The following is a 57,491-nucleotide window of genomic DNA, read 5'->3' on the forward strand; positions in this document are numbered from 1 at the left end:
GCACTGTGTCCAAGTTGGGGTGGGGCCAAGCTTCGGGCTCCTGTGGTTCTTCTCGGTGGTGGAAAATTTTTTGGAAGTTCAATCTCCCGCCTAAGATAAAAAATTTTGTGTGGAAGGCATGTCTGAATTTCATCCCGGCTTATGCCAACTTATCTCACCATGGTATGAAGGTTTCGACAATATGTCCAATTTGCTCTCAGAATAACGAGACTACTATTCATGCTCTGTGGCTCTTCCCTTCTCTTAAGTCTATTCGTTTGGATTGGTTGTTGAGTGGCCTTGACTCCTTGAAGGACGCTTCTTGCTATTATGAATTGTTACTGGGGTGTATGGATATCCTGGAAAGACAGGAACTTGAGCAGTTTATAACTCTTGGGTGGCGTATTTGGAATAGGAGAAATACCTTTCTGCATGATCACAAGCTCCTCTCTGATAACATGGTTAGTGCCTGGGCCATGGATTATTTATGGAAATATCAAGATGCTAATAATGTTGAGCCAACTTCTATGGGTTCGGTATCTGGCAATGCAAGTAATCGACTGGCCTCAACTGAGACTGATCTGGTTCTAGGTGAGTTCCAATCTTTTTGTGAATGCTGGGATGTGTGTTGAGAATCAAAAAATAGGGATGGGGGCTTTGGTTTCTAATCGTATGGGGCATGTCCTATTCTCGAGTGCGGCTCCTTACGCGGGATTGTTGGAACCTCACGTTGCCGAAGCCAAAGCTCTGCTCTATGAGCTTTCTTGCTGCATGCAGATGGGGTATACGGTGATTACTGCCTTTTCTGATTGTCAGCGGATAGTTCTTGCTGTCAATAGCAAGGTCCCTTGTCTCAATGAGTTTGGTATTGTTCTTAATGATATTAATCATATTAAGAATTCTTTCAGTAGCATATCTATGTCACATTGTAATCGGTCAAAAAATCATGTTGCTCATTCTTTAGCAAACGAGCATTAGATTTAGATGAGGCTCGGGTGTGGTGGCCGGGCTTGCCTGCTGATTTAGCTGTTTAAATTGACTATCTTTTGTATCCCGATCTTTTGGCTTGATGCCTTTAATGGAATTTCTCAGTTTCAAAAAACAAAAAAAGAAGAAGAAGGCTTAGAACTCAATGGACAAATAATTAAAAGTACCAACCAATAATGCACTTATTTCCTAAAGGAAAATAATATGAGGATTTATTTATGAGTTTATGCAATATGGAAGGCTAAGCATAGGAAGTTCTGGCATAAAGAGGTTCCCACCACTAAGCACATTGTTATATTTGTAAAAAAATGTATATATAATAACTTAAATATTGCTTTGTATAGATACTGGAAAGATTGGAAAAATAAAAAGATGAGAGTTGGTATGAAAATCTTCGTACAGAAAAGTAAGTGAGAAGATGAGAGATAGTTGATGTACATGGTTTTCACTTTTGAAATAATACAAATTGTTAATTTAACAAAAAAAATTATTTCAAATTGTAATACATGTATAAATATAATATTTACTCAACAATAATTTTATTGTGATATAGTATTGATGATTATTTATTGTTATTGTTGTTATATATTTGATACTTTGGATGTTTTAATTTTTTTTTTCTAATTTACTTCTATTTAGTTATAACATCTCAAATATAATATAATTATTTTCTTGGTACTAAATTTATTTTTAGATAGATGTTCTACTATTTATATATGTATATATATATATATAAATGTAAGCTTATAGGTACTTGATGGTATCCAAATATGAGCTAACATATATTTCTATACAAAATAATATCGAAATTCTGTATTTTATAATTATAAATTTATTATTTAATCATTCAATTAATTAAATGCACAATAATAAATTTAGAATAACCTACTACAAGAAAATTCACTTATGTTGATGAGTTTTTGTGTCAGCAAAAGGTACCTAAAACTCGTCGGCAACCTTTTGCCAGTGGGGAACTCGTCGGCAATGGATGGTCGGGGAAAGACATTTTGTTAATGAAGTGAGTAACTTTGTTGGCAAAACTGTTTTTCTTCAGCAAGTTCAGTTGCCGGTGTAAATCTACCGACTGGCATCCACCTGTCGGCTGAGGCTTTTCTGCCATGTTTTGTCGGTGAAGTTAATTGATAGCAAAACTTTACCACCTTTTCCAATTCCCGCAAAAGTTTTGTCGGCACTACTAAATTTGCCGGCAAAACATTTTCCTTTTTTAAAAAAATATATATAAGTTTTGCCGACACAACTAAATTCGCCGACAAAATATTTGTTTTTTTTTTAATATTAGTATAAATTTAATAAAACTAAATTAAAATTAAAATTTCATAAATAATGATATCATCCGAATAGTATTATAAACTAGAATTTCATATTATAATTATAAAATATTCAAGTAATTCTAAAACTAAATAAAGAGTCATTAGTTTATAGAAAATAGTAATATTTACAATAAAATTTGTAAAGAAAAAATAAAATTATAAGTCAACAGCATCATCGTCATCATTGTTGTTCTGGGTGGGAGGGACAACATGTGCCAGGAGGACATATCAGTGGAATTGGAGCTATCTCGAGCATGTTGAAGCAAGGAACGACGCCAAAAAATACTTGAACTGCTCCTGAAATATATTCAGGTATTGATTCTGACTCTGCATCATTTATTGTTGCCACTCGTAACGTGTTTCTTGCTCTTCCGCTCTTAGCATCAACGTCTCATATTCCTCCATGCTGACAATAGGAGGCCCAAAGAGACTTGCTTGGGAGTTGCCCTTTTGGCCTCTGCCCTAAGTCTTGACAACTGGTTCATGCCTCTCAAGTGGCGTAACCGCTCTCCAAGTATCTGTTTCATAACAGCCATGTTTGTAGGAAACTGGGTGAGGTCTACATCATACTGACGAGAGATATTATTCGGCGCAGGTTGAGTTTTACGCGTCTTAAGAATTTAGGCCTACAAATTTTTTTAATAAAATGTTAGAGATTGATAGAAATTAAATATGATAGGATTATTAAAGATATACAATTACTTACATGCAGTTGTTGAGTGTGTTCATCGAGCCATTTATTGTTCTTGTAGTGGAACTTTATAAAAGTGTCCACAAAACTTGGAAGTTCTCCTGTCTCGAGATTAGCCTATTTTTATACATACAAAAATAGTAATGTATTATTCAAAACTTATTAAATTTTAGGCAATAATATTTATAAGATCATAACCCGTTCACGATGTGGCCGACAATGGTCTTAGACCTCCATCCACCTTCAATCTTCATCTAGCTTTGATTTTTTGTATACTATGCGTCTCTTGCTTATAATTTAAAGTAAATTTATTGTCAACTAAATGCGTAAAAAAGCATAAGTTAATGAAAATTCAATTTTACAATTTTTAATTTCTACCTGTTGTTTCGGGTCTTTCCAGTAGGCAATGACCTCTTACCACACCTCCTGTAAGACCCCCTGTGGACGTGATCTCCTAGTCGCCTCTTCCTCTTCATATTTCTCAATATTATTCTTTCATGCCATTTTCTTGTTCGCTCTCCATTCGCATAGCCCTTTCGACATTTAACAAAATATAGTCCACGAACTTAGGATTGTCAAGTGGGAAGTCAAATTTGATTTAAAAAGATAAATATTAAAATCATATATATTTTTTGTAGAATAGTTTTGTTTGATCTATTACAATAAAAATTGAATGTTACGCTAGTCTGTTTCAGATAGTCTAAATGCTCCTTCTGTCAACTTTCCTTAAAATTGAACTTATTCATAGGAATGGTGTTGTGAGTAAAGAACTTGACCATGTTGTTAAACTTGTTCCCATAGTCGTCTATGGGGCCCCAGTCCCCATATGCCATCTAAATTTTAATTTTTGCCCTGAAGACATCTTGGTCAGTTCTTCTTCCACATTTCCCCTTGTAAGGTCCTCTAACTCCCTTATTCTTACTATTACTTGTACCTGCGTCAGTCATTCTACACATACAAGCTATATTTATTAATAATAAAATAAGTACTAATCAATTCATTAACAAAAGGAACATGTATTTTATATAAATAATGGTAGGTTTAAATATTACAATACGTTAAAGTGTACAAGGCATCATCATCATCATCATCATTAATACTAGTTATCATCATCACTATGAAAAATAAAATCATCTAAATCTTACGGTCAGGCTGGACATGGTCCATGCTGATCACTTTAGTTGGGTCGACATTGTACAAGACATATTTGACATCGTCTAGTTGTAGAAGTTGTATGACTAACTTGATTTTGAAAGAGTTTATTTCTTGTATAGTCATGGTTTTTTCATCATCCTCATTTGTAAAATCCCAGACATTGTGGGGGTTGTGAGCATTGACAAGCTTCCAATCAACTCTATTCTTCAGGCTGGAAATGTAATATATCAAATTTGCTTAGATTGCAAGTATGAATGTTAATTTTTGTACCATTGACGGGCAATGCAGAAACTAGCAAAAAAACTATAACTTTCTGTCTGGTTACCGTTTGTCATGTCCCACCACTTGCATTTAAAAGTAATAACACTACAATCTTCTATGTAAGTCAACTCGTAGACTTGTTCGAGTACGTCAAAAAAATTTGACAACCTTCACCAAGCACCAAAATACCACATTTTAGGGTGTTATGATTGTCATCCTGATCCTCAACTAAGAATTTAACACCGTTAACAATAAAAATAGCTCTAATAATGAAAGTTATGAGAGTTGTTTGAATAATGAAGAAGTGTCATTAGTTGAATACATGGAAGAGAATGAGCCTACAATTGAAGATCAAGTTGTTTTTGAAGTGGTATTAACTCAAAATTGGGCTAAATCGGATTCTTACTTGAAAAATAATGAATGTCGTGTAGTGAATGAAGTAAATTTCATTCATGATCATGAAATCATTAAATATGAAATCCCAAGCAAGGTTATGGATAGCCAAGTGGAGAATGAGCAACAAAAAGAAGAGTTGTTAGATGAAAGTGAAGAAAATGTGACATTAGAGGAAGAGGAAGCACACGACATCACTGATTCAAATTCATCAATGATATTGATTTATACACCACCAACAGATCTATATTTTCCATCAACACCATCCCCACCATATTATATCCTCTACGTGCTATGAAAGACTTCTCCCCAAGCTCATCATCCAAAGTCTTATGTTGTTGTCGTTGCTTTTGGTTCAAACTCATCGCATGCCAAGCTTGAAGGCAATTACAATAATAACTTTCAAGTTGTCTTGCATGACACTTATTATAGGTGTCAATGGCTTGTTGATGTGACATGGTTAGTCTTTCTCTCTTTGGGTTTTATGTCACATTGGGAACAATGTAAAGTTTTCACTACAAAAAATCTTACTTTAAGTCACAACAAAACTTGTGAATAAAAGTGAAAAAGTTGTGACTATTTATAAATCTTCATTCCTATGTTGTGACTAAAAGATTCGTGGTAAAATGTATTAGTCACAAAAATTACAATTTCTTGTGACTAAATGTGTTTTTAGTCACAATACTTGTTGTGACTAAAATAAAATTAGTGACAAGTTATATCTAAAGACTATATTTTAGTCACAAGTAACATTTTGTTGTGACTAAAAGTCGCATTTAGTCACAAAAAAAATATGTTGTGACTAAAAAGTTATCACCAAAGGTAGCAATTTTTTGTAGTGTTTAGTTTGGGGGAGGGGCTTAATTTTAAATTTTGTTGTTTGTTTGATTGTTTAGTTGTTTAGTTTAGTTTTTTTTTTTTTTGGTGTTGTTTGAGTCAATTTTTCTAGATGTGTGAGTCAATTTAAAAGTATGTAGATAGCATGGTTTGAAAATGTCATTTACTTTTTAAAAAATCGGTGTGCTTGGTGATATTGCATTCTTGACTAATTTTAATTTTATGTTTTGAAATAACATAGAATCATAATAAGTAAATTTCTAGCAATTGAATTAGTTTATGTATGTTAATTGTGAAATGTGGAAAGATGTTTGAAAAATTCTAAAACTTGCTTGCTTGCTATTTGAGGCGAAATAATAAATAATGCATGACTAGGAAAACGATTTAGACATTCTTTGAATCGATTGTGCCTTTCAAGTCATCCTTATAATTTTTATCTTAGTTACCCTTTTTGAGTCTTAACTTATTCTTTATTTTTACACATTGTGAGCCTAAACAAAATAAACTCATTAATATCCAAAATTTGATCTTACTTATACCATAAGTGGATCTTAAATTTGGGGAATTTGGATGGGAAGTTTGTTATATGTGTGTGGGAATAAGTGTGAAAATTGAGAGAATATGAAAAAAAAAAATTGATTGGCAACAACTTAAAAAAAATCTGAAATTAAGTGTCAAATTTGAAAAAAAAAAATGAAATAAAAATAAAGGGTTGCAATATTGTCGGAAAAAAAATTCTCTCATGGAATAAGAAAAAAAAAAGGGGTATCAGGATTGTTTATAAAAAGATTATTGTGTGACATGATTTGAGAAGTTTATAGTATAGGCAAGCTTAAATAACCATTTCATCTACCTGTACCTAAGCCTAACATTACAAGTCTAGAAAGACCTTTTGATTCTTGGTTGTGCGTTGATTTATATTAGTGGATAATAGTAAGTATTGCAAGCTTATGAAATATATTGGGTTAGTGGATTGATAGATGCATAAAATTGTTTGAACTATTAGTTAAGTGCTAATTATGGTTTAATGAACTGAATAAAAAATTAAGGTGAATCAAGGGTGTGATTGAACTGAAATTTTAGATTATTATAGGTGAAATTTTTATTCATAACCATGTTATTTATCTTACTTCAAAATTGCTCATGTTTTGGTTTATTGACTTGTTTCATTTAGGTTGTGTAGTTTTTAGTTGTTAGTCTTACTCGAGGGCGAGTAAGGATTTAGTTTGGAGGACTTTGTTATGATATTTTTAGCCTATTATTTATGTCATTTTAGAGTTAATTTTCTTCTTCATTATCACTTTTTAGAATAGAATTATGCTTGTTTTCTTTAATTTTAGGGTTCAACACTTGGAATGTATAAATTGGTCAAATTTCAGAAGATGATCTATAAAATAGAGAAAATTGTGTAAGAAAATAAACCTGAAACTTCAAGCGTAAATTAGACTATGTTTTGATCAGATTTTGGAGAAATTCAAAAAAAAAAAAAAAAGTTCTAGATCTCTCTTTCAGCTTTTCGGAACATCTTGAATCGTCCAATTCCGAGTAATATTAAAAGAGTTATGGCTGAAACATTATCCATCGACGGAGTAGAAAGCTCACTGCCCAAATTTAGGGGTGTTATGCTACGGCATAGGATTTCAATACCGCGCCCCTCCCCTTTAATTTTCAAAAAGATGATATTTTTTTTATCGTTTTTAGCTATAAAAAGAGTGGGACTTTAATATTTTTCAACAAGCAATGTAGGGGTACAAAAATCGGAGAGCAAAATCAATCGAGAAGGCTTTTTAATCGAAGTTTTTAACATTCTTTTCTTCTCTATTTTCTTCTTTTATTCTTAATTGATATGTGTGAAGTTACTACGATGAACAAGAGTAGCTAAACAATTTATTAGGGTGTTGATGGATATTGTTTGACATCTGTTTATGGTTTTAACGTGATTTAATTTTCCTCTAATTTTTAATGTATTCTATTTCATTCATACTTATCTCTTTTAATTGTCTGGCCATCAATTAATTGTTTATGATTTTGATACAAAATATAAGAAGTGAGTGTCAATTATGCTATAGTGAAATAGGAACAAATTTCGATATAAGACGAGAGTACCTATGTGGTTTGATAGCTTATACGGTTTTTGTGTTTAATGCCTTTTACATTTTTAATTTATCACGAGAGTAGAAAAATTTGCATATAATTGAGGTTTATGTATCTGAGAAGACTATAAATTACTTGAGTAAACCTGCTATTGCATAGAATTTGGTAATAGAAATTGAATCATGTTAGACCATAATAGATAGATACAATTGAAATAATATCTCTAATTTCACATCCATTGTTAAACCTTTTATTTGTTTTGTTTTATTTATTTTTGCTTAGTTTATTTAGTTTCAAAATTTATCTATTCTATTGCCATATAGAAACAAGAATTTAATTGATTGGTACATAGCTACAGTTCCCATGGAAACAATCTCACTCATTAGAGTATTACTTGTTAAAACAATACGTATACTTGCGTGTTGAAAACACCACAACAGAGGGACAAGCTCAAATGTTGCTGGCGGATTATACAACTAAAGAGGTGAAGTAGGCAATCTTTTCTAAACCAGGCAACAAAGCCCCAGGATCAGATGGAATACCTATCTCGAATCATAAGGAAAATTGGGAATAAAATAGACTTTAAATTTCATGAAAGGTGTGACGAATTAGCACTTAATCATTTAAGCTTTGTTGGCGATGTTCTTATGTTCAGTCATGGAGATTTTAAGTCTATTTACTACATGTTGCAAGGCTTGAAATTATTTTCTAAAACATTTGGCTTCATTGTAAGAAGTGGAAAGAATACTTGAAACATCTAGTTTTTGCAGAAGTCACTTGCTTTTAAGTACTTGGGGATCCATATATGTGCTAAAGGGATTTCAGTCAAAAAGTGTGAAAGCTTTCTAGAGAAAATGGTAGCAAGAATTCGAGTTTGGAGCTCCAGAAATCTGTTATATTCTAGGAGAATAACACTAATCAATTTGATACTAGTGTCTATACAAACTTATTGGTCTCAAATCATGAATTTACCAAAATGATTCTGAAAAGAATCAATTCAATATATCGAGCTTTTTTATGGAATGGACAAGCTGATTTTTTGGGTCCGGGAACTATAACTTGGGAGATGGTTTGTAAACCAAAAGAGGTGGGTGGCTTGGATTTCTGAAACATACTTAATTGGAACATTGCTACTATTGGAAAGTATCACTACAAAAAATTTAACTTTCAGTCACAACAAAATTTGTGACTAAAAGTAAAAAAGTTGTGACTAATTATAAATCATTATTCCTATGTTGTGACTAAAAAGTCTGTGGCTAAAAGTATTAGTCACAAAAATTACAATTTATTGTGACTAAATGTGTTTTTAGTCACAATACTTGTTGTGACTAAATATGTTTTTAGTCATAATACTTGTTGTGACTAAAATTAAATTAGTGACAAAATACTATGTTTTAGTTACAAGTAACTTTTTGTTGTGACTAAAAATCACATTTAGTCACAAAAAATTTATGTTGTGACTAAAAAATTGTCACTAAAAGCTATTTTTGTAGTGTATACGTGAGTTGTTGAAGGTAAAAAAGACAATTTATGGGTGAAATTGGTACACAATGTTTACATTAAAGAAGAGGATTGGTGGGCATATACTGGCCCTACACAAAGTAACATTAAAGTTTGCATTGTTCCACAAAGTAACATCAAACCACTTGAGGTTAGCTCAAGTGGTCATAGGTGAGTGTGTCTGTCTTGGAGGTCCTGGGTTCGAGTCTCAGGTAAAACATAGTTGTAATATATAAACGATTAAATAAAAAAAAATAAAACAAAAGAGAGAGAGAAATATACCATCAAGAAGGGTTACTTGACACCGTGCCCTCCTAAATCTCGAGTTCATTCTAGCAATAAGGTATGGGGGAGATTCAACTTGCCAAAGCATAGTATATCTTGTGGTTGGTTGTGCTTGACATATTAAAAACAAAACATAGGCTTTATAAATACAACATTGTAGCATATAACATCTATTTACTATGTGGCCATGCATGGTGAGGAATTATTTAGCATCTGTTTTTTGAATGCCAATTCAGTCACAGATGTCTCCAAGAGGTAAACAATCGACTAGGGTAGATAGTTCAATCACATTCTCTAAACAGATTACTAAGATGGATTTCCTGAGCACAGTTGAGTAATTTCAAAAAGGTAGTCATCACTGCCATTGTTGCTACTATAGTGTATCAAGTGTGGAAGGCTAGAAAAGAAACATTATGGCTCCATCAAATCAAACGAGTGGAGGTGGTGATACACAGTATAATCCATGAGGTCAAGAGCAGAATTCATAGTATTAATCTTATGAAAATTGCTTGTATATATATGATGAGTGGTTTGAAGGTTTGTAAATTTAAAGAATATAGCTTGTAAAGGAGAACTATACTCAGCCCTGTGCTGCAATATTGTAAAGTTTTTGTTTGAATTTAATGAATCTCTGATTCATCAAAAAGAAAAATATATGAAAAATAATAACAATATATAATATAAAGTATTAATATGTATTGTTTTAAGCTTTTTTTTTAATACATAACAATCTTTTATGACTAAAATAATATTTATTATATAAATAATTTATTTTGGAATAAATATATATGAAAAACATATAATCTATAAATATTTATATATACAAAAATAGATATGGAAATTGTTAAATTAGCGATAATGGGTGTATAGCACGTCGAAAGGGAGTAATAGAGCGCGGAAGAATACTCGAATAGGAGAGGAGTTGGTGGTAGAAACAAAAAATAGCTAAAAAATAACTCACCGTCGGAAGATGAAGAGGTTGTCGATCGAAAAATTAAGAAAATGGCTGCGCGATCTCTTGGCATCCTGCGCAAAGAGAACGAGGAAATGAGTAAAAAAATATACAATATTGATATTTAACGATAACATTAAAAGTAAAAATGTTATCGCAACTTCTATAAAAATAGACGTTTACGAAGATGACATAACTAACGATAAATTTTTAATATCATCGCTAAATATATCATCTTCGTAACGTATGAAAGTTTAGGCATCACAAGAAAGAAGTAAAGAAAAAGATGGGAGAAAAGAATACTCCGATCATATCATCGGGTGACACTATATATCAGTTCCCAATTATACGTATATAAGATTGTAAAGTATTTCATTTTGTATGCATATAGAAAATCGACACGTCAAACCTATATGAATAATGAATAAGTATTTTAAACGAATGGAAATGAGACACAGATCTACCAGCTTACTGTATTTTGATTGGACTCTATATAACAAGATAAAGAAATTAAAAAAAGCAGAAGCTTTTTTTGAGGTCATAAGTGGGTTTTGGAATGATCAAAATGAAGAAAGAATTTGAATATTTATATTTGCAATTGCAAGTAGTCTTTGCAATAATATATCTTGGCATTGTATGTGGATGGACCTGACATTGTGACATTGTGGAGACATGATAAGTTGAGATATAAAGGACTACAACTCAGTCCTACCCCACCACTGGGCCATGTGACCATGTGACCATACCACATATAATAAGTTCTTACCTAGTACACTGATAATTTAGTACCTTAAGCCAATGAAAATCAGACACATAACTCTACAAAATAGTTGATTGATTTCTCTTTGGTCGACACCAAGATGTGGGCAACTGTAGATTTTGAAGTCTCTTTTAGTTCTCCATCTCATTTAATTTATCTCTCTCACAATTTGTAGCCTTTTTTTTTATTCCAAAGATTGATATGTGGACTTCGTTTCACTAATCTAACTCCAAGTACTTCCCCATGTCTTCTACCACAGTATTGCTTGTGATTCCTTTCTTTTCCAACTTTTTAGGGTGTGTTTGATTGGTAGAAATAAAAGTAAAAACAGAATTTATTAAAATTAATTAAAAAAAAAATACAGTGGCATGTTTATTGTGTGTGTGCTTTTTCAATAATAAAATTAATTCTTCTTCCGTCCAAGGAAAATGTAGCACGTATTTTTATTTGTTTCGGTATTTAAAAAAATATTTTATTTTATTTTATTTTATTATCGTGTGTGTTGTATGTGTTTAGAATTATTTATAAGTTTTTAAAAAATTCTAAATAATTTATAATACCAAAAATAATTATTAAATATTTTGATGCACAACTGTTTGTATTTTTTATACGTGCGGTAAATAATTATTTGAATTTTATTTTTGATGTTGTAAATAATTTATTTTTGTTTTTGTAACTTTATAAGATTGTTATTTTGGTTCATGTGAATTGATGTGAACAAGTAAATTATTAGTTTTTAGAATATTCTTTTTTATGGTTCAAAAATTAAAAGAATGAGAAGTAAATTTTGATGATGAGGGTTTCTTTTGTAGATTAGTCACTTGCAAAATGCAGTAACTCTGAACTTGTTTATCTTGGTAGTTGTTTGTTTCAAACTTGGTCAAAGCTTGGATTGGTTTGTACAAAATATTATATTTGAAGTTAGAAATTATATATGAATGAAATTCTATAATTTAGTTGATAATTTTTAACTTAAATTATATATTGTGTGAAAAAAAAAATTAATCTTGATCATTTAGATTATTGCATTATAGTTAATTAATAGAATAAAATTTTGAAGCTGTTGTAAGTGTTTGCTAAAAGTAATGCAAATATAGTACTGTCAAAATAACAAAGTTTTTTGAAAATTTATAGATGGACTTATTCAAAACAAAAAATAAAACTAAAAAGCTCTTTAATTTGCTCTTTAATTTATAGTGTACTATCCTCTTTTTTATAATAAAGGGCAATAACCAATTAAGAAATTTTTCTCTATGAAAGTTGGATTGTTATAGAAGATTTTATGCTTACTTTAAATAAAAATTATAGGGTATAATACACCCCTAAAATGATTGTTTTAGTACACTCTATATATTCGTTTTGATATTTAGCAAAGTTTTTTTGTTTTTTTTTTGTTTTTTTTTTTTTTATGATTGTATATTTTGTAGTTATTTAAGACTATTATTAAAAAATTATAATTATTTTTTCTTATACATTTGGTAAGTAATTTTTTTAATTTTACTTTCGGCATTGTAATCATTTCAAAATTTTATAAAAAATTTAGATGTAATTTCAAATAAAAACATTGTACACGGTTATAAATGACTATCTTGGATGTCAAAACAATAAAAGACAAACTAAAATAACTATTTGGGACATATATTATAGATTTTTCCGTAATTATAATTACTCTTATTAAATTTATTTAATTTTATAAAAGCTTAATTGTTATAAAAATATGAGAATGTTTTTCTTTTGCTGATTTAGTGTATAATTATAAAATTAACATAATATATATTTAAGTTTTTAAGTGCAGTTTTATATATTAGAAAATTTTATAGTACACACCTCAAAATAAGTGTTTTGGTTCAACCTCAATCTATTACAATATATAAGAAAAAAAATTAATCTATTTTTCTTTTTTTTTATAATCGTCTACATTGTAGTTATAATTAGGATTACTTATAAATTTTCAAAATTATAGTGTCAAAAAATAAGTTCTAAATATTTTATTGTATGCGTCACTATAGTTTTTTCTTATAAACATGATAAGCAATTGTTTTAACCGTATTTTTGATACTATAAACTATTCAAAAAAATTTAACGGAAATTTAATTTTCTCTACTTACATATACCTAATATTTTTCCCCTAAACACATGATAACACTTAATATTTGTGGGATATGACATATTTTAGAATATCCCTAAAATACCCCCATTTATATTACCCCCTCCTTTCTCTTCTTCTCTTTACTACCGAGCTCCCCACTAAGAGGGCTAATTTTTTTCACTCATTCTCCACTCATTTTCTTAACTTTATTACACTATAATCTACTACACTATAAGTTATTCTACCTATTTTCTTTAAAATTTGGAGGGAGCATCATACACGGAGCACACATATGCAAGCAAAGGGTAATTTTTTTTTGTTTGTGTAATCTTGTTTGTTGTTGTTATATTTAGTTTAGAATATTGTTTTGATGCTTGATCTGTGAATTGTCTATTATTTTGCTATTTTTTGTGTTAAAATGTTTGTTGCTTGTGAATACTGCAATTTTCCTGGTTTCAGCATTTTTTTTCGTCTAGCGCGATGTGGTCCAATGCTGGTCCGATGGGGGGCCCGATGCCTTGTTAAAATAGCTAATAGGGGTGAAGGCCCGATGGGATCTGATAGGGCCCGATAGGGGTCCGATGGTACCCCATAAATTTTGTTTTTTTTTGGTTTATTTAGGTCGAGTCTGATGGGTGTCTGACGGGTCTGATGGGGGTCCGATTGTAGTGTCTGAAATATAGTTTTGGGGATTTTTTTAGGCCCGATTGGATTGAAGTTCGATATGTGTCTGATGGGTCTGATTGGGGTGTCCGATTATAGTCTGAAATATATTTTGGGGATTTTTTTTAGGCCCGATTGGATGGGTGTCTGATTGTGGTCCGATTGGGGTCCAATGGGGCCCAAAAAATTGGTTTTTTTTTTTTTTTTTAATTTTGGGATTGGGCCCGATTTTATTTTTATATGTATTGCATTGAAAGATTATTTTCGGTGAGATTTTTGTTCTAAATTGTAATTGTATTTTTTTAAATGTATGTGACAAGCGTGTGTTATGTATAATGGTGTTTGGGAGCTTGATGGTAGAGATTGGGTTTATAAACCGGGCAAAAATTTGACATTTAACATTGATCTGAACGTAAGCTACTCAAGTTTGGTTGATCTTTTGTCTGAAGAACTGGATGTTAACAAAGTGGAGTATGACTTAAAATTGGAAGTAAATTACAAGTACATGAAAGGCTATGAGTATCGCCCTAAAGTTATTAGAAATGATAAGCGTGCAAGGTACTTTTTATCTACACTTGCAAAGAAGCCAGATGAATTTACTCCCTTGTTTGTGACTTTGTTAAAGAAGAATGTTTGCGTCGATCCTAGTCCCACACCAAGTTTTATTAAGGACAATCGTAGCGAGGTTGGGAGTTTTGTTCTAGAAACTAATCCAGAGGTGTTGGTTGTCGATGTATTACCTGAATTAAACACTATGATGCCGAGTGCTGATATTGTAGCACAAATGCCCTTCATTGATGGTTTTTTTGATGGTCCAAACCCTGAATGTTATGTTGAGGGCAATGATGACGTAAGAGACGACCAAGGTACAGAGGTCCCTACTGCTGTAGCTTTGAACTTGGCTCCAGTATCATACCAAATACCACCGAGGCCACCGACACGGAAAGAATGCCCCGTAGAGAAAATCCCCAAACACCTGGTACTAGTAGTAGTCGTCAAGGTGAAACCAGTAATGCTAGACGAACCACTGACAGTACATGTCCTAATAATGTTAATAAAGAGACCAATGATATTAGTGGTCCTACTGATGCTCGAGGGACCAATGTGACGGGATTTAGCGATCCATTTTCTTCTTTGATAAGTTACGGTAAATTCAAAGAGAAAATGTATACAAGAGAAGACATCGAGGATCATAGTCATTATATATCTATGGGTGGCACAGTAGGCGGGGAGTTACATGTAGGAAAGTTTTTTAGAGACAAAGAGCATTTAAAGATGGTTGTTGGCTTGTATGCAATGAAGAAAGGGTTTGACTACTCCGTTAGGAAGTCCAGTACTGATATTTGGTACGTCACATGTAAGGATGCAGATTGTGTGTGGAGATTAATAACGAAGAAGAACGTACTTTCTAACATGTTTGAGGTGAGTACATTTCATAATGTACATACATGTTCTCTTGATCTTTGAGGAAAAGATAACCGTCAAGCATCACCTTTGATAGTTGCCCATCTAATTAAGGATAATTGCAACTGACGGCTCGGATCATTTAGCCTCTGATATAAGGAAAAGTATGCACAAGGATTACGGATCCAATTGAGTTATGAAAAGGTATGGAGGTGCAGAGAGAAGGCACTACACCTAGCTCGGGGTACACCTGAAGATTCATACTCAAAATCACCTAGTTACTTGCACATGCTACAGTTGAGAAATCCAGGTACCATCACAGATTTTATGGTAGAAGATGGTCGCTTCAAGTATTGTTTCTTCTCTCTGGGTCCTTGTATTCGGGGGTTTAGGTTTTGTCGACCTGTTGTATGCGTTGATGGGTCCTTCTTGAAGACTAGGTATGGTGGGCAAATGTTGTGTGCAGTGGAACTGGATGCAGGGATCCATATCTTTCCGATAGCTTTTGCTATAGTTGACAGTGAAAACCAAAATTCTTGGACCTATTTTATGAGAAAATTAAAAGAAACGATTGGTGATGTTGAGAACTTAACCTTTGTTTCGGATAGGCATTAAAGCATTGTTTGTGCTTTGGAGATCGTGTTCCCTTATGCACACCACGGTGCATGCTACCACCGCATTATTATGAACGTCAACCACCACGGTGCATGCTACCACCACATTATTATGAACGTCAACCACAAGTTCAAGACTGACGTTTTCACAAATCACATTTACACGTGTGCCTACACGTATTCAAAATCAGAGTTTCCAAAAAAAAAATTCAGCACATGCATCGGACCCCAATCGGGGTCCCCATCGGAGCCTATCGGGCCATCGTCTTCCCCAAATCGCATATCTGAACCTAAATCGAACCCTAAATCTAACAAAACTCATGGTGCACACATAAACACATACATTATACATTATAACCCTAAAATCAATACCTATCAATACTCCAAATCATATATCACACAAAAAAATGACAAAAAAAAGGGGGGCCGAAGCTTACCTTGGACATTTCGGTTTTGATGGGGCCGGCGGTGTAGGCGGTAGGCAGTGAGAAGTGCTCAGTTTTGATTTGGGAGGGGGCCAGCGTTGTAGGTGGTGGTGAGGGGCCGGCGTTGTGGGCAGTGGTGAGGGGGGTTTTGGGTCGTGTGTGGTTCGGTTGAGAGAGAGAGAGAGAGAGAGAGAGAGAGAGAGAGAGAGAGAGAGAGAGAGAGAGAGAGAGAGAGAGAGAGAGAGAGAGAGAGAGAGAGAGAGAGAGAGAGAGAGAGAGAGAGAGAGAGAGAGAGAGAGAGAGAGAGAGTTGGGGTTGAGTTATGAGAGGGGTATTTTTAGATTTTAGATAAAGTGGGCATATGTTTTCAATTTTGATATGTATTAGTTTAGGGATAAAATATTAGGGTATTTTATGCATATTTTTTCAAATAAAAAAATAACTACTAATTCTAAAATAAAAAAATAGAACCCTCTAAATGTCGAAAGTACTAATTAACAATTTTAATAAATATAGTACAACTTGGGTTCGTCTTTTTTATAATTTAAGCAACTTATATTATAAATGTGCAAGTATTAAATATAACTATTTTTAGCTGGTTCAGTAAACTGTATAAGTGTTGTATTATATTAAATAATAAGGAACAACACTGTATTTGGATAAAACTTTATATTATATTAATTATTACGACCATAACTTTTCACAATGTGAATCGTATTATTTAATACATAAAAAACGATACATATTAGCATGTATTATAATATTTAGAAAGAGTTAAAGGTTGGAGACCCAGACTCCAGCTCCAGACCCAACCCCAAATTTAGACCTTGGACCCGAACATTGTACCCAGACCCGACCCCGGTCTTGGACTCCCTGAACCTTGGCCCCAGGCCCCAGTCCTCGGACCCCTGGTCGAAGGTCAGGGTTTTGGAATGGGGTCTGGGTCTGGGTCTGGGCCAGGATTTGTGGCTCAGGGCTGGAGATGGGATCCTTATCCACTAACGGGGTCGAGGTTGAAGTCGAGTTTATGGTAAAGATAGTATAATTTTACACAATATATTAATAAAAGTCAATATCAAACATAATATTGCATTAAATAATAATAATACAATATAATATAATTCAATGCAATACAATATTATAAAATTCAATACAATACAATACGATGTATCACACAAGTCTTAAAGTATAAATGTGTAATACTATCTTAATTTAAATATAATTAGTTTTTTTATTTAAATCAAATGCATATATGAGATTTTTTTTTTAAATGCTTAAAATCTATGGCAATCATTTTTCCTTGATAAGTTTCTTAAGGCATTTTTTATGGGAGTTTTTCTTCCTATATATTTATAATACTTTATTTGTGATACAATCTTTTATTAAATAGACTTTAGTATTAGATGTGATATTTTTGTGAAAGTAATTTTATTATTTTTCTATACAATTATTTGGATTTTTATAAAATGATATATATATATATTAAAAATAATAATATAGAAACTTAATTATATGTGTATTCAAGTAGTATTATTTTTCTTAACAAACTTTTATTTTCATTTTTTTTCCATCCATTTTCTTCTATTATTGTATGTGTAGTTGGTTTCATTTGATCACGATCTAGTGTAACTAGTTACCATTATAAAAAAATATTGGCACTTTTCAATTACCATTGTAATCTAGTGGTAAGTAATTGATTACTGTTATAAATTTAGTTTATATATTTAATACTACGATGGTGGTCGGTTACTAGCTATCACATTAATATTTATGTTTTTAAGTAATATGGGGTTAATTATTTATCGCTCTCAAAGCGACAAACCTAACACAAAAAAAAAAAAATGGTATAACTTAAACTGATCGTAACTAGTTACTTAAGTTAATCACGATGGTATACCTAAATTTGAATTAAAAAAAAAATAATCTTGATCATAACTAGTTACTTAACCTTATTTGAAAAGAAAAAGACAAAAGTAGCTCTGTTGAGAAACATGGAGTTCTATCACAAAATTAATTGCTCATGAGTGAAGTAGTCCATATTCTTTTATATATATATATATCGCTCAATATTTTTATATTTAATCCATGTGGGACAATGTTCTCTAATATCTCCCCTTAAAATGGTAGTTGTTTTTGCTCATCAATCTTGAATCACCTTGTTATCCACAACAACAAAAGAGATTTTTTATCCCAGTTTTTACACTTGAAAATATAAAAAGTGCTATAAAAACTTTTGATCCTACTTTTACATTTGAAACCTTAAAAAAAGTTTGGAACAAGGGTCTAGTTTGAAAAACAGACAAAAAACAGTGTTAGAAATGCTATTTTTATGCATTTGCCAAACGCAACTTACGTTTTAAATGAGACTTTTTATCCTGATTTTCTACATAAGAACCGGGATAAAAGGTCCTCATAAATCTGGGTCTTTTAATTGTTGGGCCAGCTACACATATAAAATGAACAATTAGCATTTAGGGTTTCATTTATTAGGGTTACTCTCATTCCCTCCCACCCGCCCCTCTCTTTCCTATCTCTCTCTAAGCAGCTGCCTGCCCACATGGAGATCAAACAGGCTCCATGGTGTCTCTCAGCCGCAGTCCTTCCCCCTTCCCCTGCTCTTTTATTTTCGTACATCACCCCAAGCCAGCGACCTTTTTCCAGCGAAGGAAGAGTCAACAGAGTTCAGATCCGAGCTCCACACCCTTTGAAAATTTCAGGTACCATTCGTGTTCTTTTTCTTTTTTGTTCTTAAGAGATCTGTGCTCCACGTCCTCTTATCTCGTTCTTCTATTTTTCCTTTTTTTCTTTTTTATTTTTCTGAAACGCCAATCAACTCTCTCTTCTTCTCTCTTTCCTCAGGTGTGAAGGTATGTGGTCGACGGTGCTTCTAATTCGTGGTTTTTCATGGGAACGAAGCTTCGTGGTCACTGTTTGTGGTCATTGACGATGACTCACGGTTGTCGAAGGTGGTTCGTGACTTTTGTTGTACTGATTATTTGGGGTTTAAATTTGTTTCTGTACGTATTGTATATTTTACAAAAAGGTATATATTGTAAAGGAAATTTTTTATCTCTGTAGTGGTTTGTTGCTTTGTTAGTTTTAGTATATTTTTTATTTAATTTTTACTTTTACATTTAATCTCGGTTATTGTAGGAAAACTGGGATAAATAATCACTTTTAATCCCAATTTAAAATGGCCTTTATCCCAATTTTTCTATAATTATCGGGATTAATGGTAATTTTTTATTCTAGTTTTTATAAGAGTTTTTATCCCACTGGCATGTATATTCTGGTTTTTATTTTATCAAAAATCGGGATAAAATGCCCTTTAAAACTGAGATAAAAAGCCATGTTTTGTAGTAGTGACCTCTGCTCCATGGGCTTCTGCCCCGGCCTGCTCAACACAAAGTGACATGGCATTCACTTGGATGACATGTTGAAAAGATTCTATGGCCGGGACAGGAAGACCCTCTTATGAGATGTCTTCCAAGATAATTTATCACAAGTATATATTGAATCTGCGGATGGAGCTAAGAATATCCAGGCAAAGTATGCTACACTATCTGACCAGCACCCAATTCGTCTGACCAAATAATGCACAGGCAAAGTATGCTACACTAGCGAGCTGACGTTGGCCATTTTTTAGCGTCAATAAAAACAATACAAAAATAATTTTCACCCATCCGACCGCAGTACATGTATTCGCAAAATCTACTTCACTACGAATGAATATTTAAGATATTCAAACTCCTCTAACATGCATATATATTCCACTCATCCAACTGCAGTATGTTTATTCACAAAACTTATTTCACTACAGATGAATATTTAAGATATTAAAACTCCTCTAATATACGTATTTATAATTAATTTAAACAAAAAGTTAGTAAATGTATACCTCTAGCTAGTTAAAACCAATCAACACTTGCCCAAAATCATGCTTCCCTCCAATCAAGATTTTTGATGCTTAACTTCAAAGTCTAAAAACAAATGCAATTAATATTAAAAAAATTCAAAGAAAAGAAATTGTTACTAGTTACTAAATTTACGTAACTAGTTATGTTCACTTATAACTTGTTACAAAACTTTTTTTACAACAAACTTGTCAAAAATATATATTTATATACATTATACATATACTCAATTCATATATACACTAAACAAAAAACGTATACGATCCACGTATATCAAACATATAAATATATACATTTGTATATATGGAAAAATATATTTTAATAAAAGTGAGAAAGGTCACTATAGAGAATGGAATAGATTTTGGTCAAATAGATTTTTATTCCACCAATTTGATGAAATAGATTTTGGCTAATGAATAAGAATAGAATAGGGAACTCTACTTTTGACTCCTAGAGATTGAAATTTAATAAGTTAGAAAATTAACTTTATAAAAAATCTTACTTTTAATCACAACAAAATTTGTGTGTAAAACTTAAAAAAATGTAACTAATTATTAATTATTATTCCTATGTTGGGACTAAAAGGTCCGTAGCTAAATGTATTAGTCACAAAAATTATAATTTATTGTGATTAAATGTGATTTTAGTCACAATACTTGTTGTGATTAAAAGTAAATTAGTAACAACTTGTGTCTAGATACTATGTTTTAGTCATAAGTAGTTTTTTATTGTGACCAAGAGTCACGTTTAGTCACAAAAAATTTATGTTGTGATTAAAAGTTATCACTAAAAATAATTGTTTTTTTATAGTGTAAATATAGTTTTTCTTTCTTTCGTTGTAAAATGTTCTAAGCTAATGGAAGATTATATACACACAATAATCACAACTGCCTGTTAAAACCGATGACGCCAATGTACTTCGACCACCAACGTGCAAAAGCCCTAAATCAAACACCCAAAATAAAAAACTAAAATATAAAAATAATGCAATGTAACTTCAAAATAAATAAATAAGATTGAGTCGTACCTCTGTGCAAGCTATTCAAGACTATCAAACCACTTGCATTCGCAGTTTTCCGATCACACCAAACTCACTTAAAACTGCCTCATAAAATTTATTTTCGATGTGATAACCTTAAAAAAAAAATCGATATGCTAGCTAGATGTGTTTATCGGCTGGCAAAACGATGATTTGAAAAAAAAAATGGTAAAAAACAGTGGAAAACCATGAAAAATGAGTGGACTGCCAAGAAGAATGGTGGTTTCCATATGGATTTTCAAATGAGATAAAAGGAGAGAATGAAAGAAAAGTAAAGGCGAATAGACACTACAAAAAAAATTTACTTTTAGTTATAACAAAACTTGTGATTAAAAGTAATTAAAAAAAAATTGTGACTAATATAAATTATCATTTTTATGTTGTGACTAAAAAGTTTGTGGTTAAAAGTATTAGTCACAAAAATTACAATTTGTTATGACTAAAGGTGTCTTTAATCATAATTCTTGTTATGATTAAAACTAAATTATTGACAACTTGTATCTAAATAATATGTTTTCGTCACAAGTAATTTTTTATTATGACTAAGGACTCGTTTGGTACGTCGTATTACAACGTATTGTATTGTATAGTATTGTATTAAATTATATTTCATGCAATATTTTTATGTAAAATTATTTGTGGTAATGACTTTTATGGACATTTACATATATAATATTTTAATATAAATTAAAATTTAATATAGTTTTATATAAAAATATGATATATATATATATAATCCAATTCAATATAATACAATACAACACAATACGACCTAATACAACGTACTAAACGAACTCTAAAAGTCATATTTAGTCACAAAAGATTTATGTTGTGACTAAAAGGTTGTCTCTAAAGATAATTTTTTTTTAGTCGTGAGACTCCGCAACCCTAATATTGAAGACCTATATCTTCCGTTATCAGGGAATAACCAAAGACCGGTTTTTAATATTATGAATTGAGATATACGAGTATTAAAATTCATCTCTCTTCAGTTTTTTAACATTTTAATGGAAAAAACTGAAAAATAAATGTTATAATTGTAGTAGTAAGTATGTATAATATATAATAATATAACATATTAAATTATAGGTTGGTCAAGAAACAAAAACTGGCAGAAAAGGAGGCAAGTTCCTAGCAAAGATTAATGAGTAGTGCTCTGTAATAGTAATAAGAACATAATTGAAAATTCTTTCTTGAAATTGATAGTGGACCAAGATGCAAATTAATCAAGTCTTTCCTAATTAAGATGAGAAATAAACAAATCAAACATGTCAGGACAAAGTGAAGCCCATGCAAATGATTTGGGCACATGAACATGTCCAACAAATTAACTTTTGCCATATTAATTGCTCTTGAGAGTATCCCCCAAATTATTAATTAATTAGTTTTTAAAACAAAATAAATAAATAAAATAGAAATAATTTATTTATTGAGTCTTAAAAAATTAAAAAAATAAAAAACAATCAAACGACACTTCTCCATGATAACATTACACTTCCCGGAGGTTTTGATTCAGAGAATACAATGCAAAAACATAATAATCACATGAGAGAAAAATGCTTTGTTATACGAGTCCTTCTTTAGTTCTTATTCTACAACCAAAGCCTTGAAACCCTTCACTACAATATTAACAACAACTTATTATTAATTATTGATTATTTGAACTCTCTCCCATGAAAATCTTCAATCGATTCCGTAAGATTCTCATGAGGCTTATTCTTTCTTTCCCCTCAAGACCTCAACATCAACATCATCGGTCCTCCTCCACCTCTTCGGCTACGCCACGAAACGGCGACGTTCGGTCCTTTGATCCTCCCAAGACTTCATGCAGCTCCTACTACTCATCTCACTCACACTACAATGAGGCCATAGCTGATTGTATCGAGTTCTTCAACAAGTCTTCGCAAGATGGTATTTTATATCATGAACAAAACCCATTAGATGTTCTTGTTTGATTTATATATATATATATATATTTGTTATTATAATTAATATAATATTTTTGCTGAGTTATATTTCCTTTTCCATTTATTCCTCTTGATGCGCAGTAATTAATTCTGGGATTTGTACTTGTACAATTACTTAAGAAAAGGTTCTAAAATATTTTTCTATAAATTAAAATTGTCCAATATATTGATTTTCTTTAATTTTAATTTGTTAATAAAATTCAATACGAGTGATCAGATTATAAAGACATACAGCTGGAAAGGAGAATAACTTTTGATGATACTCTACTTCAATTTTGATTGTGGTGCCGAATTCTGATTGGTATTGGGAAACTACATGGGGCCCTTTTAGTATGAGAAGAGAAGAAACTAGCTACGAACAACTTTGACTTTGGGTCAAACTAAATAAGGGGGTAAGGTTTGAAAATGGTCGTATTGGGTTGATAACTTCTGATTGCATACGCAGTGGGGTCTATTGGTTAAGTCATGTACTTTCTTGTCATTGTCAGTCATGTTTTTTCTTTAAATAAAATGTTATAGAGCATTGATATTATGTCCGCTAGTGATCCTTTGTTACATTAAATTACATCTTCGAACCAACTTCTTAATTACCATTTCTCAATAATATGATATATAATATATTTGGTTTTAATAACTATTTAAGGCTAACTTAATAGTCATAGAGGGGTATTGGATAGGAGTGTAAATGGGTTGGGTCGGATCTGATCCGACCTGATCCAGATCATATAAGGATCTGGCCCGTTCGCTCTGCTAGATTAGATACTCGGATCGGATCATATTCGACCCGACTTATTCGTATCGGATCTGATCCGACCCGACTCTTGTTTTTTTTTTTTTTAAATTAATATTAACTTATAATTCATATCCATTTTAATTTTGTATTAGTATTATTAAATACAATACTATATTTGGTATTGATATGTATTAATAGATTGTGTAAAGATAATATATTTTTAAAAAACTCTACCCTAACACCAACAACGGGTCGGGTCCGGGTCCAAGTTTGGGTCCAGGTCCGAGTCAAGGTCCTATGTCCGGGTCTCGGTCCAAGTCTGGGTTCGGGTCTAAGTTTGGGTCCGGATCCGAGTCTGTGTCCTGGTTAGGGTCCTGGGTCTGGGTCCGGGTTCGGGTCTCGGGTTCGAGTCTGGGTCATGGGTCCGGGTCCAGGTCCTGGGTCAGGGTTCGGGTTAGGGTCCTAGGTCTGGGTCCGGGTCTCGGTCCGAGTCCAGGTCCCATGTTCGGGTCCAGGTCCAGGTCCTGTGTCAGGGTCCGATCCGGGTCCGGGTCCCAGTCCCGGTCCCAATCTCAGGTCCCGATCCCGGTTCTGAGTCTTGGTCCCGGTCTTGGTCTTGGGTCCCGGGTTCGATCCTGGTCTTGGCTCCCGAGTTAGGTCCCAGGTCTTGGTCCGAGTTCGGGGCCGGGTCTGGGTCCGAGTCAGGGTCCCGGGTCCCGGTCCGGGTCTGGGTCCGAGTCTAGGACCGGGTCCGGGTCCAGGTCCGAAGGGATTCGAGTCTGGAATTAAGTTTTTTTAAATAAATTGAAATCGGATCAGATCAGATCCGATCCAGAAAAAAATTAGGCGGGGCGAAGCGGATCTGATCTAAGATCCAATAAGTATCCGAATGCTTCGAATCAGAGGTGATCCGTCAGATCGGAGCTCCAATCCACTTTAACTAAATAGATCTTTTTGACATGCCTAGTATTGGAGATGTGTCTGTGTGAGGGTATAATTTGATCGAAAGATGTGCAAGTATAGTAGGACTTTTATATAAAAATAATTTTGTTATGATACAGTATTAAGAATTATTTGTTGTCATTTTTGTTTTATTGATGTTTTTTTAGTATAATTTTATTTAATTATAAATTCTTAATTAGAATATAACTTGTTTGATTCTCACTGATTCTTTCTATTTTATATAATATTTATATATATATATATATATATGGTTTTGACATACATCTTACTATGCCCATTATCCTAGCTATTCTAATTTCTTCACTACATTTTTACATTTTAACCTATGTAAATAAATATATATATTTTGAACAAGCTATATATATATATAAAAAAAGTACTGGGTGGTAACTTCTTCTTGGATTATTTTCTTCAAATCATTATTCAGGTAGGTGTAACGCAGTAACGACATAAAAGCAATAATGTTCATAATAATAATAATAATAATATGGAAACAAAAAACATTTGCAAAGACATGTGTTTTAATTTATACGTACATATGTAAGCAATATAGGCTGTATGTCGTTCTTAATGAAAGTACAATTAAGAAACAACAAAATGAATAAATTGGAGATGCTAAGAGTGATGATTTCATTTGAAGATTTATATCAAGCAAACAAATATGATACGTACTGTACTTTAGTCTATCAGTCTATGGTATTCTCTCAAATTCAGCCTCGCCCAAATTGTGTCCGGACAATATTGAAATAAACATCTTTTTTTTTTTTTTTTGAAAAGGGAATAATAATGAAGGTTCTATGTACAGTGTATATATAATTATGAACGCTCGATCATATATTAATAGTTTTCATTTATATATGTAATGTATTATTTGACTCTTTACATTGCATATTTGAGTTCTTATACTTTGAATCAAGTGATGACCTGAGACTGTTATATACTATACAAAAGTTCCCCAGTATAGTTCAAAGTTTTTCCTTTGCTTTTGCTTGTATATTTGTCCAAAGAGTAAAAAAAGAAAGAAAGAAAGAAAAAGAAAAGATTGCTGCCGGAAATGATATTTATTTTATCAGAAAATTCCTTATTAGATATGTTTACAACATTTTTTGACACATCCTAAACCAAGCGGCTAATAACATACTAAAACAAAACATAAATAGCATGAAAACAAAGGGATCGACTTGGAATTTATTCTTGGACATCCAAAACAGTAAAAAAGATTAATTAAAAAAAAAAGTGCACTATATATATAGTACGTACTTAGTATATATTAATAAGGTCTCATATATAATAATATATTATTAATGTTGGGATCTCATGCAACTTCGGTGCTTGGTTTCTTCTTGGAAAAGATCCCTCCTATTAATGGAATCAAAGGCTTCTTCTTCTTCTTATTCTTAAGAGAAGGATGTCTCTCCAAAATCTCAACACCTGGTGGGATCAGAACTTGTTCCAATGATGGTGGATTTGCAAAAGTGACATACCTTTTCTTTTGGAACTCAACCGATGATGATGATGATGATTCATGACCAGCCTCTAATTGATCATTATTATTACCATACAATAATGTGTGTTTTCTAATCTCATGATCAAACCTTCTTGAGCCCTCAACAAACTTAACATCTTCATGATCAATCTCAGCAGATTCATGATCATCTACATATTTTGCTTTTAATTCTGATTCCCGGTATTTCAATTGTCTAAGCTCTTGCTTTGTTCGTTCCAGCTCTTGTTTAAGAGAAGATAAGCTATTTGCCATTACCTCACTTTCTTCTTTAGCTTTTTGGAGGCTTTGTTTTGTTTCCTCAAGCTCAGCTGTAACGTTTCCTAGCTTTGATATTGATGATGTGCCATAATCCCCACCTTTTTCATATTCTCCTCCATTATTATTCATCTATATGTTAATTAACCCATGCATCACAAATTTTATTATTATATATCACCATCAGTAAATTAGACATTATTTTACCTTAATATAAGTTTATTAATTAGCATATGTATAATTTTTTTTATTTATTTTATTCTTCTATAGGCTGGAAAATTCTTACTTGTGAGCTTTCCAGCCTTTGGAAAAAAAAAATAAGAATAAAAATGATAAGTTATTAAGGGAATATTTATGCGAGAGACATATATCCGACATTTCTTCATTTGAAAGCCAAGAAGATTTGATTCCCTTATTAAAGATTATACTATATACTAAACTTAATTATTATGTTATTACTCAATATATATCTCTCTCACATACAACACCACATAAAAATATATACTTATTTTCATTATTATTACATATATGTAGGACTTTATTCCATTAGCACATGATTATAATAATTAAACCAATGAAGAAGGTAACTACATTCTTCTCTTCTATTCAGAGAGAGAGCATATATGTAATCATTGGAAAACAACATTAACAAGCAAACCGTACATATGTCTATAAAGCCTTTAGAATAAAGACCAATGAATTATATAATGGGATATTTTCAAAACAAAAAAACACACAAAAACAACAAAAAAAAAATTACAAAAATACAGTATTTTCAGAATTTTTAATATTTTTACAGTTTTTTAAATTTTATTTACATAAAATACAATTTTTTAGTGTATTTTTATATTGTATTCTTGTTAATTATTTTGTTGTTAATTTTTTTTTTTATATTATTTTTTATGTTATTTTGATGTTATTTTTTTGTTACTTTTATGTATTTTTATAAAATACCGAAAAGATATAAAAAAAATTCTGAACATAAAAAAAATAAATTTTTTACAAAAATTAAAATTAGTGTTTGATAATTTATACTTCCTTTCATTATTGTAAATGCAAAAAGGCTTCTTATCTGTTACTAATATTATATATTTGGGAGAAGGCCTAAAATGTTTTAGTTACAATAATTTGGGAAATTTGAAGGTAAAAAATTTACTTTTTTTTTTTCACATTTAAGTATCGATTATTTTTTTTTGTTTTTTGTAAAAATACCAAAACGTTACTTTTTCTTATATTTCAGTATCAACTTAAGTAATATAAAGTATAGTACTTGAGCAGCAAATTTAATTAATTACCACTAAAATAATAAATTTATGGCCATGTATCATCATATTATTGTTCTATGTTTTGGTACTTTCACTGCTAAAACAATAAACTTTTGGTATTTAATTGTAAGTAAATATAAAGTATAGTAGCCGCAATTTATCTTATATATTTTAGAAAGTCAAAACTAAATTTTAGGATTTTAATATAAAAAAATATTTTTAAAAGTAATTTACTTTTATTTATAAATATATTTTTTATTTTTAAAACAATTTAAAAAAATTAATTGATTTTATATTTTAAATATATAAATAACTTTTTCTATAAAAACAATATATTTTTTTAAAATGAAGAAAACTAATAATATTATTAGAAAATATTGAAACAACAATTCTAAGGTAATAATTTTTTACTAAAATTAAAATATATTAAAATTTATTTTGATTAAAATAATAAAACGGTATAATTTATTTTTATCTTCTAAAAGATAAATATAAAAAAAATCTATGACTGAACTACTTAAGTGAATAAATTTCTAATATTTATAAATAAATTTTTTTATATAACAACATTTAATATTTGAAAAGAAATTATTTGTGCATAGAAATTTTTATTGTTATGTAAATACTAATTTATTTTTATTTTTTATATTAATAAAATATATATTAAATGCTGCTATAAATGTATTAATTAAAATTATTAAGAGGCGGGCATGACAAAATGTCCTGAGTATATGATTCATGTCATGCTAAATTGTTACAACTTAATTCTATATATTATTCATTACCATGCAAATTCTGTATTGTTATATATTTAATCACACATAATTCTGTATATGTAGACATATAAATTAATAAAATCAAAAGGTAAGAAAAAAAAATCTGTAGAGTGTCTTCAAACCAAGACAAGTGGAAAAAAAGAAAAATGAATCAGAACAAATAGAATTTATGTAATCCTTTAAAACAAAATTGTAGTTGTAATCATGTGAAGACAATGTCATCAATTATAATAAAACATAAATTATAAGAATAACTATTATATTACCTCTTTGAGCTTGGTGGTACTATAGAGCTCCCCTGCTAAAACCTTTTCTCCGAACAACGAAACGGCCTCTTTGACAGACCGAAACGGTGCCGTTGTATCAATCTCTGCTCTATTCCTCATAACTCGTCTTCTCTCACTCTCCATCGATCGATTTTTCCTGATGAGAAAATGTACAGTAAGATATATATATATATATTTATATATGTGGGATTTGAAATATGAGAAGTTAGGATTAAGAATTAGGAAGCAAACAATTAAAGACGTATATAGTAGTAGTAGTGTTTGGTATTATTTGTAGTTACTTGGTGATTGAAACTAGTGGTACTGACAGTGAAGAGAGAGAACATTATTATATATATATATATTTATATAATAAGGTTATAATATATTTGGGAGCTTCGTTTCTTCGCGTCCACTTCACTAGAATTCTGTTCTTATTTGTGAAAACGAAGCTGGTGGTGGCGGCTGCCTTAGTGGTTGATATTTTGGATCTCTGGTGTGGTGTGGCCCAAATTCTGAGTCTGGCGAGAGAGAGGGACTGTTTGCCTAACCCAACTGAATCCACTACCTAATAATACCTAATTGGGCTTTTTCCTATGTAAAAGCCCATACATATATTATGCTACTATTTGTAGTAAGATTTGTGAGTTTTATACCATTTTTGGCTAAACTCCACCTTACATACACTTACAATACATTACATTTGTCATTTTGAAAAACTTTACTTTACAACACCAAGTTAAAATAACTGAACAAATCATAATCTTAACGAACACAATTATTATTAACTCTTTTCCTTTCTCTTTTTTCAAAACTACTTTGCATCGTCTATCAGTTACTTTAACTTTATTTAATTAGACATTGCTTGCAATACTTCTAAATATCATATCCTGTGTATATTTAATTATCCAATCATATAATTTAATTTTAATAATTATTATAAAATGTTGCTAACTATATATAAAGTGTCATTTTATAATAGTGGTAAACACTTTTGGAATCTTGGATCACATTTAATACTTTTAGGTCTATTCAGATCAAATTCAATTATATATTAGATGTTAGAATATTAGATGTTAGATTTTATCATCCAATTCGATCCAATTAATTTTAGTGATCCAATCGATCCAACATCCATTAGATGTTGGATTCCAATAGATGTATTTCATATATATTTATTGGTTTAATTTAAATTTATCTAATGTTTTTGACCTAGCATTTTTTGAATCGGATAGAGTCCATCCAATATTTTCGGTGCAGTATGTATTGCATTAGAGTGGATCCATCCACTCTAAGAAAAAAAGAGCAAAATTTTAATGATAATTTTCATATATACATATAGATTTTACGTATAACAATATAAAATTTAATTACTCATCCAAACTAAATGAAAATACTAATTAGTTCGATTGGATCTTGGATATATTAGATTCTTAGACACCCCATCTACCATCCGATCCAATCCAATTGGATATATAAAAATAGCATCTAATCCGATCCGATCACAATTGGATATCCAATATTTGACAAGTCGGTTGTAATTAGATCGGTTAGTTCTCACTAGATTTGATCGATTTATGCACACCCCTAGACACTATTAGACTAGTACTGATAATTATAAAAATTTACATAGTACCGCTAAAAATAGTTTTTTTTATATATATTTTTACGAATTTTTTTATTTACATTTTTATAGGTTTTCATTTGTTTTCTTCAGAGAAAAATATTACTTTCACGTTGATTTCCTGTAGCAGCAACATCAAAATAACATTGTTCTGAAATAACGATAAAACAACATTTTGTATAGTTGTAAAAACAAATCATGTTGCTTTCTCATAGCAGCAATATCAAAACAACGTTTCTTCGAAAACAGTAGAAAAATAATACTCCATATTTTTGTAAAAAAATAAAATCCATAAAAATGTAAAAAAAAATACTAAATCTACAAAAATGTAAAAAATTTGTCATTTTTATAAATTTATGTAATAATCCCTAATAATAAAAAGAGCATTGCTATAAGGTACCAGTGGTGCCTAGCACCTTCTCGATATGTCACGTTGCGATTGGTTAGCGATACTCCCTAAAAACTATTATATTAAATTATATAGGACCCGATACTTAGTTGGACCTATAGCAATACTGACGCATAAGAGGGTGCTAGGCACCACTGGTGCCCTTTAGCATTTCTCTAATAAAAAATACTAAAATCGAATCTATTAATTATTTAATGATTTTAGGAAAAGAAGTGGGAGAGTAAAATTTGTATTAATGAGACATAATATAGCGAATAGTTGATGAAGTTAATAGTCAATAGTTGATGAAGTTAATTACTTTAGTTTTCATCTATTGATATATTTTCTTTTATTTCTTTTTTCTTTTTTTTTTAATGAAAATGGATACTTTTATTAAACAGCTAAATCAACTATTATAAAAGACTACAGAGGGAGTATTGCTCTCAATGATAATATGGTCAAACTAAAAACAAAGTTACGAGTAAGACAATAGACAATCTTACCGACCTTGGATAAAAAATAACCCTCCCAACTCTAAATTTTCTTTTGTATCTTCTCTTTAAGGAATCCTAAAATAGTAGATTTATTCTTACCCATAATGCAAGACAAACCTAAATACGTATTAGCATCAGCAGGAGCAATCCCCAAAAGAGAGAAGATTCTATCTCGAGTCCTTGAGGAGTATTAGAATGGAAAAATACAAATAACTTTGCAAAGTTAGCCTTTTGACCTAAAGCTTCCTCAAAAATACTCAGCAAGCACATAATATGATTTCCATCTTTATTATTAGCACAACAATAAATGTAATTATCGTCTGCAAACAACATATGAGAAACTACATGTGTGCCATTAGCCACTTTAATTCCTTCAGATCATGACATTTTCAAAATGATGAATCAAAGAAGCGAAGCCTTCAACACACAATAAGACAAATAAAGTGAAAGTGGATCACCTTGCCTGAGCCCATGTCAAAGAACAATAGGCCCCAAAGGCCATCCACCATGAACAACAAAATACTGAACCGAATTAACAGTGAAAATAATGAGGTCCACAAAACGTGGCGAAGCCCATTCAAAACATCATTGCCCTAAGAAAACTCTACTCAAGATGATCACAAGTCTTACTTAAATCAAACTTGAGTGCCATGAAGCCTTCCTTACCCTTACGCTTTCGTTTTAGATAATGCATAATTTCAAATGAAACCATCATGTTGTCAGATATCAACTGGCCTGAAATAAACGCACTCGAATTATTTGAGATTACCTAGGGAATTAGAACAACTTTTAAACTTTAGAGACCACCCTATTATAAAGGACATTACAGAGAGATATAGGTCTAAGGTGGCCCATATTAAGCAGATTATTCTTCTTTGGAATGAGAACAATATTAGTCCAATTAAAATCAGTAGGCAAAGTAGATGAATCAAAAAAAGATTTGACTAGAGCCCTAGTAACTTGTCTGAATGTACTTGAAACAAGACTTTTCTCACCTCCTCATTAGTAATACGACAAAGTAAAGTAATATTTTGATCAGGGGTAATAGAAGGAATAATACCATCTACTCGCGAAAGACCAGTATTACCTCACTAAAATAACCAGTTATTACCTCACGAAGACCAGTTTCCCAATTGACCAAGCAGCCCGAGGAATCAAAAAGTTGTTGAATTGAATTATGCTGTCACTAGAAGTAACTTTTGCATAAAAAAAAAAACTTGTTATTTTGGTCACCTTCTCAAAGCCATATCTGTTTAGAACATGTCCTCCAACAAACCTCTCTTTGATTATAAATTTACACCAATCGTTTCTCTTCCTTCTTACACTTTTTAATAGAATCGGGATCTCAAAGTCTCTTCAATCGCTTGATTTATTTCTTACAATTTGCTAGCTGTTTCTTGAAGTTACCCATATAGTCCTGGCCCCTAGCTCTCTAACTTTTCACCATAAAATTTAATTTTTTTCAACCATAGGTTGATCCGCACATAGGTCTGAACTATCACGAACCACTTGGAGACACATGGGCTCACAGAGCCAAGCATTCTCAAACCTAGATTGAGAAAATGTGAAGAGAAGATTACTCACACACAATTCCAATGGAAGCCAACAATGATTTGAAATTGTGACTTCCAAATTAAAAAAATGTATATTAAATTAAATTTTTCTTGCTTTAGTCATTATTATTATTATTACATTATTTTCAAATCAAAATTTTATTGACCAAATATAATTAATAAATTAATTATTTGGTACTTAGTAATAATTCTCGTGAAAATAATATTTATATTTATTATTATTTTAATTGTTAAAACGATACGTTACACTGCATCATTAATTTTACTGAACACTCTTTGTTGGGTGGCATTTGAAATTCTCATCTCATTCATGTTCGGTCCAAATTAGTGGAAAGTCAGACCGTTCAACTGATTGGTGTTTTTACTTGAATGCGTTGAAGTTCTTCAACAAAAAGTAGCTAGCCAGCAAAAGAGTTATATTTGAGCCACAATCAAACTCAACTGGTTGGTATGATTGTAGCATTTAGACTTTGGATTCTATTATGTTATAGTTGACTATTATATAATGTAACTGTAGGAAAGTTACTTGTTTACCCTACACCAACAAAAATACATTATCAGTTTCTTAAGGTTCATCTTGACCTTCCTTTGTCTAAATGATTTTAGACTTTAAACGACAGCAATTAGTCAATATGACTACTCAGCTTGTGTCATTTGTATCTAAGACTAAGAGATCTTCCAAGAAAAGTCTCAAAGCCCTAAATCACCAAACACAACACACACAACACTGAGATCAGAAACTCGAAACCCTAGCAGAGCAAGTTCTTGAGAAGAACTTGCTCGATCCTATGTTAGAACTCTAAGATGTTTTCCCACACACACAAACAAAGATTAGTAAAACGAGAAACAAAATGAGAAAAGGAGAGAAAATACCAAAAATTATTTCAGAGTTCACCCCAAAAATAAGGGCTACATCTCTGTAGCTCATGTCAGAAATTTGGCTTGAGATCCATTATCAACAATGGTGATTACAGCTTGTGGAGCTTCCTGTCACAAGTTTCGATTAGGTAAGACTCAACCTCTTTACTTTTATAGTTTTTTTCCTTCTCTTTTCAACCACTAGATCTAACTCTGTTTTCTTTCTTTGTGCATGTACTCTCTTCTCCTTCGAATCTCCTCACCACAAGAGTTTCACTCTTTTTATGGACCTTTTCTCTTTGGATCTTGGAGCTGAAGGTTCAACCAGAGTTATTACTTCTCTTTTTTTTCTGTTCGTATTTTTCTTCTGACTTGTAGCTATTTATAGGGTAATACAAGTAGTTGATCAAGCTGGAAGTTAGTTACAAAACAGTTATAATTAACTTTTGGTTCTTTGTAGAGGCAAAACCACCTAAGTTTTTTTTTTTTTGAATAAAAGCGTTTATATATAAAAGAAAGAGTTAAACCTCATGGTCGTTACAAAGGATAGCATTCGGGATAGTAGATACATCTACCATACCATTAATGTTGTTGGCAAATGCCCATTTAGCCACATTATGGGCCACAAAATTACATTTTCTAGTGATAAAAGAAAAATTACAGCAAGACATAAAAGCAGAGAGAATTTTACATTGTCTAGTATAGTTCTCAATCCCCCCAAAACCACCTAAGTTGAATCTTGTTTTCAGTTATTTATGTTGTATGCTGATGTGGATATTTTGTATGAGAATTGGTTACAAGTGAAATTTATTCAACACTAACCTTGCTTAATTATAGTTAATTTATAGCCTTCTTAAAATGAATATTTCATTTCAGAAAAATAAAATAAAAAAAACCTTGACTTTCTTGGTATATAATTATTGATACTGTTTGTAATAATTTTATACTTTTGCTCATAATTAGCAGTTATTTGTGCAATTATAATTTTTTTTTTTTTTTGAGAGAATTATTTGAGTAGTTTTGTTGGTGAAAGTGGAATGGAACATACTGTAGTAGGCAGCTTTCTATAAATAAATAAATATATATATAATTTATTGAAAAAATAATTCCAACACAAAATTTTTAGCTTAATTATTTGCAGTGAAAAAGACAAGATAAGGCAGCTAACTAAAGGGTCCCAAAGTAATGAATACCGGAAAGAATCCGACCATGGTGGCCAAACTCAAAAACAAGTGATATGCAAATCTATTAGGCAATCAAGATGGGTTTCATTTATTAATTGAAGGAATATATCTCACTTCCTATCCAATACTCCTTTAATATAATATGTTGTTTACTTTAATTTCTTGCTAAAATCGACCAAGTTAGTACCCATCAATTTAAATCACACTAAAACCAAAAAAAAAAAAAGAGTAACGAAGCGCATAATATACAAAATTAGAATATCCGAAGGAAGAGCCAAGGAAAACGTCCGAATCAAATCGACCGAATAATACCAAACGAGATCATATTGTATTGTTTTTTTGAATAATAATAAATAATGTTTTGATATATAGCCTATAAAAATATATATACATAATTTCAATATTTTCTTAAGTGTTTAAAAAATACAAGTAAATATCATTTTGTTTAAAATAATCGAATTAAATTTAAGCGAAATATTAGTTTGGCTAATTGATTTTCAACTTGAATAATATATATTTTTAAAATATAATTGAAAACTAATGTTATATATTTTCAAATATTTCTATCATATAGACAGAAAAGATTTATTGTTTTGAAAATTTTATAAGAGATTTAGTGATTTTTTTTTTTTAATTGAAGTTATTAATATTTTGCAAAATAAAGGAAAGCAACCAATTATTAATTAAAACATAAATTCAAGAGTTGTATCCTAATTCCAGTGCAACAACAACCAAACACAATTTGACATATCCAATTATCCACAAAACATTGCTGTGTATTTTCTCAACTTTTTAATCACTATTTTCCCAGCATATATTAATATAAGAAATTAGTAACATTATTTTAAGAATATGAATTAGAATTAATTAACAAACAATACTTGTTGTCATCATTGTTCACTGTTGGCATCATTATTGTAGTCTTCGCCCATAGGCCATAGATCACTCGTATATTTATTTGTCGCATTTAAAATTTAATTGGAACTTATTTATTAAAAAAAAAAACAGTAACACAAAACTCTTCTGAACTCGCCTCACTTGTTATTTTTCTTTGAACTAAAATATTTATTTTTTATTTTATTTTTTCTGTTGGTTTCAGTTTTGTTTAGATCGATCGAATCATCGGACCGTCCATAGAAAATGTCTGTTCCAGCGATATCCACGTCCGTTGGATCGTTCTACCTTTCACGATCCCAGTGTCGGAGCAGCAGCAGGGGTTTGCCTCGACGATCCCTTATGGCAATCCGATCCGGCGCCGTTTCGGTGGCTCCGATCTTGACCAACTTACAAAAAGATTGTGCCACTCCTTTTCCCGTACTACGCCACGTGGCAGATGCGATGGCAACTGATATGCGGAACGGACTTGCCATCGACGGTGGGAGTGACCTGAAGATGATCCTCAGCTATGTTGATACTCTCCCAACTGGGTATGTCCAACTCCTATTTACGACGCCGTTTTTTGCTCTCCTTGTTGACGTTTTGACTTAGTGAAGTTTAGTTTAATGAATTAAATCAATTAATGTGTGTACAGACAGTTTTGTTAGTTTAGTACTTAGTTCAGAAGTTCCAGATTAACGGTTTATCTTTTACATAAAGTAACTTCACTTTAAAGTTTTTTTTCATAAAATTTATTTATTTAATGGATCTGATCTATTCATCTTTTTATACAATAATAATAATAATAATAATAATTGTTGGAAGGATCAACCTAGAACACAGAGGATTTATTATCATTGTAATTATTTAATATTCATGTTGATTCAATTGATATTATTTGAAAAAGGAACGAGAAGGGTCTGTTTTATGCATTGGATCTTGGAGGTACAAACTTTCGGGTGCTTAGAGTTCAATTAGGTGGTAAGGAAGAGCGAGTGATAGACACTGAATTTGAACAGGTCTCTATTCCTCAGGACCTTATGTTTGGTACCTCTGAGGTCTGTATATTTAATATTATATATAATTTCCTAGTTTGTTTCAACAATGTTAGTTAGTTACAACTTTCTTATTGTTTTACTAGCTTATGATTTCATTGTTTTGTGTATTTTGTTGTCGTAAATTTTCAAACTGCAGCAACTTTTTGATTTTATGGCATCTGGGTTAGCGAAATTTTCACAAAAGGAAGGTGGGAAATTTCACCTGCCAAGTGGTAGGACGAGGGAGATTGGTTTCACATTCTCATTCCCAGTGAGGCAGTTGTCTATTGACTCTGGTATACTAATGAAGTGGACAAAAGGGTTTGCTGTTTCTGGAACGGTTAGTAATTTGCTGCATTTTTCTTTGCTTGCATACTCTTTATATTAAACAGTTTATGTCTCAAACTTGATTGGAAAGTGCAAACTTTTAAACTCTTTCAACAGCCAGGCAAAGATATAGTTGCTTGTTTGAATGAAGCCATGGGAAGGCTTGGATTAGAGATGCGTGTGTCTGCCCTGGTATGCTTCTCTTCTTATGTGAAATATCTGTGGTGGTGTGTTCAACTTCAAGAAATGTGTGGTTCAGAAGTGATGATCAACCTGATATACTCTTCAGGTTAATGATGCAGTGGGAACACTAGCTGGAGCAAGGTACTGGGATGATGATGTAATGGTTGCAGTCATTTTAGGTACCGGAACTAATGCTTGTTATGTGGAGCGAACGGATGCTATTCCTAAACAAAAGGGGCAGGTCTCTTCATCTGGCAGAACGGTGTGTGGAAAAGCTCTGCATCTTTTAGCTTTTTCTATTCATATGTTTTCAATTCAGTGATCATAGTTAAGATGTTTGCCTTTGTTTTTGACCAAAAGCTGCTTGTAGATTATTAATACGGAGTGGGGAGCATTCTCAAGTGGTCTTCCTTTGACCGTGTATGACAATGAGATGGATGCTGCTAGTATCAATCCTGGAGAGCAGGTAGATGTTTGGTTTCTTCCATCACTCAGTTTTAAGTTTATGCTGTTAATTTATACAGATTATTCACATCTATAAGTTGTTGAAATTTGGTGTGCAGATATTTGAGAAAACAATATCTGGTATGTATCTTGGCGAAATTGTGAGAAGGGTGCTGCTAAAAATGGCACAAGCGGGTGACTTGTTTGGTAAATCTGTGCCGGAGAAACTGTTCTCTCCTTTCATACTTAGGTAATTAGAACTACTAATTAAGATGGTGATTCATGGTCAGGCAAACAGTACATAGATTTTGGAAAACATGTTGTGATTTAGCCCTACTTCATCGATTACTATAATCATTTCATTAAAGTCTTTATAAAATTTACAATGTTAAAACGTTTGCAAATAATTATTCATCACCCTTTGTTCCATATTATCTCTCTACAGTTATTCATTCATGATCTTCTTTTAAATATTGTAGGACTCCTGATCTTTGTGCTATGCAGCAGGATAACTCTGATGATCTTCAATCTGTTGGATCAATTCTATACAATGTAGCTGGGGTGAGTTTCCTATATTTTAGGCTTGAAATAAACATCTGAGCTTTTAACTGAGGGAATAGTAACTTAAACTCTACTGGGGTCAAGATGGAACAAAATAAAACAAAGTAATAATGGAACATGTAATTCAGAACGAAATTCCTTACATATTCTTGCTTTATTTCTGAGAAAGAAAGAAACTTTAATGATTTCTTGTGTGTTGTCTCATGATCTACCCCTGTGTTGCTTATAATATTCACCAGCTTGAAACCAATTTAAGCGCAAGGAAGATTGTTGTGGAAGTTTGCGACACAATCGTGAAGCGAGGAGGCCGATTAGCTGGTGCAGGAATTGTAGGTATTCTGCAGAAAATGGAGGAGGACTCAAAGGGACTTATCTTTGGAAAGAGGACAGTGGTGGCTATGGATGGAGGGTTATATGAAAACTACCCACAATACAGAAAATACTTACAAGAAGCAGTGACAGAGCTTCTAGGGACAGAAATTTCTAGGAATGTAGTGATAGAGCATTCGAAAGATGGATCTGGTATAGGTGCTGCTCTCTTGGCTGCTGCAAACTCCAAGTATCCGCATGACATTTAAGGCAGGTTGAAATTTTCTCAACCTTGTAGTAATTCGTATCTGGTGAAGAGTGAAATAGGTAATTTAAGTCATTGCCATTTATAATTTGGACTCAATTCTTTCCACTGAAGAATTATTTAGATAATATTATTCTATGTTTAGGAAACTGAGCTTCTTAGAACAACATTTGTTCCTAATGCGCCATAAGTACCATGTGGTGCAATTTTGTTCTTTATTTTATATGTCCCAAAATGAGTCTTAGAGAGTAGTTTATATGCTTGTGGCCTCATCTGATCTGAACAGCTTTCTAAAAAAACAGTGTGTAACATAATTTGTTGTGTTTATTTATATTAATCCCACCAATTTCTTCGACGCTAAATATAATAAATGTTTGAATTAATTTATTTTTAGTTTCTTACTATCATCCTTACAATCCTTACAGTTATAGAAAAGTTTTTCACATTTAGAAAAGTCTTATAAGTTCAGAGTATCTCTCTCTAGTTTCTCTATCTAGAAATTAGAGTTTGCAGACTTAACTATTTTTTTTTTGTAATTAATCTCGTGAGAATAAAAACTTGAAGTAGACATAGCTCTATTACTGTTGCGACATAGAGAGTGAAGTACTATAAATTATTGTATGTGGTCTTTACTTAGTACTTACAACTTTCATCTCGTCTACACATACGAGCGAGTTGGCTAGATTTTTCCGTCAACAAGGGGTGTTCAATTAAAGAGGTTATTAAAGTGATTATTGAACGATCAAATTAGTGAACTACGACAAATTACGACAATCAATTGCCGCTCAGTGCATCTTGTTTGGATTCAATAAGGTTCAATTTGAATTTGATTATCAACATATCGAACGTAAAATTAATAATCATATTAGTCACGGTTCATTATTGAGGCTTGTTTTTAAGGACATTGCCGAATCTTGTAATAATTTTCATGACACATAATATGATAGTGTATTCTTTAGTTAAATATGTGTTAGTGTTTGGTATTACTAATACTCAATCCCTTCTTTGAGTGTATTTTTTTATTAATACTATTTTGGACCCTCTGTTTTGCAAAAGTTACCAATCGGACCCTGTATTTTGTTAAATGACAAAATGGACCCTGTATTTTCTAAAATAGTACAAATAGGACCCTGAATTGATTTTTTTGTCAAAATAAAGTTTAATTATAATCCGATCTAAAAGTGCTATGACAAAACTGTTTACATTTTTTGTATCTGTTTGTATTAAGCATTGTCTTCAAGTTGGTTGTATTAAAAAAAAAAGTTGTCAAAAATTAAGCTCAGGGTCCTATTTTTACTATTTTAGAAAATACATGGTCCATTTTGTCATTTAATAAAACACAGAGTCCAATTGGTAACTTTTGCAAAACAGAGGGTTCAAAATGGTATTTATTAAGAGAGGGAGATTCGAACTTGGGACCTCGTGTGAGGAAAAGTCTGAAACCACTAAACTATGCATATGACCACAATGTCTTCTTTTTGAGTGTATTGCTCTCAAGGTTTAGGCTATTTCTTAAAAAAAAATATTAAAAAAATAGTGAAACTAACACAAGCACAAACATTGAAGGGGAGGATGTCGTAATTTATAAAATGAAATAACGAACGCCATGTCGTTTATTAAAATATAAACGACAACATACTTTTTGTTTCAACGAAAACGGCTGAACAGAACCGAAGACGGCTTATTTCTGTTATTCAAATTTCAAACCAGTCTTCTCTTTCCTTTCTCGATCGCTTCGTCTGTTCTGCGATGGTACCATTCTCATATTTCTTAATTTGAAATGGGATAAAATGAAATGTTGTGGTAATGTATCTATGTGATTGAATCAATTGTGTTTGAATATTATCCGATTTTTTGCAGATCCGATTCATACTCTTACAGAATCGGCAAGGCAAGACCCGTCTGGCAAAGTACTACGTTCCCCTCGAGGATTCTGAGAAACACAAGGTTGAATATGAGGTTTGTGATGCTTGTTCACACATGATTCCTGTTTCGAATAAAACTATATGTCTCAAAGGATTTTGAGTTCCGTTTTTGTTTGCTTGCTTAGGTTCATCGTTTGGTGGTAAACAGAGATCCCAAATTCACAAATTTCGTTGAGGTGATCTTTTTTCTCCTTATTTCACCTTATCTTGTTCATGTGATTAATCATTTCGATCCATAATTACTTTCGTGCTTTTGAGTTCTGGAGAGGGTTTGTGGTTCTAAACCCTCAAAATAAATAAATAATAATAAAATATAGGGTTCTAGGAAGATTTCTGAAAAAATATAACTTGGAGCTGTTTCATTACTTTGCTATAATCAATGCCTTTTTATTTGTACACAATATTGGTTTAGGAGTTGTAAATGGTGTTTGTTACCTTGACTGAGCAAGAATGATAATATTGGTTTAGGAGTTGTAAATGGTGATTGTTAGCATATCACTATGTCTGACCACCTTATGTCATGACACTTATTTCAGTTTCGTACACACAAGGTAATCTACAGGCGTTATGCTGGACTGTTTTTCTCGTTGTGTGTCGATATTACAGATAATGAGTTAGCATATCTGGAGTGCATTCATTTATTTGTGGAGATTTTGGATCATTTCTTTAGCAACGTTTGCGAGCTAGATCTGGTTTTTAACTTCCACAAGGTTAGTTGATTTCATGAACTTATTCTCCATGTATATAATTTTTCTGATTATCTAAACTGATACTTTGTTGTCCTGTGAAGGTTTATCTCATACTTGATGAGTTCATTCTTGCTGGAGAGCTCCAGGAAACTAGCAAGAAGGTGTGTATATATTGAGGTCTTTGCTCTTCATTTATTTAGTTTTTGTGGAATCAATATTTGCATGCTTTTGGGGTCTTTTTTAATTCTGATCTCCCCCACCTTTCGTTTGTGTGCGCACACATAGTTTTAGTAGGATAGTGACAATATTTTCTCTGCTCAGTTCTTTTCTCGTTGAGTGTGTTTTGTGCTTGGAGAATTCATTTACAATTCTCAGAATTTTAGTGCACGTGCATATTTTTATATCTTAGGCATTTTTGCCCAGTCTTTTTGAATTTGCATGTATGTAAACACTGGAAAAATGTGACTGTCAACTGTGGATGTTGTTTGTTGCAGGCAATTATTGAGAGAATGGGGGAGCTGGAAAAACTAGAGTAACAATTCTGTGGTGAAGAGTGTAGATGCTGCAGGGCATTCTGTGTTTCTGGGTCTCTAAGACTTGGTTACCTTGGAATTGGAAGATGTGATGCTCTCTAGTGTAACATCAGAAATGGAACTGATAATGTTTCTACCTCATCTTTGCATTTCTTTCATCTAATTTTGACAATTTCATGTGATATTCTATCACCATAGGCGAGAGAGTGCTTTCTGTTGAGTGGGCTGTGATTATTATATCTGAAATATTTTTCAACGTGTAACCTGTTTGTAGTTTCCAACTTTGGTTTTATATCCAGTGCGTGATGATATTGTTGAACGGAAAAAAAGGTTGTTATAATTATAATTATTATTATTATAAATAAATTATTTCTTTTATAATAAAATATAAATTGTAAATGAACAATTTGGTTACTGGAATATCATTTACAAGTAAGTGTTTTAAATATAAAATACATTAAATGGTAGAATGGTAAATTTATTCTTCCTCGATGTAGATCATCAATAGAGGATCACTGATGATTTGGATTGAAACAATGGATAATTTATAGTATATTTGTAATTGGTATAGAGCGTTCTATATCATTAGGAGTGCAATTATGAATCTTCAGTGGAGTCAGGAAGATAGATAATTTATTCGGTAAATTCTAAAACTACTTATTGAAAGTTTGATTATATAGGTCCATAGTTTTCACACTAGTTGAGATGATATTGTTTTGTAGATTCAATTAATTGATTTTATTAATCAATTAGAATCATAAATAAGACTATGTTTTATTTATGAATTTCACTAAGTAATAGCTTATTTGAGAAGAAAAGAAAATTTATAGTTTGTTTATTAATTAAGAGACTTTGAAAGATCTAATTGATAAATGACTTAAATGATAATTTTATTTGATAATTAATTATAATTATTAAATAGATAGAATTGACATTTATAGAGTTAGAATTAAAAGATGACATTTGAAAAAAGAAAGATAAGTTTTAATAAAGTAGCAAAATTGAAACTTAATAGGCCCACTAAAGAATTCAGCCATAAGAGTTTAAATAAAGCCAACTTTATCTTTTTTTTTTATTATTTCATTTTATTCTAAATCTAACCCTAATATTATATACATAGAATATTATAGCTCTTATTTTCCTAACCTAATTAACTTTTTGTCAGACAAATAGAAAATAAAGAGAGCTTCTTCTATTTTCGAATTCCTCTTCTTCTTCTCAAAATTTTGAACCCTGTAGTGTATGAGTGATTGCCCACACAATTTAAGTCAATACTCGAGATAGTGTGGAAGATTGTGTAGTGTTCTTAACTTGAAGGAGAAACCAGGTTCAGATCTTGATCATACTCTGCAATAGAAAAAATCAAGGGTTAGAGATGTGAACGGAATAGGAGCCATATTATTCTACTGACATCAATGTAAGGTTTTCTATAACTTTATGTGTTTAATTCATTATTTTTAGGAAATTCATATATAGGATGTTAAATTATAGATTTATAATCAAACATACTTGTTAGTAAATCTAGATCTTGATAAATAATTTCCAACAACCACGAGCTCCCAGCACCTAGGTTAACAATTTGTCAATCTAAGAGCCTTCCAAGTGTCCGATTGGAGATCCGACTTTTGCATTGAATCTGTCTTCATCAAAAATGGGGAAATATTTACTTATAAAGGAAAAACAACAACTCCTGGGCACAAATAATAAGGCTCAGCACCTAGGTTGACACGTGGAGCTGGCCTTGTGCCCACGTTGATATTTTGTCAACTTGAACTATTTAAAATTGAATTTTTTTCCAGAAATTCTTTCAAGCATCTTCTCTGTCTTCAGAAAATATTGAGATTCAACTTTTTTCGAAGACCAAACGAAATTTTCGAAGGGGAAAAACTAGACCCTAGAGCCCAGTTGACATTTTGTTAACCTGAGCTGTTTTCGATCAAGTTCAGTAAAAAGTATTTTGGGTATTTTTTCTATCATCGAAAATAACAAAGATTCAAGTAAACTCAGGGAGAAAACTACAAAATCGAGTTCCTAGAAATAGGGTCCAACGCCCAGGTTGACAATCAAACTAGGATGCTGCCTTCAATTCCTCAAATGTTAAATTTGATGCGACCATTGAATTCGGCATGGTAAAAAACGAGGGAAGAGACTCCGTCCTCAAGTTCAGAAGCCTTGGAAGTATCAAAAATAGAATCCCAAAAGCTCGGTTGAAAGGGCTCAACGCCCACGTCAACGAATGGCCTGGTTCGCTGGTATCTACCTATCCAAATTTGATGTTGTTTCGACCGTCCATCTAGTTTTTCACAAATACAATGATCTATGAAGTCAGATAAATTCAATTCACAACTTTGCATTTCTCATTTCCATCACTCCTGGAAATGAAGAGTTTCGAGTCCCGTTTCTGCAAAATAGCAACATCTACGAGAACTGGTGACCAGCTTCGCTAGAACATGTAAATGGACTACGTGGTGTTAAAATATCACTTAGGCATCTTAAAGGACTTTCATTAGGCGTTTCTACACTTACCCAACGTCGAGGTTGAAGTTAGAAGTCAACCTGGGCGCTGGGATATCAACTTGGCACTGGATGTCAACTTGGGCGCTAGGACTTGAACTGCCTTCAGTAAAACGGTCATAACTCGCTCAATTTTTATCTAATTGATGCGATTCAACTTGCGTTTTGAAGATATTTAAATACTATATCGTCACGTCTCACACCCAAGACGTAATTCATAAGCTATCATCGTCAAAATTTACCCCTAAGGGAGCTACAAAAATAAGCTCTGAGTTACCCGTAGCAGGACCCGTTAGGCACTAGAAATTGACCATCACCGCCAGAAGCTAATTTTCATTGTTGGATCATCATCAACAGTGGAAAACAACTTATTTGCATTTTTTTCCTATTTTTGTGGGCCTCCTTCACCTATAGAAAGAGAGCTCCCTCAACTCATTTTTCACATTCAAAAAACTACCTACAAGGTTAGAGCTTCTCTCTCTAACGTTTGGAGTTTTTCTGATACTTAGTCTATTTTTGTAATTACCGTCTCGTGAGAAATAAAAACTTAAAGTAAACATAGCCCTATTACTATCGTAAAAAAGGGGTGAACTACTATAAATTTGATGTGTCTCTCTTAATTACTTAACTACTTTTTTTATTCTTGCCAATCTAGCAAACGAGTGTGGCTTAAAAGTCTAGTTTAGATTTATGGGTCAACAAATTCAAATTCAAAGAAAATAAGTAAATTTGAATTCTAAGACGTTAATATTATATGTTCTTAAACACGACATGGCACGATGCGACACTAAAAATATGTACTTAAGCACGACACGACACGAGAAGTACAACACGACACGAGAACCACGAAAGGTACAATACGTAAGCACAAATAGACTAGCCTGAAATGCACGACACACGACAAGCCCAAAAAGTACAGCACGACATATTAAAAAATGTTATAATTTATTATTAATAATAAGATATAAACTTATTAATTATAAATAAATTAAATAATAATAAAAATTAAATATAATATTAAATATTATAATTATATATTAAAATTATTAAAATATGAAATACTAAGATTATATATTAATTTATTTATGGGGTATGATATAAAAATTTAAGTATTATATTAATAATTTTTTATATGATTATCTGTAAAATATTGTTCAAAAGTTATATAAATATAACTAAAGATTTGAGATATACATATAATTTAATAATTATAAAAAAAAAATAAAAAAGGAAATTACAAATTTAAGCTCAGATATGAAAATGGGTCGGCTTGTTTAAGAAATACGGATTGGCACGAGCAAAGCACGACACAGAAATACCGGGCTTACGGGCCGTGTCGAGTCTACTCTTCAAAACTATTGGTACGACATATCACGACTCATATTTTTTTTGTAGCAAGGCACGAGATGACCCATTTTTTAAAAAGTACAAATAAATACAAACCGAATTAGCACGACACGCACCAACTTAAAGCACCACACTATAGGATTACCATTCAACAATTAATTAATTGTATCTCAGTCTCACCATCTTGTTGGAATAGGATCAACATGGCGTTATTATCAACTCCATATCTCATTGGATCCCTTCTCATAATTCAAATAACATTTATAACATTACTTGTATTATAATGAATTACAGAAGAAAAGGCTGTTCTGTTCTGTGCTGGGAGCTGCCAAATAAAATTATTTATACTTTTTCTTTCTTCTTTACATATTGTTTATCCTAATTAAACATTTGTCTGGTCTTCATGCTTTTTCGTTCCTTCCTTCTTCTAACGCCCAATCAACGGCGCTCATGACAGAGTAACTGCAATGGTAGAGAACTAGCACGGAACCCTCCTCCATGTTCTTCATAGACAGAAGGCATATGGTGATCTTGTTTAGTCATTTTGCCAGCAGGAAACGGTGAAGACGGAAGGGACATCAAATGCTGCTGCTGATGTTGCTGATGCTGCTGCTGCTGATGATGATGATGTTGAGTAGTAGTTGGTCCATTTTGCCAGTTTGCGATTTTACTCGTCGTTTTGGGAGTGTCATCCGGCCTATAGTGACCACTCCAAACTTGTTGCTGTTGTGGTTTTGTTAAGCCTGTTGAGCTTGCTTGAGTATGGTAGAGAAGGTTACCATATGGATGTACCTAAAAAAATTCACGTAGGTTTGTAATGTCACTCGTATTAATATAAACAACAAAAAAAAAAAAGAAAGAAGAAGAACAATGAGTGCCGAGTCATAAACCTGCCCCGCTGATGAAATATGGTCAAGGTAAGCTGAGTTATGGGAAGACTGTGGGTGGAATTGATTTTGCACGAGTGAATGAGGGTAAGGAACTTGGAGTGGAGACAAAGACAATGGCTCAACTACGTTTCTAGTTCTACTAGATCCAGCTGACAACGACAGGAAATCGAAACTCCTCTGGAAAAAAGAGAGTAAACAATGAGAAGAGAACTAAACAAACAAGATAATAATGATAAACATATGTTGTTTATTTAACGCACCTGCTTCTGCAGTGGTTGATCTTGATTGAATCTTTGCTGAAGAATACCATTGTTAACTCCATTTGAATTAGTTTTATTGGCAACAGCATTAGTGACGGTGGGATCAGAAACAAGTCCATTTAAATCATCATTCTTTTCACCATACATATTGTTGTTAAGGGTGACTGCAACCCCTTGTTTTAATCCTTCTTCGTGAGATCTCTTTTGATTTTTTGGCAGGCTCAGCACGTCTTCGTATCCAGACTTTTTCAAAGCTTGAATTAACTGACTTATGTACACATGAGTTGCACATCTCTTAGATAGTCTTCTTTTAACGGGAGCTTTAGAAACCTGTATGTTTAATTTAATAAATAATCAAATACAATCTCACGTAGCTTATGCAGACATTCTAATACAAATGAATTGACAACGTCCCACCTTTCTAATTGACTGATTTTGGACCACTGGGTTAGTTCTTGGGGAACAAGATGGAACATCAAGCCAAGCTGGAATTTTAGCAGTTGGTAACCTGCAATAGTAAAAGCTAAATTAAAAGGGTCCAACATAATATTACAAGAGTAAAAAAGCAAAAGCACTTACGGTGTACATGTATCATTAACTCTAGCACCTTGTGAAATGGTTGATGACGGTCCAGGCAATGATCCCATTCCTTCAAATTAAAGAAGGATTCATTTTAATTTCCAAATAATGATGATAAAATGTGTTTATCAGAAAGACCATATACACTTACCAGCTTTCTTGGAGCTCAAAATAGGTGCGTTCTGAAATGGGGTACCATAAACTACGTTCAGATCATAGTCAAAACTCAAGAAAGAAAAATTGTTCTAGATCAGGCGAAAATTACTAACCTTCCCCAACCAAATTTGTTTTTCCTTCTCCATAACTAAGGGATCCTTTTGCTGGGGTTGCTTAAATCTGATTGAGCACCAAAGAAACATATTACAAAAGAAGATAACATCTTCATAAGCTGAAGTGTGTTTCAAATATATCTAAAACCACTCACCTAGTATCTAAGTGAACCTCAGAGGGAATACGAAACTTAGCAGAACAACTGTTCAATGGCTTCACATTCAACTGTTGTTCACTCTTAGGGACATAGGATTGTGTGAACGGATTCACTCGAGGAACATAATCGTCAAGCGAAATTGGGTTCGATTGACTATTTGGTTTATTCGAGGAATCAACTTTAACCATTTCATTTAATTTGTCAGCACTAGATGAGGGATCATCTTTAGTCCTTAATGGAAGAGTCGAGTTTATTACATTATCCTTTGCTGCAAAATCAAAACACACTATAGGAGTTAACAGACAAGACATGTCTACATCTTACACACCAAAGACTTAAAACTACACAAATCAATTTGTTATAACCTTCAACTGCTGGCTTTGACTCAGGAAAATTTGAAGGATTTGGTTGTAAAGATTGAGTGTCTCGTTTGGATTTATCATTTGAGTTGTTGTTGGAGAACATACGAGCCAAGGCATACAACGTTTCAGCCACTTCTTCCTCATCTTTTGTGATTGGCATAGAAACTGTTGGTTTGTTTGATACTTTTTGTTTCTTCAAAACCAAAACCAAAACACATGTAAAGTTCCATGTTTAGAACTGTATTAAGATACAAAGAATTGAAAGCAGAACCAGTTTTTTTAATTTAAAGTACCAATATTGACTTGGGTTTCTTAATAGCAGACATTTCTTGTGAATGGATTCCAGTAATGGTATGGATTTTCTTCTTCGAATCTGATAAAGGAGGAGATACAGAATCACGACCACGCTTCTTCATAGCTGCATACAACGAATCAAGAATGAATTTTTTTTGTTGTTGTTACATTTTATAAAAACACCCCCTTCATATTCACTATAGAATATCTCCTTTGGAAAAGTAAGAGATAAAAAGGAGGAGGAATCGATAAGACTATAACATAAATATTTAGTATTTACACAAACTTCGAATAATTGCACCATCAATCAAAGTCATAGAATCCACAGCATGTTTCTTATTTCTTTTCTTTTTTGAAATAAAATAAAATAAATAAATTACACAGAATCTTTTTGTTTTTGTCCAGCAAAACAAATAAAAAAGCAAAGTTCATTATATTATTTATTTATTTATTTATTTTTTGCTGAAAAAAGCAAAGTTCATTAATGCTTTAGTCCTAATCCAGAATGAACAGTAAGGCCTATTAAAAATATTATATTTATGAATATAGTAAAAAAAACATCTATAAAAGACGATACTCTTCCAAAAATATGCAGAGAAAAAATTATACTGATATTACAGTCTCCACACACACCTGACCGTAGCTTTCGGGGAACAGAAGCCTGGCCAACGCCATTTCCGTCGTCAGAAAACTGGACAAAAAATTGAAAATTGAGAATTAAAAATACATATAAAAAAAATGGAATGTATATTTTGTTTGAAAAGAACAAGAAAACTTGTTACTGTTGGGATTACTAACCTTTTTCGAAAGTTGAAATTTGTTGCTAGCACTTGGACTGCGTAGCTCATCTTCTTTATCAGATACATTAAAACCCATCTCGCAATCTTCTTGGCTGGAACTCGATCTACCAACAACAGCACTCAATTTCTTTACCTTTTCTTTCTTCGATTTTAAGGAAGACAAGACTTCCTCACCACCACCATCCACACCTTCAAATCAGAAACAACAAACCCAATAAAAGAAGAGACACCCATTATCTGCGAAACTCTTATCAGTAATTGAACGAAGAGAATGTGCAGATAAGACAGGTATTATATAGAATTTTTTTTTTTTTTTGTAATTTTCTAAAAAGACAAACAAACAAACAAACATGAAAGTTTTCTGAAAAAGAAAACAAAAAACTGGATTGGTCGAGAAAAGAGGAAGCATTAAGTATAAATTTTACAGAGTTTATGTGTGGTATGTTTGAACCGAGTGGCTCCACGCCTCACGTCCCGTGCTTTGTCCATATTTGGGATGACTTAAAAGAATCGTCTAACTCAGGAAATCGAGCCCGAAAGAAAAACCCAGATCGTTATTTTTGTATATGGGTTCTCCAATTTCAGCTTCTTCAGTCACAGAAGAGTGAAACAAAAGGTTAGAGACGAAGACGATGATAAAGAAGAAGAAAAAGCAGAGTTGGTAAAAATGTTTCGTTATGTGATAAGAGACAATGAAATTGCGTAGAAGAGGAAAGTGTACAAATACAAGGGGAATGAGAGAGAAAGGAAGGAAATACCAAAAAAAAAAAAATCGATTCGGAAAACTGAAAAAGTGGGTTTGGGTTTTACAAAAAAAAAAAAAAAATCTTGTCTTGCAAATATCTCCGTTTTCTTCTCTGATAAACATTAATGAAAAATCAAGCCCACAAAAAAGAAAAAGGAAGAAGATCGAAAAAAACAGAAGGAAAAAAAGTAAAGATAGGTGTTTCGATTAGTACACAGAATCGGGTTCTTCATCAATAAAGCACACAGAGCCAAACCAAAAAGAAGAAGAAGATGAGTACTAAAAAAAATTCACAAATTCACTATAACACCCTATTAAAGTGGAAAAAGAATGAAAAGGAAAGAAAAAGAAAAGAAAAAAAAAGGTTCAAAACTCCTCGTGAATAAATATAGCAGATACACTCCTTTCTCAAAATCTAATAAAAATTAGATAAAAAAGAAGGATATTAATGGAAGTAGTTAATGGTCGAATCTCTTAAGCAAATCACATTCATAAGAATAGGATTTTCCTTTTTAGTGATGATTAAAAAGAAGAAAGAAAAGATAACAAAAAAAAACCCAGTTGATAATATTCTGACTGATTATACCTAGTATTTATTAAGATAACTTGAATGGTCTAACAAAATAAATAAAGTGTCATCCTCCATTGTTATAGCTTCAATATTTTCCAAAAAAAAAAAACCAGCGCTCTGAAACTTATTTATAGCTGAGAAACTTAAAATATAATAAAGGCCAAAACTTTCGCAACATACATCGTGAATTAATGTCAAAACGGCCCCCTTTATTCCTTTTTCTTCTGGCGATTCATATCACATTTATAGAGTAAATAGAATTTATTCTCTAAATTATGACTATTTTAGAGTTTTCTCCCTAAATATTTTTTAGTTACGAAAATTTCATTAAATTATAAAAGTTATTGCAAATATACCCTGTAATTGTATTTTGCTCACAATGACATAAACAAATTGTTTTAAAAGATGAGAAAAATATAGCTGGATATTTACAAGAATTTGCATTAGAAAGAACTCTACAAGATAAAAATCCTATTTATTCCACATTTATACATCGTGACGTCATCAGTCATTCCACGATCAATGGTATATAATCAGTGGACCATACCAGTACACTACAACAGCCGTTAGACCACACTAATTCCACCCCTCCATGCCATGGGATGACACAGTCACACTCGCACGTGTAAACCACACTCCTCTCCTCCCCCTCCGATCAAATATTCGCCGTACTTTCACTCTGGGCCGTCAACTGAAACCTGATTCTTTAATCAAACGGCTGAGATTCAACGCTCGAGAATTATTGCCACTTGTTACCATACTTTCTCCGTACGATAGGATCGTCCTCTCCTGCTTTACTTTATCCCCTGGGATTGGAATAAATTATTTCTCTGGAAATTTTAGAACAAAACGATTTATTTTCTCCTTTTTTTTTTCTGTCACGACCAACTCCAACTGTAAAAAAGGTTCCGTATTTGGCGATTAGTTGTTTGCGATTTATTGGGTACTCCGATTTATTGGGTGGGAGATTTTGGGTAATGATTTGATTCTCTCAGCTGCGGCGTGGCAGTGAGAGACTCACGTTTGCGTGACTTTGTTCTTCCTTTACATAATTCTGAACTTACGAAATTGCCCCTGAAACTATTTTCTTTCGTTTTTTTTTTTTTTAGAAATGTCCATCAATATTATTAATAGAGCATTGTTATTGGTTAATAGAAGTGTAAATAGATTGGGTGGGATCTATCTGATCCGACCTGATCTAAATAATGTAAGAATCTGTCCCGCCCCCTAAATTAGATATGCTACTTATTCGAATTGGATTTGATTCGGTTTGACTGTTTTTTTTTTTTTTGAAATATATATCTAAACTTATAATTAGGAAATTTGATATATTATGCTTAAAAGTTAGAAGTGGTGTTTAATTAAACCAAAAATTTAAACATAGTAAATATATGCCAATTTTTCAATATTCTCCCAAAATTACCCCTATCCTTTCACTTTCCCCCAATTCTCTCTAACAGCCCCCTCTCTCTCTCCTCCTTCACTCTCAATTCGAACCCCCAACGCTTCCCCTCCGTTTGAACCAGCAAGCTCGAACCAGACGACCCCCCAATCAACCTAGCTCCTCCATTCGAACCACACGGCCCTGTCGACCCCTCGCTCCCACGACCCTCTCGACCCCAAGCTCCGACGAACGACCCGAGCGAACAACGAGACCCACTCCAATCGACCCCATCGACGGACGCCCTCTCGACCCAATCGACCCGAGCGAACAACGAGACCCACTCGAATCCCACCAACCTCAATCGCAGGAATCCAGGTTAGTTTTTTGGAATTTTTCTTTGAATTTCTCCTTTAAAATGCATACATTTGTGGTTGATTCTGGTATTGAATTGAAAGTTGCTATTTTGTATGTTATTTGGGATAAATTGTGCAATAAAACTATGCGAAGAATATGGGTTTCGAGCAATAGCTTTTTTTTAGGTTTTTAGATTATTGTGCGATTTTATGCGATTTCATGTGCGATTTTGTGCGACGTAATACGAGTGTGCATTGGTTCTGGGTTTTTAGATAATTGTGGGATTTTATGCGATTTTGTGCGACGTAATGCGAGTCTGTATAGGGTATTGTGTGAGATAGTTTTTTATACGATTTTAGAGCGACATTTTGGCAATTTTTGGCGATATAATGTGAGTTGGTTAAGTTTTTTTTGGAGTTGGGATTTTGATGCGATATTGAGCGATTTTGTGCGATATTTTATGCGATTTAAGTGTTGAAAGTTTTGTTAGACTTAGAAATGACATTTTGGCGATTTCTATGCGATTAGTTTGCGATTTTTACTAGGTAGTTATAAATTTTGTAGTTTTGGTTAGGCGATGTATGTGCGATTGTTATGCGATTATTGTGCGATTTAGTCCAATTAATTAGATTTTTTGTTGTATTTCCAGATGGCTCCAGAACTCATTCTCCCCTTGGCTGAGCATTTTCCTGGGCGTATCACTTACAGAGGGAATGGGTACTTTGCTTCAATTAAAGCAAAGTTTGAAGCCTTCAACTTGACCGAAAGGGTGAAGGAAACTCCTTTTGGAGTTTTTTGGAATGCGAATGAACTGAAATTCTCTGGGGTGATTGTGCATCAACTGCTGTTGAGGAAATATTTGAAATTCTCCGGGGTGATTGTCCCATGAAAAATTATCTTGAAAAAATGAGGAGTAGATGAAAACATTGTCTGCTGACTATCTCCACCAGAAATATTTGAACCGTACCACTATAATATAATATAAACATATACATATAATGGAGAAACAAAGTGTAGAGCCAAAAATTCAAGAGTAAATCCCAAGATTTCTCATACAAAAGTTACAAAGATCTTAAAAAACTGTTCAGTTTTAACAAAGAGAAGATTATGTATAACAAGAGAAATTTTGTGCTTGAATTGTGTTTGAATTTCTTTGGAAGAATATCTCACCAAAATTATATATATCAAACCACCAGATCAGTTTCTGGGACAAAGGTCCCAATAACACTTCTAGGGGTTACATTTCTGGGAGTAGGCTCCAGATTTACATTCTTCTTCACCTTAGTCACAAATAGTGGCAACAAGTTCTCCACACTCATTTTTGCTCAAGAATACTCGTAGTTGACTATCTTTCACTAAAACCTCAGGCGGAAACTTAGTGCCTTTCATGTACATGTAAAGAACTTCTAACTTCAATTCATACACCAATGGGTCCACATCCAACTCCTCATGCAAAAATTCACGCACCTTTTACAGTGTAGAGTCAATGTCAAACATCAATGTCTTACTTTTTGAGGAATCAAATACCCAGTTGAAACCCTCCACAGTCCAAACGCCATCATACAGTACAGGCACAAATACAATTGAATCTGTCCCAAAGAAAAATACAAAGAAATAAACAGAAAAAATTAGCATACAATATCGCACATAAATCGCACAAGGTACTACGGAAGTCGCACAATGTCGCCTAATACAACAATAATATGCTGAAGTATCATGTCGCACAATAATCGCACTCAAAAGGGACAATATCACATAAGGTCGCACAAGAAAACATACATGACAAAATCGCATAATGCTGCACAAATGTCGCACACAAATCGCCTAACATCAAAATCGCACACTAAATCGCATAACTATCGTACAATGTCGCCAAAATTAATCATGTCAACCCTAACCTCAGATTTCTCATGAAATCACACAAATAATCGCACAAAGTCGCATAAAATCGCAAAAAACGTAGAAACCCAGAAAAACACAGACTATTCGGAACAAACTCTACCTCCATTTGAAGGACACAAAAGCCACAAATTACAACTAACAACGTTCAGATCCATACAATACAACAAAAAACAACACTATTTACTAAGAAAAACACTTACCCATTGCTTTGTTGAGTGTGGTGGACTTTGAGGGTGAAAATGTTGAAGGTGGCAGTCGGTCGGGACGTTGAGATGGTGGAGGTGGCAGTCAACGGCAGTCGGCAGTGATAGAGAGAGCAAATGAGAAAGAGAGACAAAGTGAAAGAGAGAGAGTGCGAGAAGAGAGAGAGAGAGAGAGAGAGAGAGAGAGATCAAACGAGAGGGAAAGAGAGAGAAATGGGAGGCTGAATTTTTTGGGTTTGAGAAGAGGGCATTTTGGGGTTACCATTAAAAGATTAGCATAGTTACAAAATTTTTAGGAAGATAGTATAATTAAACACCATTAGTCATTTTTAAGCATAAAATGTAAAATTTCCCCTTATAATTTTCTATCCATTTTAATTTTTTATTAGTATTATTTAATACAATACCATGTTTTGTATTGACTTGTATTAATAGATTATGTAAAGTTATAATATATTTTCAATAAACTCGACTCTTGCACCGACTACGAGTTGGGTTTGGATCTGGGTATGGATCTCGGGTTCGTGTCCCGAGTCCAGCACCTGGTCTCGAATCCTAAGTTCGGCACCCAGTTTTGGGTCTGGGTTCGAGTCTCAGGTTTAGGTCTAGGTATGGGTCTCGAGTCCAAGTTCAGGTCCTGAGTCTAGGTCTAAGCCCTTGTCCTGGGTGCTGGTCGGGGTCTCGGGTCCGGGTCTAGGTCTAGGTTCAAGTTTGGGTTCGGTTTTGAATCCCGAGTCTGGGTCTGCATCCGAGTTCGGGTTCGGGTCCGGGACTCCGGGTCCCGAGTCTTAAGTCCCAAGTACAAGTTCAGATCTGTGTCTGGGTCCGAGTCCAAGTCCGGGTCTAGGTTCGGATCCTGGGTTCGGGTTTGGATCCCAAGTCTAGGTCTTGGGTCGTGCGTCCAGTCCCGGGTCCATGTCTGGGTCCCGATCCTTGTCCCGGGTCTGGGTCCTAGTTCCAGGGTCTCAGGTCCTGGGTCTTAGGTCTTGGTCCGGGTCTTGAGTCTCAGTCTGGGTCCCGGGTCTTGGGTCCCGATCCTAATATGGGTCCCAGTCTAGGTCTGAGTCCCAGGTCGAGTTTGGGTCTGAGTTTAGGTCTGGTCTCGGGTCACAGGTTTTAGTTTGGATCCCAGGAGGGTTTGGTCCAGGTCCGGGTCCGGTTCCAGGTGCCGGGGGATCTGAGTCTGGATTCGAGGTATGAGTCTTGAATTAAGTTTTTTTAATATATTGAAACCGAATCGGATCAGATCCGATCTAGAAAAAAATTAGGTGGGGCGGAGCAGATCTGATCCGAGATCCAATAAGTATCTAAATATTTTCTATTAGAAGTGATCCGTCGGATCGGAGGTCCGACCCGCTCCAACTAAATGGATCTTTTTGACATCCTTATTGGGCACTAGTGGTGCCTAGCACCTTTTAGACATGTTGCCTTGTGAATGGTTAGTGATACTCTCTAAAAGTTATTACATTAAATTATATAGGACCCGATACTTAGTTAGACCAATAGCGATATTGACACGTAGGAAAGTGCTAAGTGTAACATGCGTGCCAAGATAGCACATTACAAGCTAGATGATGTCCACAAGTTGGCAAAGTGGTGGTCAAGTGGTGGCGCATGTTAGGGTGCATGCTGGTGGCATGGTGATGCTTAATTTGTATGGCAGTGGCATTTTCGTAAATATCTTCAATATTATCCAAATTGGGATGGGACTAGGTATTTTACATTTATTTGGGTCTACAAATACAATGGTGCAATCAGATTAGAGAAACTATGTGATTTGGTATATGGTTTGGCCATATGTCTACAAAGCCAAAATCATGTATGTTCTTGGTAGAAGGCTAAAAGCTTAGAATGCTCTTTAAGGGGGGACCCTGGTATCTGCTCTCCACCACCCCCTGGCACCTTGGTGCTAAGTGAGCTACTACTAGTTAGCGGGACTAGTAGGGCGGGCATATGAGGACCACAAGGGGACTCATATGTCTCCATGAGTTGGAATACTCATGGACATTATCGGGCCGACCTGGTAGTGCGTCTAAGAAGTTGGCAGAGGTTAACAGGTACGTACGTTTCTTTATAGGTCAATTTTTATTATAGTTTATCAGTTTAGAATCTATTGAAGGAAAAATACAGAAAAGGAGAAGAAGAGAAGAGAAATGAATCTGAACCAATGAATCTCTTATTCATCAAATGAAACAGTACACTCGAGTAGCCTTTTATAGCTACTAAAGTTAGTTACAGTACCAACTAACTTTAACTACCAATGACAGTTACCAATGACAACTAACAATGACAGCTAAGACACAATCAACTAACTTACTTCTAACTGAAAAACCTAACCAATTACAACTCAACACTCCCCCTCAAGATGGGCTATATCCTTTAAGCCCAATCTTGTCTTTGAACAGATTGAATTGGTTAGAAAACAATGGCTTGGTTAAAATGTCAGCTAAACAAACTAAAATAATACTGAAAAGAATTCAAAG

General features: G+C 32.8%; 4 protein-coding genes and 2 long non-coding RNA genes across 21 annotated transcripts; 3 read left to right on the plus strand and 3 right to left on the minus strand.

Moving 5' to 3' along the window:
• Positions 1-2,327: 2,327 nt before the first annotated feature.
• LOC115703232 (uncharacterized) lies at positions 2,328-11,764 on the minus strand. 10 transcript variants are annotated; one of them, XR_009685387.1, is made up of 5 exons: positions 10,930-11,763; positions 10,475-10,539; positions 3,367-9,624; positions 3,004-3,105; positions 2,328-2,923 (listed from the first exon to the last, which is right to left on the minus strand). It is a non-coding gene; the product is annotated as an uncharacterized LOC115703232 (long non-coding RNA). The 10 variants fall into 10 exon arrangements; XR_009685386.1 differs by lacking the exon at positions 10,930-11,763 and adding an exon at positions 10,769-10,907; XR_009685382.1 differs by having other exon boundaries at positions 3,367-10,539; positions 10,938-11,764.
• Positions 11,765-13,130: 1,366 nt separating this feature from the next.
• On the plus strand, positions 13,131-19,516 carry LOC133032785 (uncharacterized). Its single transcript, XR_009685390.1, has 2 exons — positions 13,131-19,137; positions 19,280-19,516. It is a non-coding gene; the product is annotated as an uncharacterized LOC133032785 (long non-coding RNA).
• A 6,562-nt stretch (positions 19,517-26,078) lies between these two features.
• LOC115701908 (WEB family protein At1g75720) lies at positions 26,079-29,626 on the minus strand. Of its 2 annotated transcripts, XM_030629436.2 has the most exons (3): positions 29,408-29,625; positions 29,106-29,262; positions 26,079-26,930 (listed from the first exon to the last, which is right to left on the minus strand). In XM_030629436.2, exons 2-3 carry the CDS (start codon positions 29,247-29,249, stop codon positions 26,352-26,354), a joined length of 723 nt encoding a protein of 240 aa, XP_030485296.2. In that variant the 5' UTR covers positions 29,250-29,262; positions 29,408-29,625; the 3' UTR covers positions 26,079-26,351. The 2 variants fall into 2 exon arrangements, with proteins under 2 accessions (XP_030485296.2, XP_060963317.1); XM_061107334.1 differs by having other exon boundaries at positions 29,106-29,626.
• Positions 29,627-35,759: 6,133 nt separating this feature from the next.
• LOC115701945 (hexokinase-2, chloroplastic) lies at positions 35,760-39,591 on the plus strand. Its single transcript, XM_030629438.2, has 9 exons — positions 35,760-36,654; positions 37,011-37,161; positions 37,298-37,480; positions 37,585-37,659; positions 37,757-37,912; positions 38,021-38,116; positions 38,214-38,344; positions 38,574-38,655; positions 38,895-39,591. The coding sequence occupies exons 1-9, from the start codon at positions 36,368-36,370 to the stop codon at positions 39,231-39,233; spliced, it is 1,500 nt and encodes a 499-aa protein (XP_030485298.2). The 5' UTR covers positions 35,760-36,367; the 3' UTR covers positions 39,234-39,591.
• A 1,261-nt stretch (positions 39,592-40,852) lies between these two features.
• Positions 40,853-42,674, plus strand: LOC115701961 (AP-2 complex subunit sigma). The gene is made up of 6 exons (XM_030629439.2): positions 40,853-40,981; positions 41,090-41,188; positions 41,280-41,330; positions 41,691-41,864; positions 41,945-42,004; positions 42,338-42,674. Exons 1-6 carry the CDS (start codon positions 40,979-40,981, stop codon positions 42,377-42,379), a joined length of 429 nt encoding a protein of 142 aa, XP_030485299.1. The 5' UTR covers positions 40,853-40,978; the 3' UTR covers positions 42,380-42,674.
• A 3,809-nt stretch (positions 42,675-46,483) lies between these two features.
• Positions 46,484-52,221, minus strand: LOC115701977 (uncharacterized). 6 transcript variants are annotated; one of them, XM_061107233.1, is made up of 14 exons: positions 51,346-51,458; positions 50,275-50,437; positions 49,848-50,038; positions 49,683-49,740; positions 49,049-49,173; positions 48,759-48,948; positions 48,391-48,661; positions 48,236-48,302; positions 48,118-48,148; positions 47,967-48,036; positions 47,805-47,895; positions 47,388-47,717; positions 47,128-47,304; positions 46,484-47,029 (listed from the first exon to the last, which is right to left on the minus strand). In XM_061107233.1, the coding sequence occupies exons 2-14, from the start codon at positions 50,336-50,338 to the stop codon at positions 46,676-46,678; spliced, it is 2,019 nt and encodes a 672-aa protein (XP_060963216.1). In that variant the 5' UTR covers positions 50,339-50,437; positions 51,346-51,458; the 3' UTR covers positions 46,484-46,675. The 6 variants fall into 6 exon arrangements, with proteins under 6 accessions (XP_060963216.1, XP_030485302.2, XP_060963217.1 ...); XM_030629442.2 differs by having other exon boundaries at positions 51,181-51,387; XM_061107234.1 differs by lacking the exon at positions 51,346-51,458 and adding an exon at positions 50,809-51,092.
• Between the last annotated feature and the right edge of the window lie 5,270 nt (positions 52,222-57,491).

Source organism: Cannabis sativa, chromosome X (genome assembly GCF_029168945.1).
Source record: "Cannabis sativa cultivar Pink pepper isolate KNU-18-1 chromosome X, ASM2916894v1, whole genome shotgun sequence".
NCBI classification, from domain to species: domain Eukaryota; kingdom Viridiplantae; phylum Streptophyta; class Magnoliopsida; order Rosales; family Cannabaceae; genus Cannabis; species Cannabis sativa.

Bases quoted from the DNA above. Each gene is read 5' to 3' on its own strand.
- LOC115701908 (XM_061107334.1), bottom strand. From the start codon at position 29,249: ATGGAGAGTGAGAGAAGACGAGTTATGAGGAATAGAGCAGAGATTGAT. The intron at 26,931-29,105 runs GTAATATAATAG...ATTAACATATAG, and splicing joins GTACCACCAAGCTCAAAGAG to ATGAATAATAATGGAGGAGA.
- LOC115701945 (XM_030629438.2), top strand. From the start codon at position 36,368: ATGTCTGTTCCAGCGATATCCACGTCCGTTGGATCGTTCTACCTTTCA. The intron at 37,913-38,020 runs GTGTGTGGAAAA...AGCTGCTTGTAG, and splicing joins TCTCTTCATCTGGCAGAACG to ATTATTAATACGGAGTGGGG. The intron at 38,656-38,894 runs GTGAGTTTCCTA...AATATTCACCAG, and splicing joins TTCTATACAATGTAGCTGGG to CTTGAAACCAATTTAAGCGC.
- LOC115701961 (XM_030629439.2), top strand. The intron at 41,189-41,279 runs GTTTGTGATGCT...TTGCTTGCTTAG, and splicing joins AACACAAGGTTGAATATGAG to GTTCATCGTTTGGTGGTAAA. The intron at 41,331-41,690 runs GTGATCTTTTTT...CACTTATTTCAG, and splicing joins AATTCACAAATTTCGTTGAG to TTTCGTACACACAAGGTAAT.
- LOC115701977 (XM_061107233.1), bottom strand. From the start codon at position 50,338: ATGGACAAAGCACGGGACGTGAGGCGTGGAGCCACTCGGTTCAAACAT. The intron at 47,896-47,966 runs GTAAGTGCTTTT...TTACTATTGCAG, and splicing joins GTTAATGATACATGTACACC to GTTACCAACTGCTAAAATTC. The intron at 47,305-47,387 runs GTGCGTTAAATA...TCTTTTTTCCAG, and splicing joins ATCAACCACTGCAGAAGCAG to AGGAGTTTCGATTTCCTGTC.